Raw genomic sequence first — 72,089 nt, forward strand, 5'->3', positions numbered from 1 at the left:
TACAGATATTTTTTCTCGGCGCATATTCCATGACATTTCCATGTATGAAATATAATATGGCCATCAACACGACATCCTCATCATCGTGATTGACCCAATTTATAGTAGTGAATTTCGCTGCAATGTCTTTGTGTTTTAATTGGCCCTTGATACCACCAAAATACCTCTTTCTAAACCCTCCATTGTTCTTCATCTTTTTTATCTCTTTCATAATTGCCTTTGTGCTTCCAAAGGGTAACCCCGTGATCAACCCAAATTCCTTTGCAATATATTTAAGCTCCACACCCTTAACATTGAAACATAGCTCTTTATCACGTTGTTCAATCGGTCTTATATGTCTGGTTAACATGGTGTTTACAAACAAACCGGACAAAGGGCCCACTGATTTATCCAAGTAAGGTCCAAAACATGATTCCCTAAACAATTCACATTGTTTGCAGTATATTTAAGCTCCACACCCCTAACATTGAAACATAGCTCTTTATCACGTTGTTCAATCGGTCTTATATGTCTGGTTAACATGGTGTTTACAAACAAACCAGACAAAAGGCCCACTGATTTATCCAAGTAAGGTCCAAAACATGATTCCCTAAACAATTCACATTGTTTAGGGGTCAATGTTTTACTGATAACCTTACTCGATGCCAGATCATACCTGTTAGATACTTGGACACTCGTATTTATGGCATCCGGGTACATGTAGTTTATATCTATCTTCCTTCTTTTCGGTTGCCTTTTGATCATGCTGCATATATAGCGTTGTCGTGTTAACAATTGACAAGACAAAAATTAAGGATTAAAATTTGTCGAGTTTTCATATAACACGACAGTTTTCATAAGCTAAAACATGTCGCATTGTCACATTTCTTCTCCCCTTACTCGGGTTCAATGGATGAAATCAAGTTTGAATCATGGCCAATGTTTACTGCTCAATATCCCTTTTAAAAGTTTTCTTATAGTTATTTTCATAAAAATACACAAACCTATAGCAATCTTCAACCTCACACCCAATTCCATGGTATTTTAACGGTGTTAGAGAGAGAAAGGAGAGTGAAAGAAAGAGAAAATGGAGAAAGAATGGTAAAATGAGTATTTTAGATTTTAGTAGAGGAAATGAGAGGGAGAAAACAGGTAAAAAATGAGACTCAAAGGTCACACATGACGGTCAACGGCCATAGTGACCACTAGTGTAACAAAGTGTAAAATTCAATAGCCATACCGGGAAGAATTGAAGTTCGGTGGCCACAATGTGAAAGTGGGTATAGTTTAGTGGCCATAGGTGTAATTTATCCCATGTTTTTAGTTTGAAGTCTATGATTCAATTCTGGCTAGTTGCAAAACTTATTTTTTCTTTAAAGTAAACATGGAGAAGTTTAATCGGACCAAACTGTTTATTCGGGACTAGGTCAATCAATTCACGATTAATCTTATCGGTTTCGAGTGGTTCTAGCTAGACCCGGCAAAGCGATACATGACCCGATGACACAACATGAACACGACACGCTTTTTTAGTGTTAGTGTTTATAGTTTTATGACACGACACGAAAGTTCACACGACACGAAATGACAAGTTAATTTTCGTGTCGTGTTCGTGTCAACCCGAAAACACGAAACTGACCCGAATATTAATTACAAATATACCCTTATGATTTTAGGGTTTGGAAATGTAAGGGTATTTAATAGAAAAATCTTTTTTCTAAAAATTTGAAACATATTTCAGATTGTTTGTAATAATTATCTTAACTTATTAGGTTTTAATTTTTCAAATTATGAATTTGAAATAAAATTCAAAATATTTGGAACGACAGGTTGGGTCGTGTTAGACAGGTCGAGTTGAGCATGTTAGGTCGTGTTAGCAGGTCAGATCTTGTTAATTTAATTGGTTGTGTAAAAAATTCGTGCCGTGTCGTGTTTACCTTGTCAAGAGCAGGTCGTGTTCGTGTTTTGATTTTGTGACACAAAAAGTTTTCGTGTCGTGTTTGTGTTTCAGGTTTTGACACGAACCCAAAACCTGACACGAGACGAACATGAAAATTGCCAGGTCTAATTCTAGCCGATTTACAAAGGTGAACTTTCAGTCTGAAAACATGACCGATTCCGATTGAACCAAGTTGACTTGACCTGTCGGGACCTAACAACTAGCGTGTTGATGATTGTCCTCTCTAATACTTTTTTTTATGAAATCACCTCTAATACCTAAATCTAAACCTAAACGAACTTTTTTTTTTAAATGAGAAAACTTTATTAAGAACTATCGGTAAAAAGAATATCGGTAAAAAATGGGGGTGGGCCATCCCACTTTGGATGAACAGAATCTGATTATACAGCCCTTGCTAGATTATGAACTACAGTATTCGCTGATCGCTTAACAAATGATATTGAGACATTAAACAATGCTCGTAATAATAAAATACAGTCAGAAATAATGTCGCATAAATAGGAAAATTGAAAAGAAGACTTGTTGATTGCTTGAACTACGGAAAGGCAATCTGATCGAATGTCCACGTTGGATAGATTATGTTTTTTGATCCATGACATTGCCTCTTTGATCGCCATTGCTTTTGCCACCACGGGTTCATACAGGCCTTCAAGTGGTGCATGAGTCGCATATATACACGACCCTTGAGAGTTCCGCAGGAGGAAGCCGTATGAGCTGTATCCTTGCTCACTGAAGATTCCAACGTCGACATTACACGCAAGGATTTCATTTTGCGGACGAATCCATCTGTTCCCTGGTTCAGCAGCAACGATCCCCCGGCGCTGGCGTGTGTTCCAAGCCGATTTCCAATTGTTGTGCTAGCTCGATTATTCGTTCCACTCTCTCTGAGTTACCCTGCCACACCTCCTGATTCTGGTTACGCCATAGGATCCACATGATGCATATAATCAGAGAGAACTCCTCGCTTCTTCTGTCTACAAGTCTCGCCGTCACCTAGTCGAGGCATGAAGCGACCCGTGCCATCCTGTTATCCCCAAAGAATAATTCCAAGGTCTGTCTCGCTATTCTACAAAAAAGAAAAACATGAGATTCGTCTTCCCCCGGATTTTTACAAAGCGGGCAGAAGTTTGCTAGTGTGCTGTGCCTCCACTCCAAATTCGACATCGTTGGAAGACACCTGGACATCAGACGCCAAAGGAAGTTTTTAATTTTTGGTGCTGCTTGTAGATTCCAGATAGAATTCCATTGAACCAGTGTCTGTGCTGCTGTGTTCTCATATTCTTCCATGAATAATTTGTATCCGCTGCGGACAGTATAACAACCATCTCGTTCCGCTCTCCAGACCCAACCGTCCTCTTCGGACATCCGACGTCGGGGTATCGAGCGTATCAAAAGCTGATCCCTTTGTGTAAAATATGATTCCAGTATAGTCGAGTTCCATCTGTCGTCACTGAGGAGAAGTGAATGAACAGAGCCGTCTCCAAGATTAAGGTCTGGTACACTTTCAGGATATGGAGAAACCGGGTCCGAAAGCCATGGTTTAGTCCAGATGTCTGTATTCACTCCGTTCCCAATTTTCTTCCTTAATCCTTTTAGTAAGATTTCCTTACCTCGTAGGATACTGCGCCATATGTAGGATGGGTTACTTCCTGTCTCTGCTTGAAGAAAATGTGATTCTGGAAAGTATCTTGCCTTTAGGATGCGGGCAGCCAATGATAACGGATTTTGAAGGATACGCCACCCTTGTTTTGCTTAGAGAGCCAGGTTAAAACCTTTGAGGTTCCGAAAGCCAAGACCGCCACTCGATTTAGATACACGTAATTGTTTCCAGCCAATCCAGAATATCCCCCTGCTCGTGCTGTTGGAATTCCTCCACCAAAACCGACTCACCAAGCTTTCAATCTCAGTACATAACTGTTCAGGCATATAAAAGATGCTCATGATAAATGAGGGGATGGCCTGAATTACAGATTTGATTAAGATTTCCTTTCCCTCTCTAGATAGGAATTTCTCTCTCCAATTTGTAATACGATTTCTAATTCTATCTTTTATGAACCCAAAGGTTTGATTTTTACTTCTTCCGACCTCAATTGGAGCCCCTAGGTATAAACCATGATTTTCAACCTCTTTTACACCCAACACTTCTAGTACTTGGTCTTTGTCGTTTCAGTAAAATATTCAATTATTCATGGAGATAGAGAAATTGGTCCGATTATACCATCCAGAGGCTTACGACAGGGTGACCCTCTCTCCCCTTTTTTATTTCTGATTATCAATCTTACTAGCTGAACAAGAAAGGGCAGGGAGAATCCATGGCTGCCGAGTAGCGAGATCGGCTCCGAGTGTCACACATCTTTTCTTCGCCGATGATTGTATACTATTCTTCCGAGCCAACCGATCAGAAGCAGAAATAATACAAGCAGCTCTGCGCACCTACGAGACGGAATCGGGACAGAAAGTGAACTTACAGAAATCAACCTAAACAGACTTTAAAGTAGGCATTTAGAGGTAAATTGAATATTTTAAAAATATAAGGGAGGAATTGATTTTTTAAACAAATACAGGGCACGATATTAAGCTTTAAAGAAATTTAATTGTAGCTTTTGCCATTAAAGCTTTCTCCCAAAGTTAAAAAAAACTACAGTGACGTGGCGATATTTGATTAGATGAAATGCATCATAACATAGAACCACCCCCATACATACTATTATTTTTGAGCGTCAAGGTCTCACCTGGTAACACTAACACATCGCACAAAAAATAAAAGAATTTCGAAATTCAGATCTCTCGTCCTCCAAAATTCACCTCTGCGTTCATTAAAATAAGAGGGAAGGAGAGAGTAGGATAGAGATACTTCACAGCGTGATAGAGATACAGATTTGTGCATCTGTAAACACGATTGCAGATATTTAGATTGACAGTGGTTAGCAATGGCTCAGCCTCTCATAAAGAAAGACGACGACCGTGACGATGAAGGTATTTCACCAGTTTTTATCTTCGTCGCCTACCGAGGATCCGATTTCTTATCCAATTCTTTTTTTTACTTCGATTTGTTTCTCTCTGTTGAATTTGGGGCTCGATTTGCGGAATCATAGGTTGCCGGTGTTAGATCAGTTGTTAGCTTCTAGATCTGTGTCATTTCGTTGTTTCTAATCACTCTTGGTTATTTGATCCATCAAAACGGGTCAGATTGTTTAGAGCTTGTGCCATTGTTTTAGTTAATTAGCTGTAGTTTTAGTTGATCTGATCACTGTTGTCATCATATGCGATCGTTGGAAGTGGCATAAGCTTTCTAAAGCACAATGTCATTTTGGATTTTCGTTTTTGTGTTCAAATCTCCTCGCATTAGTTTATATAATGTGGATTCTTTTGAGATTTTTGATTTTTAGTTTTTAAAATATATGTTGTTGTTTAACCTGTGACATTCCTTATTAGGCAAATTATTTGTTAAACAACGTAATTTTTCATTGTCAAGTGACTTGTTTGACTGGTATATTTGCTGATTGGCAGTTTTCTCTATGTACTCATTCTATATTGGCTGATTTGGATTTGGATAGTTTATGGATGTTGTTCTCATAGATTTTGTAATGATGCACTGCAATTTTGCAATTGTGTTAATAATCATATCTTAGTTTGAAGGAAAGACTAATAACATGCATGATTTTTAATGTTCATTTTTGAAATAATAATAGCTTAATGCCAAGAAATGACTGATAACATGCATGATTCTGAATGTTTATTTTTACAGCGGAGTATTCTCCTTATTTGGGGATCGAAAAGGGTGCTGTTCTTCAAGAAGCTCGAGTTTTTAATGATCCTCAGCTTGATCCGAGAAAATGCTCTCAGGTTTCCTTTTTTTTTATTGCCTCATCTCTGTCTGCAGTTTGTCTGCCTATCCATGAAAATAGAGTGGGCAAGTGAGAAATATACAATTTGTTTGCTTATGATTTGGTTTTCTGTATTGCTTGCAGGTCATCACAAAGCTTCTATATCTTCTGAACCAAGGAGACTCATTCACCAAGGTCAATTTTTCTTCTATTGAGCTTATATTGTAATGGCCTCATGGGCCATGCATTAACGCTTTTGTAAGTTGCTGTCACATATTTTATTTATAATGTAACCTTGTGTGAATTATGTATTTCTGCATTGTTCTTGCAGGTTGAAGCCACAGAAGTTTTCTTTGCTGTGACAAAACTCTTTCAGTCAAAAGATATAGGTTTGAGGAGAATGGTCTATTTGATGATTAAGGAATTATCTCCATCATCAGATGAGGTTATACAATTGTATTTTAATAATCACTGTCTATTTGCTAAGTTGTTAGAACTTCTCGTGTGTAAGAGTATAGATACTGACTCATCATGTTCATTTCTAAAGGTTATCATTGTCACAAGCTCCCTTATGAAGGACATGAATAGTAAGACTGATATGTACCGTGCAAATGCTATCCGTGTACTTTGTCGGATAACAGATGGTACCTTACTGACCCAGATTGAGCGATACTTGAAGCAAGCTATTGTTGACAAGAATCCTGTGGTTGCTAGTGCAGCCTTGGTTAGTGGGATCCACTTGCTCCAGGTAAAGGCTGAAGTCTTTTAGATTTTTGTTTCTTTTTAAAAGACTTGAATCATTTGATTATATGTTTTAACTGCACAGACCAATCCAGAGATAGTGAAAAGGTGGAGTAATGAGGTCCAGGAGGCTGTGCAGTCAAGAGCTGCCCTTGTACAATTTCATGCGCTGGGTTTGCTCCATCAGGTGTGATGAATATTTAATTTGTGCTTAAGTTGCAATATTAATGTTTTTGTTGCCAATTACCAGCCATGAAAGATTATTACTAATATTTTCCGTATTTGTATTTCAAACCCTAAGTGCAAGCATTCTTATGGTTTTTTGGCATGGTTTTAATACTTAAAACTCATTTGAGTTTTTGTGATTGTGCTATGTCTATATTTCTAGTTCTACCTCTTTCGTTAAATGTAAGCACCTGCTGGTTATTTTTTACAAACTACCTATTTTTGTATGTTCCACTAAGTTGTTTGTTTAGGCTGATTGTCATTTCCTTTTCCTCTCCTTTTGCCGACTGACAAACTGATTCCTTTCTATTTTAATTGTAATTTTAGTTATGTTTCTATGAGGTAGCAACTCTATGGTACATATAACTGGTTTTTGTTTTGGAAATATTTGATAGACAATTATTCATGCACCATCTGTAATTTTGGAAGAATGTCAGGTAAATTTTGTGTTGCTGTTCATCATGAGGTTAAAAGGCAATTGCTGGATGTTTCCATCATTTGCCTACTTATTTTGTGCAACAGTTGAGACATGGAAAGTGCATTTTATGATGGCTTCATTGTCTTGGTGGAATGGTTGCTAGGGAAGCTGTTGCAGTGTTTATATGTGGAATTAAATAGATAAATGGACTAAGGATGTTTGTGATTTTTGAACTTGCAGATACGGCAGAATGATCGACTAGCTGTCAGCAAGTTAGTTACCAGTTTGACCAGGGGAACTGTTCGCTCGCCACTGGCCCAGTGCCTTTTGATACGTTATACTAGTCAGGTGGGTGTTATGCTTGGAAGTATGTTTTTGCTTTTTGTGCAAATCTTATTTTGCAGTTGTTATATACAGGTTATCCGGGAGTCTGCTGCCAACACACAAACAGCTGACCGTCCTTTCTATGATTTTCTTGAGGGTTGTCTGCGCCATAAAGCTGAGATGGTGATTTTTGAGGCCGCCAGAGCTATAACTGAGCTTAGTGGTGTGACGAGCCGAGAATTGACTCCAGCAATTACTGTTCTCCAGCTCTTCTTGAGTTCTTCCAAACCTGTGCTGAGATTTGCAGCTGTCCGCACCTTGAACAAGGTAGGGTTAATTTTCTTCAATAGAAAAAAGGCTCTATTTCTTAATTTCTCTTGGGTTCTATGAATGCTGCTTGTCAAGGAATTGTCTATATGGGGAAGGTGATGGTTTCTTTTGTAAATGTGAAGAAGTTGAGTGATTACATACTAATTACCGAAAGTTTTGTTGATTTTCAGGTGGCTATGACTCATCCAATGGCTGTTACTAACTGCAACATTGACATGGAGAGTTTAATTTCTGATCAGAACAGAAGTATTGCTACACTTGCAATCACAACACTCCTTAAGACCGGGAATGAATCAAGCGTGGATCGCCTCATGAAACAGATCACGAATTTCATGTCTGATATTGCTGATGAGTTCAAAATTGTTGTGGTGGAAGCCATAAGGTCTCTGTGTTTGAAGTTTCCCTTGAAGTACAGATCACTGTGAGTATTTTTTCCTGCCTTTATTATTCTAGATCTTATTGGTAAACACACTAATGTTCCTTCCCTGTGTTTCAAGGATGAATTTCTTGAGCAACATCCTCCGAGAAGAAGGTGGATTTGAGTATAAAAAAGCAATTGTAGATTCCATAGTGATCCTCATCAGAGATATTCCTGATGCAAAGGAAAGTGGGCTGCTTCATTTATGTGAGTTCATTGAAGATTGTGAATTCACATATCTTTCAACACAGGTGACATTTTTAAATAATTTTAGTATTCTTTTTTCAATTCATTGTTTTCTTTTTTAGTTGGTGATATCTGTTTGTTAATTTATCCTCTTTCTCCTTGAATTAGATACTCCATTTCCTGGGTATTGAAGGGCCAAAAACCTCAGACCCCAGCAAATATATACGTTACATCTACAACCGCGTTCATCTTGAGAATGCAACTGTTCGGGCTGCAGCTGTGAGCACAATGGCAAAATTTGGTGCTTTGGTAGATGCATTGAAGGTGTGGCACATATCTGTGGATGATGTTCGCTTCAATTACTCTTGGTGATATATTGGGCACTGACTATTGGTTGTTTTTTTCTCTGTTCTCTTCTAGCCACGCATTTTTGTTCTGTTGAGACGCTGTGTCTTTGACAGTGATGATGAGGTGAGTTTCTTTATGGTGATGAAAGTTTGTGTGCCCCCCCCCCCCCTCTCTCTCTCTCTCTCTCTCTCTCTCTCTCTCTAGATATATATCTATTATTGTATTGTATTTCTGTTAAGACTTATCTGTGTTGACGTGTTTTACAGGTTCGTGATAGGGCAACTCTTTATCTTAATACACTTGGAGGTGATGGCGAAGTTGTTGAAACTGACAAGGATGTGCAAGATTTTCTCTTTGGTCCACTGGATATTCCACTAGTTAATCTGGAGACCAGTTTGAAAAATTATGTAAGTCTGCCTGATGTCACAAACTTATGATTGTTTTGGCCAAACTGGCTGTATGAGTAATGTGACTACATTTACAGCATCAGTTACTGTTTTGCATCTGAACTCAATGTTGATCCCCGTTAACTACAATATTTAATTAGTGGCCGATACTCAAGGTTTGAGAAATGTAGGGGATAATATCCTAGAATAAGCTCCAATAAGGTTATGTTATCTCTTCCACTTTCTAGAGCAGGAAAGGCCTGCGAGACCTTCATCTCACAAAATGGAAATATTGGCTCACCATGGCATACTTTTAACTCAGAACCAGCTCATAACTGAATCTTGATATAGCTTGACATCAATTTCAAGTTAATGTATGGTTGGTTAGGGAAAACATCAATTATATTAACTTTATTTGTTTCGAAGAATATTATGAATACTTTTATTAGTCTGGGGAAGTGGGAAAATCCCTTTTATTTCCATCTATATATTGGCATTGTAATATTTGGTGCGTGAATTGTTGTTATAGGAGGCTTCAGAAGAGCCTTTTGATATTCATTCTGTGCCAAGGGAAGTTAAATCTCAGCCACTTGCTGAGAAGAAAGCCCCAGGGAAGAAGCCAACTGGTATTTCTGCTCTTCCAGCTGGTCCTCCATCTACCGTTGATGCTTATGAAAGACTACTTTCCTCCATCCCGGAGTTCTCAAGCTTTGGGAAGCTTTTCAAGGTTTTTAATCAAAATTTTATTTTTTTTATTATTATTTTAGTAGTATTTTGATTCTTATGTTACATTTCATATTAATGAACTCTGAGGGCTGATTTACCTTCTGTTTTGTATTTTCTTACTACAACAGTCTTCAGCACCCGTGGAGCTTACAGAAGCAGAGACAGAATATGCTGTTAATGTTGTTAAACACATTTTTGATGAGCATGTTGTGTTCCAGTACAACTGCACTAATACAATACCAGAGCAATTACTGGAAAATGTAATGCTGATTTTTAGAAATAAAAAAGTTCATCTTTTGCAAGGCGATATGCATTGGACATGCTTATAATATTTCCAACTGCTGACAGGTTATTGTTGTTGTGGATGCTTCTGAAGCTGAGGATTTTAAGGAACCGGTATCCAAGCCCTTGAGATCTCTTCCGTATGATTCACCTGGACAAACTTTCATGGCATTTAAGAAGCCACCAGGAGTCCCAGCAGTTGGAAAGTTTTCTAACATGTTGAGATTTATTGTTAAAGAGGTACGACCTCTGCCTTTCTTGTTGCTGTGAAATCTTTGCATTTACTCTTCCAAACATTATATTTTGGACATTAATTAATTAGGACATTTGATGTGGTCTGATTTATTAAAAGCTGGTTTTGGCACACTTGTAGATTCACTTTATGAAGCAAGCTTTACCTGTACTCTTAATAGTAGTCTGAATTAGATTGCCTCGTGAAAACTTTTGAACAAAATATACTGGAACAAATAATTCACAACTCATAGATTTTATCTTCATGATCGTGTGCCTGCTCCAGGTTGATCCAACCACCGGTGAAGCAGATGAAGATGGTGTGGAAGATGAATACCAACTTGAGGACCTGGAGGTTACTTCAGCTGACTTCATGAAGAAGGTTGGGGTGCCCAATTTCAGGAATGAATGGGAAAAAATGGGCCCTGATTTCGAGCGAGTAGATGAGTATGGCCTTGGCCCAAGAGAGAGCTTGGGCGAAGCTGTTAGTGCTGTCATCAGCCTTCTTGGCATGCAACCCTGTGAGGTTAGTTTTTGACATTTCGTAACAAGATTGTTGTGATATTTTAATCTCTCGGGATGTAATGTAGGCTTTTACACTTCGATTCACATATCAAGAAAATGGACTATTACATCTGATCGTCACTCTAATATTTTGAACAATTGGCATTGGATGATGCAAGAACTAAACTTTTATGCAAGCTGTCAAATTCTTTCCAATTGATTCCTTTCTACCATCACCTTTTGCGCCTGTAGTACTACAGTTTTGGATATACGAGAATAAGGTGTTGTTTATTGCTAAGATGTTCTCATTCTGTTGTGTATCTTCCGGGGTTTTCCAGGGCACAGAGGTGGTTCCAAACAACTCAAGGTCGCATTCGTGCCTACTATCTGGTGTTTTTTTCGGCAATGTGAAGGTCCTCGTGCGATTGCAATTTGGAATAGACGGTCCAAAGGAAGTTGCAATGAAATTGGCTGTTAGGTCCGAAGATGAATCAGTTAGTGATACCATCCATGAAATTGTAGCAAGCGGCTAAGTCGTCTGTATCAGTCCGGTAACAGTTGCATTCTTTGTTAAACGGTTCTAGTTCGGCCTGTGTTTCTTTTTGGGGAATGAGATCAGAGGGTGATAGCTGCAAGCACAGATAAATACTTGTTATAGAAAGAATATGTATGCCTTTTATGGATTCGGAGCCAGCTAGCTTGGGCAAGTAGTTTTCATTTCATGTGGGAAAAATTACTATTTGTATCATCCAACATATAAGGTCCAAAGGAGGACATTAATTTTTTTGTTCCATTTATTATTTTCTTAAATGTGGGATTAAGTATAGGGTTGTTACTTGTGTCAAGCTTGTTTGATATCTGATTGCTTTCCTGAGATTTAATTATCGAATATGAATTTTGAGACATTGACCTCCTTTTCGCATCAAAGGATATTTCAGATGTATGGTAAGTTTATTTGACGAATGATAAACCAATTTGATAAATAGTGTCATCAGAACACTTTTACTGTATTGGGGGTGTGCCTTGACACTCTGAAATCGTTTTTTATAAATTCTTGGATGATGTTCAAAATTTCCTAGAAGTGTAGATTTGCTTTTAATATATTAAATGGTAAAACTTAACTCTTAATGTTTTTAAGTTAGATTAATTTTACTTCTAATGTTTCTAAATAAGATTTTTTTATTTATTTAAATTGATTATTTGATTTATTATTTAACTATTACATTATACTTTTTACATATCAATTATGTGTATACAAAAATCATATTAGAATACTACAACAACAACATCAAAACCTTAGTTCCGAAATGATTCGGAGTTTGCTAACATGAACCATCATATAAAATCGTGAAATCAAATCGGATCAGCGACACAAATTCTCCCCCTCCACTCTGTCCTATCCACTATCATATTTTCCTCAATCCCTAATAAACTCATATCACTTTCGATCACCCTCCTTCAAGTTTGCTTAGATCTTCCCCTACCCCTCACCATTACATCCCTTTGCCACTCTTCAGTCCGTAATCCCTACTTTTGTCCTAATTATTTCATTATTCACCCGATCCTTTCTCGTATGACCACACATCCATCTCTAACATACGCATCTCCGCCACCGACATCTTATGGATGTGACATGCCACCAACATTTTTATGGATGTGACAGTACTTCACTGCCCAACACTCTGAACCATATAACAGTGCGGGTCTGATTGCCGTGCGGTAGAATTTTCCCTTCATATTAGAATGCCAAAAATTAAATTTGCGTTGCTATCATAGTTATAAAAATCCTACTAAAATATGAACAAATATGTTTGTCATGTATTACTTAATAACAATTATTATCATATTTATTATATTACTAATACCATTTACAAAGTGGATTGTTATTCGTCGCCCCTATTTTCCTTACCGTCGCCTCCTGTTTGACATTTTTGCCTTTTTCATTTTTCATTCAAAAAAATGAAATTCTCTCAACCCCGAAGAACAAAACGAAGAAAAATCACGCCTCCAAAACAATGAAAAATACTTGAACATCTAAGTTTCGTATTAACCAATAATCTGAAATTTAACGAATTTAACTTGAAACGAACTTTTTTTTTTCTTTGAATTTACTCTAAACGGGTAGCCCATACGGTCCGGTCCATGGACCGACCGTATGAACTACCAGTTTTGCCTAAGCAAAATCGGGTGGCCTACCCCTTTTTACCTAGGCAAAACGGGTAGGCCACCCGATTTTGCCTAGGCAAAACTGGTAGGCTACCCGTTTTCCTTTAGAAAAACGGATTTATTTTTTTTAATTATAATAAATATTAAAAATTAATTGGACGCCTCAATACGTATTTTTTATTTCCAATTTATCTATACGTTTTTCTATCCAATCAATACATAATTTATCAATAATTGAATTTACGTTCTAAAAGATAAATAAATATAAATTAACAAATAAAAATTAATTGCACACGTTATTACGTATTTTTTTATTTCCAATCAATAATTTATATATACGTTTTTTCTATCCAGTCAATACATAATTTACGTATAATTAAATTTACGTTCTAAAAGGTAAATAAATATAATTTACCAAATAAAAATTAATTGGACACTTCAATACCGTATTTTTTATTTCCAATCAATAATTTATCTATACGTTTTTTATATCAAATAAATAATTAATTAATTAATTTTTAATATTTATTATAATTAAAAAAAAAATAAATCCGCTTTTCTAAAGGAAAACGGGTAGCCTACCAGTTTTGCCTAGGCAAAATCGGGTGGCCTACCCCTTTTTACCTAGGCAAAACGGGTAGGCTACCCGATTTAGCAAAATCGGGTAGCCTACCCGTTTTGCCTAGGTAAAAAGGGGTAGGCCACCCGATTTTGCCTAGGCAAAACTGGTAGTTCATACGGTCGGTCCATGGACCGGACCGTATGGGCTACCCGTTTAGAGTAAATTCAACGAAAAAAAAAAGTTCGATTCAAGTTAAATTCGTTAAATTTCAGATTATTGGTTAATACGAAACTTAGATGTTCAAGTATTTTTCATTGTTTTGGAGGCATGATTTTTCTTCGTTTTGTTCTTCGGAGTTGAGAGAATTTCATTTTTTTGAATGAAAAATGAAAAGGGCAAAAATGTCAAACAGGAGGCGACGGTAAGGAAAATAGGGGCGACGAATAGCAAAACCCTTTACAAATGGTCTTCTAAAATATACAAAAAAAAAAAAAAAGTTCCAATTTATTGACAATTTTGTTTGGAAAGTGCAATGTGATGATAAAATGACATTTCAAGATGCACAAAACAACTCTAATTTACTGACAAATTTATTTAAATCTTCTATTAAACATGGATAACATTTTTGAAAAAGTAAAATTTTACTATTTCGTACTTGAAAAGTAAATCTACATTTCCCAAACAATCAAATGTTTTGAACATTATCCTTAAATTCTTACATATTTTAGAAAACTCTTGTTTTTCATTTGTCAGTCCTTTTTAAAACATAAATTTTTATTTTGCTTATGGTTTTTCAAATGAAAGTCCATAAATAAAAATAAAAATTAAAATGGTCAATTAACAAAATACGAAAAGCTCCAGAGCTCAAAAATGCATTTTGCACAAATTCTATACAGTATTACTAGTCAACTTTTAACAATTACAACTTAAAATTTGGATAACGTGAACAGAACAAGGCCAAAGTTCCAATTAACTACTTTTGTAATACATTACTAGAGGCAATATAAATTATGGTGTTTCTTCACATGGGGCTACCTGAGAATAAATTGAATCCACCATGTAACCATCATTCAGACGTGGGGAAGCAGGAATCCAGTAGGCCTTCTGAATTCGTCCGTTTTAGTCCTTAGATTACCTTCCTATGCCCGCCAAATGCCCATATCTGAGATTTAAACACCGATAAATCAGATACATTCATCTGAAACTTTACTGCCAGTTCATACATAAAACAAATTAAAGCGGGTAAGAGGCATTGGAATACTTGTATCTCAATCACAACATTTTCAATAGAAGCTGTGGAATACATGACGGGTATTACATCCGAAAGTATATTTCTTATTACATGAGACAACAGCATTCAGATGGTTCCAGTGACACTTCAAAACTGATCATGTCATCCCCAACCTAATACTCATTGCATGAAGATGACATGTTTTGGTTAGGTGTATACATGTGCTTCCCGAGAGAATTTTCTCTCAAAAAATTATATATGTGTTGGTAAAGTATCATAAATATTATTATTATTTTTAGCAAATGTTGAAACACCCTTAAGGTCAAAAGTTATATCATGGTTTAGTGTATAGTTTGACAGTGTCGAATAGGAATTCCTTGAACTTAATTTGGCAAGTAACAAGAAATCAGACTTGAAATGGGGCTAGCTTTTACTAGGGAAATGTTTGATATTACATGTGCTGGATTGGAGGGAAGCAAGCTTATATAAAGGAATCTGTCACAAATTTATATGGAATTAATTGAAAGAAAAATGGAGTGACTTATTTGCAGACTAACCTTTAGGTTGGTATCATAACTTCCTGTACACAAGGCACTTCCATCTGCTGACAAGCCTAAACAGCTTATCCTGCCTTCATGTGAATTCTGCAGAGCTCCCAAGTCTAAAACAGCCTGCAAATGATTGAAATTGCAATTATAATTCAAGTCAACCGATCCATACAACAGAGCAAAGTGCATATGCATCCGAGGAAATTTTAATTGGCGCAGATGAGTAAAAGCTAGATTTGTAGTCATTAGATAACAGTTCCAGCACTCAGTTTAGCACACATTACCCGCACTTATAGCGGGGGATATGAGCTGCCTCGTATGCAATTATTTTCCAGAACTTTACACCTCACAAGAGGAACCATAGCATAAATTCAAGTACTTAGACCACAAGAAAAAGGCAAAAACTGCAGTGAAATTTAGAAAAAGGTATATGAAGAGGGAAATTCTCACATATCCATTCAAGTAACAAATGGTGCAGATGATTAGAAACTGATAACATCACACCCCTTATGTAGAATTTGGAAAATGATATTAACAACAGAAGGAGAAGAAAACTCAAATCCCTGCAGAACTTAAAGACAAAATACAAGGCATATCCTTACAGTAAATCTGTATACCTGAGCCAATAAAGTATCCCAAACATAGCAAGATCCATTTGAATATGCAGCAAAGAGAAGTCTTCCCGATATGGAGAATGCCATAGAGGTCACATGCCGAACCTCATTGTCATCATGCTCTTGATAGTATACCTGTAGTTGGTGCCCAGTTCTAATGTCAAACAACCTACAAGTTCCATCATCTGAGCCTGTTCCAAATCTATTGCCATCTGGAAAGAACTTTACAGTATTAACATCTCCCTCGTGCCCATGAAAATTCCGTACAGCTCGACTTGCAACACGTGTGTCCCACAATCGTGCAGTTGAGTCACATGAACCAGATACAAACATTCTTGAGTTTGATCCATTGATTGAGATGCTGAAATGCAGAATGTCATTGTATTTAATAATTCTGCTGCTCCACATTTTAATATGAAGTCACTTTCCATATTGTTATTTAGATTGTTATAATGTTGTACAATTCTCAATACCAATGAAATTTATGCGAAAAGGAACTTAATAAATCTGAATGATCTTGACATCAAAAGATAAATTATTAGATTACAAAAAGCAAACTCCTTCAAACATATATGGCAATTAGCCCTCCAATTACAAACCTCCAGTAAGTCAAAAACTCTGGAATGTTTATGCATTCATACTCATGCTAAAGGAAAGAATTTTCTTCTAAAATAATATGCTTCATGGAGAGGATGGCAAAAGGATTAAAGGAATAAGCCTGAAGTTCTAAAACTATAAGTGATATACCTTAGCACATCAGCTGTGTGTCCAGACTGGAATTCTCCTCCAAACACAGAAGTTCGAAGACCGGTTGTAATGTCCCACAAAACACAAGTCTGATCACCGGAACTTGTAATCAGATGCGTGTCCTCATCTGGTACATACTGACAAGAGGAAATATAACCCTTGTGTCCACTAAGCATCTTTGATACTGGTATATTCCCATCCTTATCAGCTGGTGAATTCAGATTGAAAATTGAACAAACACTGTCAAGACCACCACAAGCAACAGATTGGCCAGTTGGAGAGAAGGCACAAGTCATGACCCACGCACAAGGCAGCTTTATGGAGTGAGTTTTTTGACTTGTTAGAGCATTCCAAACTATCAACCGCCCATCCTGAGATGCACTGACAATTCGATTCTTTTCAGCAGTCCAATCCAATGAATACACCTGCCATTTTCTAAAAAATTCAGATTCATTTTCATAGTAATAAATGACTTCATCTAAAGTTCAGTTATTTTCACGCGGTGCATAGAAGGTTGATATTAGTGTATTGAAATTAACTTTATATTAGTCATGTGGATATCAGAAATAATAGTTAAAATTTCCTTTTTTTTTTCCCTAAAACTATTTTTTGTCAATCTGATGAATGCACCTGCGAGTTCCTAAAAGATTCAGATTTCATTTTCATATAATGAATGATCCATCTCAAGGTCGGTTATTCTCACACGGTACCTTGAAGGTTGATATCAAAATTAACTCTACTATATTCACGATGGATGACAAAAATGATAGTTCTAACTATTACTTAGAAAATGGGATTTAGGTTTTCTTTATTTGTTTTTATAAGAGATACAAATAATAAAGAGCCTGAGGTAATCATTTATGACAATAAATCTGTATTAGACAACCAAGCAAGAAATAAAAGCCATGGATCTAAGAATCCAGCTGTGCAGATACAGATTGGCACCAATTTAGTTGTGCCCATGTGCTTTCAAGCATTTCAGCACCAGAACGAGCTTCAAATTTATATGTACACGAGGCCAAGCAGGCCAAATTAAAGCCACATAAGAATTTGAAGAGTTCCACAAAGTGCCAAAATGCGAGAAAGGCAGCAGAAGGGACAGAAAAAGAGAGCAAATAAGGGGATTGAACTTCCACAAAAGAATGATCATTGATGAATGAAGTTAATAAATATCAATAACTGTACAGCAAAAAAATAGTGGAGTCAACTTCAATCTAGATGATAAAACCTTCCAAGGCTTCCTTAAGCATTGTCATTATAAATCATTCTATTGTAAGCATATTTTGCCAGAATTCTAGAGGCAGACAGTGTATCAAAGTTTTTTTTTTTTTTCTTTGAAATAAAACACTTCTTAATTATAGAATCGGAAGAAAGAACAACATTGAGATAGGGTGGTGGACATGCCAACACACCACAAACAGATTGAGAATTGAGCACCTTGGCTAAGAGATGAGAGGCCGAATTCGCTGAACGTTTTATATAAGAGACTGAGCAATTGCCTAGCTCTTTTAAGATACTAACACAATACAAAATGACCTCAAAACCAAGCGGTTTACATATTTCTGAAATGCGTTCTGAGTTAACCATTGTCTCCATAAGAAACACTAACATGGGCCGGTGGACCTGCACCAGATCCTTTAGAACACTAACTGTTTGTGGGTTGTGCAGCCCACGGTAGTTCCAGCTTATGAGACTCATAACCCCATGCGGGCCTGGACTCCAGGACCCGCTCCATATCCGTTTTTTGATAAGATATCAGATTCTACTTCCATACTGACATGCTCCATGCGTGGCCGTTTTGGATCGTGAATAAATCTGTGGATTCTGACTCTCCTTATTGTTTGAACTGTCAATTCGGGAGGGGCCACCACTTGTTGGTATATTCTTGCTCCTAAACGCCCTGGATTTAAACTTATCCCCTTGTTCAACTTCATCAACGTTTGAACTGTCTAAATTATCCTCATCAACTGCCTCCAATGGATTCCTCAGCCATCTCCCCTCCAATCTGATTCAGTGATGGTGACTCCCTTCACAGGCTTCCATATTGATGCTAGCATATTCTTCATACTTTTAAGGTGTACAGATTTGGTTGTTAGAAACTGACCAACGGCAAAGTAGAAACATTGGTTCGTAGGATTAACATGTTCTTCTCCCAAAATCACCCCGTGTTCCTCATCGTCTTCTAAACATAATCGGGAATAGGCCTCCATTAATCCCTTCCCTTTGTCCATTGAAAATCAGGTCGAAACCCTAACTTGTAAGGTAAGTATCGCAGGAAATATAATTAGGTTAAAAACTTCTCAAGAGAGAAGACAGTAAACGCTCCAACAGGAGGGACTGAAAGCTAGAAGTTATTTAAACAGAAAAGATGTTTAAGAAAAGAAAAAGATGAACAAACAAAAGAAGAGAAGTAAAGATAAAATCTTCAAGTAAAAAAAAAGGTAATAGAGTAGAGAAAGAAAGATGAAGAAGAAACAATGAACTGGATGAATGGTAGAAGGAGACTCTCATCGGGCCGTCCTTGGAAAATTGTTCCTAAGATTTCCCCAAAACAATGGCTGAGTGGAAGCAGAAACTAAATAATATGAATAAATCAGAAAGTGAATGTACAAGGGAGAGAGTAAGAGGATGAAAAATGCATCAGGCAAATAAAATAAAGTTCAGAGACTCATCCAATCCCCCAGATGCGAGGTACCAAATAGGTTGAGGCAGTTGGAAATTGATAAACTACAATTTAACCCCTAAACTTGTACCCAAGAGACAACTTGTTTTTTCTTGACCGATCCACCCTAACTCGCCATCTGGTTCATTCAACTCAACACTTGTATAGTACTAAATTGAGTAACAAGTTGCCTTGAATCAACAGAAAAATGGGTTAAATGCACCATTGGTCACTGAATCTACATGGTTGTCTCAAAATGGACACTCTAACTTCAATTTGTCTCAATAAAATCACTCAACTTTGAGTTTTGTCTCAATTAGGCTACTCAAGTGATTAAAAGGCATCAAAATGATGACATGACTAACACGTCAGCATGAGTCAACTCAGATCAAGCGACACGTGTCTTCCAGGTATGCATCACTTGGCTGCCACGTGTCCATTATTTTTATGAAAAAAAACAAAATTTAGTTTTTTTCATAAAAATAAACGACAAGCGGCTGCCACATGTCCTTTCGGTCAGAGATTTGAGTTGACTCATGATGACGTATCGGCCACATCATCATTCTGATGCCTTTTAATCACGGGAGTGACCTAATTGAGACAAAACTCAAAATTGAGTGCTTTATTGAGACCAATTGAAGTTGAATGACCATTTTGAGACAACCATGTAAGTTCAGTGACTAATGGTATATTTAACCCACAGAAAAACACAATAAAGTGTAAGCTAGCTAAACAACTAGCCAAGAAACATACTAAGAAAGGCTAATCTCGGATTCTTAACCTAGTTAACTACAGATTAAATGGTTTAGCTAACACACGGAAAATACTCTGGCACTGTTGTGGCTACTCCAAGGATCGCGATGATCAAAGATGGATATTAAACTATTAGTATCAATTTAGCCAAAGTTTAAGGGTGAAAAGTAACATGTTATGTGTTTACAATTTGAGACGTAAAACATGATAATTGATAATCTCCTTGTAATAGAAAAAAGAATAATTGTGAATAATAATTGTATTCTATATTCACTTGATCAAGGTAAGTCAAACAATCACAATTACTCAACATTAATGTTGATTTATAAGATTAAGCTACTGTTATGGAAGGTATGACTATACATTCTGTAACACTCCCCTTCAAGTTGGAGCATAGATATTAATCATACCCAGCTTGATAAATATAGTTGATTTGTGCTCCTGGTAAAGCTTTGGTGAACACATCCGCTAGTTAGCTCCCTATTCTGACATGTGGAATAGAGATTGTACCATCTTCTAGCTTTTCTCGAGTAAAATGACAGTCAACCTCTATATGTTTGGTTCTTTCATTAAACACGGGGTTGTTTGCAATATAGATGGATGCTTCATTATCATACCACAACTTCGTTGGTTTTGTATGCGCAAACCCAATTTCACCAAGTAGATGACGTAGCCAAACAAGTTCACACTAGTCTACGTCATAGCTCGGTATTCAGATTCTGCACTCGATCTAGAAACTATAGGAGATTACCCCCCAACAAATATACAATATCTAGTGGTAGAGCGTCTATTTGTACAGTTTCCAACATAATCTGCATATATGAAACCTTCTACAGTGTGATGACCATGGTTTTGATATAATAAACCACGTCCTAGTGCACTCTTTAGATATCTCAGAATATAACTGATTGCATCCCAATGTGATGTCCTAGGAGAGGACATGAATTGACTTACAACACTCAATTTCAAGACAAGTAAACCGCCATCTTCAACCGTTAACTTCATAGTTGGTATCATAGGAGCATCACAAGTCTTTGACTCGGTTAAGCTAACATCATTCAATGGGTCTATAGAGTATTTCCTCTACGTTAGACATATTCCTCTACTACTCTCTATTCCCGAGAAGTATTTCAAAGATCCAAGATACCAAGGAACTCTTTTAGTTTCGTAATTCGATCGTCATCATTTCCAGTGATCACAGTGTCGTCAACATACAAAACAAGCACAAAAAGATTGCTTCAATCCATATAATGACTTTTTCAACTTGCATATCTTCCAGACTCCCTCTAAGCAACAAACACTGGTGGTTGCTCCATATAAACCTCTTCACCTAAATCTCCATTCAAGAAACCATTTTTTACATCAAGTTGATGAAGCGGCCAATTGTAAATGGAAGCCAAGGAAATGAGCAACCGAACAAAAGTGAGTTTGGCAATATGAGAGAAAGTATCAAAATAAATCAATGCCATATGTCTGAGCATATTTTGGCGGCCAAACGAGCATTTAATCAAGCTAATGCATCATCAAGGTTCATTTTAACAGTGAAAACTCCTTTGCAACCAATATATTTCTTCTTGACCAGAAGAAAAACAAGATCCAAAAGTGTGGTTTTGTTCCAGAGCTTTCATTGTTTCTCGCCAACCAGGATAAGCTATAACATCCGAAATAGATGATGGAACAACAATAGAATATAAAGAGGCGACAAAGGACTCAGAGGAAGGTGAAAATGTATTATAAGAAACAAAAGAAGAAATCGGATAAGTGCAAGTACGTGTACCTTGTCGAAGAGCTATGGGAGGGTTAGGGCTAGGATTAAAAGGTGTAAGGTTTGGAGCCGAAACAGACGAGGGAATACTGGTGTCTGAACTTACAGCAGTTGCCTCAATCGTAGGTTGCACACACGCTGAGAGTAAACATGACGAATAATAGGCCGAAAGGGAGGAGAAACAACGTGTTCGCTTACATGAAGTCATCATCAATGTTATCGGAAGGCATAGCCGGAGAGGACGATGTTGGACGAAAGAATGATGTATTTTCAAAGAACGTGGCATCTGCAGCGGCACCCTAATGAGTAACAAGAGTACCTTTCTAAAATCGAGAGTATCCCAAGAAGACACACTTAAGAGATTTGAGATCAAGTTTTGATATCTGAGGACGCATATCTTGAACGAAACAAATACACCAAAAAATTTGAGGTGCAAAGGAAAAAGACTGTGAAGGAAAGAGAATAGAGTACGAAATTTGACGTTTAGAACAACGAAAGGAATACGACTGATGAGATAGCAAGTAGTGGAAGCGACATCTGCCTAGAAAACTTTAGAAAGTTGCATTTGAAACATTATTGCTCGGGTGACTTCTAACAAATGTCGATTCTTACGCCACACCACTTTGCTGAGGTGTAACAATACAAAAGGTCTGATATAAGACTGGAAAGTGATGGATAAGTATTCTTTGGCTTTGGCTTTGGCATTGGCATTGTCACTTCTCAAAATGCGAAGATTTTATTAAATTGTGTTGTAATTTCAGCATGAAAAGTACAACACATTAAATAAATCAAAACTATACTTTAAAGGATAACGCCATGTGACATGAGAAAAATCATCCACAAAAGTCACAAAATAACGATAACTGAGTTTAGACTCGACAGGGCAAGGACCCCACACATCAGTGTGAACTAACACATTTACTTTGTGATGTTTAGCAAATTGACAAAGTTCACATTCCATATTAGATTCCCGCTGAAGACTAGGACACAATTTCTTCAATACGGGAAGAGACGGATGACCAAATTGACAATGAAGTTGTAGCAGAGAGGAGCTTGTGCGTGCAATCGATCTTGGCACCACTTCAGATGAGTCAAGAACATAAGTCCTTCACCAGTTTCTCTCTACCAACAGTCTACTTCGTACCAAGATCCTGAAAGAGGCAATAAGTGAGAAAGAAAACAATACAACAATCAAGGGTTTTGGTGAGATCACTAACTGATAAGAGATTAAAAGGAAATTGAGATAAACACAAAACAGAGGATAAAGAAATTGTGTAGGTTGGATGAGTTATTCTATGTCCATTTATCTTAAGGGCTTTGGTGAGATCATTAACTGATAAGAGATTAAAAGGAAATTGAGATAAACACAAAATAGAGGATAAGAAATTGTGTAGGTTGGATGAGTTATTCTATGTCCATTTATCGAGGCTGTAGTCTCACTAAGTAACATATGGTAGATTGGTAGAAGTATAAAAAGAAGAATGCATGTCTTGCTGATAACATGATCTGTAGCACCATAATCAATGACCCGCCTACGAGATGAGGTGGAGAGGCAAGCAACATGACTATCTATCTCAGCTAAAGCAGTAGTGGAAGACTGTGGTACACCATGATCAAGAGAGAGCTACTGTAACTCTAGCATATCTATCTACCGAAATCGTGACTGTTGGAGCAGGAGATGATAGGATACCATCATGGGCAACCACGTTGGCAAATTTCTTGGTAGTATTCTGCCCGGCGTACTGCGAAGACCTACCATGTAACTTCCAACATTTCTTCTTGATGTGGTCCTCACTGCCACAATGATGCCAAACTCGATGAGAATTACGAGCATGATTCTGAGGACCACCATTGACCCACGATTCATATTGCTGATCAGATTGTTGTTTCTTGAGTTACTATACTAGCAGTCATGTCACCACCATCCTTATAGACAGGGAGCAGCCGAGAATAAAGATCGGAGAAAGATGGAAGTGTTCCGCTAGTCAATATCGGACTACGTGCTATATCATACTGAGGAGCAAAGCCCGCATTGAACAAATACATGTTCCTCTTCTTCTTACATACATTGGATATCGGCAACAACAGGAAATTTAGCTCGTTTCTCCTCAAAGGCCCGTTTAGAGTCATTGTAATACCGAATAATGAAACATAGTATGATCCATCTGTTCAGAATGATAAACCTTTAACAATAGGCTATGAACACGAGACAAGTCCAGTTTACTTGTATACATAGACTCCAAATAGTACCATAATTCCTTGGTAGTGTCAAGGTGAGTGATAATGTCATCAACAATGGGATCCAACATCTTATGAAGCATATTAAACATGTAGTCCGCCATCATCCACACCTTCCTAGCCTCGACATCAGTTCTTGGTGGGGGATGACCAACCAAATGATCCCCTAAATCAGCACTATTAACAAACCTAGAAATGGTTCGTTTGCATTAGCCATAATCCTTGGCTCTAGTCAATTTTCGATCCGTAATTTTAGCATTCCCAAAGGTACCACAACTCAACCGAACAATAATAATAAAGGCCACAATATTGTTTACTTCAAGAATAACCACACCAATAAAATAAAGAAGGGCAGAATAGGCCAAACTCTACTGGAGAAATCACTAAAGTCAGAGAACCACAGAAAACCAAATGCAGAAACCCAACCGGACAAAGAAGCCGAAGTCAGAGGAGCAATGACCAAAATCACCAAAAGAGAGAACCAACTGGACATATAAGCCATAATCAGAGAGGCGACATTGTCAAAAGAAAAACAGCTGTGAACGGAATTCGCCGACGAGTGGGGCGGTGTGTGGCTCACTCGCGATGATTCTAGCACCAAATTTTGCAGATCGGCCGATCAATGACCGGGAGAGAGATTGGGGATGCAGTGAGATAATTGGAGGATTTTAAAAAATGAACTACTCAATGTTCCTCATAACAAAACAACTCTGAGAAACTTAACTCGATGCCAAATGCTACACTGTGATACCATGTAACGAGGAGGGAAGAGAAAAAAATAATTGTATTCTATATTTACTTGATCAAGAAAAAAGGGTTACAAATACACATATTTATACACACTAGAAAGGCTATACAAGGTAAGTCAAACAATCACAATTAATCAACATTAATGTCGATTTCCTAAGATTAAACTAATGTTATGGAAGGTATGACTATACATTATGTAACACACGTGAGAAATGCGTTTCACATGAAAGAAAGAATTTGCCATGCTTGTTGATGAACTCCATATGAGTTACCATGTTTTATTGCATCAAACGAGGTGTTGAAGAGTGTTCTCAAAATTTATCACAATATCTAGAGATAAGTACTTCTTACGTTCTCTAACATCTGTTCTCGATAAAGAGTTCTGTGGAACTTAATCCTACAGGGATTTTATACATCTCAGTTGATGATCTAATTATTTAAGCACTTCTACTGACATTTCTACTCAAGTTCAATTTGGAATTTCAAATTACATTGTCCTCTCAAAATAGTCCAGTTCGTTCTACATTTCTTTTCATTGTAGAACACTAATCCAAAAAGAGGACATTCACAACAGTTTATACATATTTCCCCTAATTTCCCTGTTTTCTCTTCCTAGGTTCTGTATTAACCCACAAATTTCTTTGAATTGCTCAATTCCTTTCAATTAACATGTCAGAAAGAAACAAGAACATAAGAAGAGAAACTATTACTCCATTGAACAAAAGTCTGAATACATAAATTTTGAAAAAATTTATACAAAGCTAAATGAACAGTTAATATTTACCTTGCCAGTATGTCCTTGAAGCGTCCTGCAGCACACCAGATCGGTGGACCCAAAGCTCACCGGAGACTTCCCCTGCGCCCTAGCATATCCCGCAACTGCCACAGGCTCAATCAGATCCATTTTTTGTTTTAATGAAAAAACAATTCAAGGAACAAAAAGATGAAACATACACAAATATCCAATCACAAGGAAAAGACAAATCACGAAAATCGTAATCCATAAAGAAAAATAATACCATCCGTGTCGAGAAGCAGAAACCGCTTCTGCTTCAACCGTTCCCTAAGAGTATTCACCGTCTCCGTTGCCGTAACGTGGCGCGCCTTTAGTTCCGCAACAGACATTTCTCACAATTCAGGAAACCAGAAACAAAGAGGTGAACTAAATAGCAGACATTTCTTTAAGCTCGGATTCGTTTTTGAACCGCAGTGATCAGGTTGTACAGTGTGAAACGAAAAGAGAGCAGAAAACAAATGGAATTTGGATAAGGATTCAATGATTGAGAATTGAAAGAAAAAATGCAATCAGCTTCTGCGATCGAGCGAGACAACAGAGGGGAAAAGGCGGAGGAAGGAAGAGGCAGAAAGGGCGATGGTGATGGTGATGGTGGTGGTGGTTTTAGAAGAGGTCTGAGAAACATTTTTATCAGAGTTAACTGACGGAAGGAAAGGTGAGAGACTGAATTGACTGACGCCGCCGGGCCCACTCTTTCCCACGTGTCAACTAAGTTAATCTGTCTTCTGCACCTTGACACGCTGCTGTAAATTAATATTATATTTAAATTTGTTTAATAAAACTAAAAATTAAATATTTAAAAATAAATATTAAGTATAAATATTATAAATATTTTTATTATTAAATGATGTAATTATTTAATAAATATTAATAAAATTAATCACTTAATATAAAATAGATTTGGGGTGAGAGGTTCGAACTCTCGATCAAAAAGTGTAGTAATAAGTAAAGTTAATGATATAGTAAAACTTATTTAGTCCAAAAATTGTTAATGATGTAGTCAAATTTATTTAGTCCATTATTATGCTAGTTTTAAGCGATATTTGTTGGTTTCGACTTTAGAGTTCTAATAAGTAAAGTTGATTTTTATTGATTTTAGTTTTAGAGTTGTAGTAATAAATAAAGTTCAAAAAGGAAAAATAGATTTGGAGTGAGAGAGGCTCGAACTCTCGATCAAAAAGTGTAGTAATAAGTAAAATTCATAAAGGAAAAATAGATTTGGAGTGAGAGAGGCTCGAACTCTCAATCAAAAAGTGTAGCAATAAGTAAAGCTAATGATATAGTAAAATTTAGGCTTAATAAATTATTTATCCTCTGAACTTGTCTAAAAAGCTTGATTGGTCACCTCAACTTTCAAAGTGTTCTAGTAGCTCCATTAACTTGCATAAAATGTTCAGTTAACATCCTGAATTTGCGTAAACTGTAATAATTGATCACTCGGTTGTAAAAAAGTAAGTTAAATGCGGAAGATGTATTCCACGCATCTTATAATATTATTACACAATTCAAAAATGGATTAAAAAGGAAGTTCTTACTTGCTCAACTATAAAACTTGTCTTCTTTAATATTAGAACTACATACCCGATCTTGGTCGTTTTACTTTTTGTAAGACTTGTACAATACATCTTTCGCATTTAACTTACTTTTTTACAATCGAGTGCTCAATTGATTACATTTTGTGCAAGTTCAGGGACTAACTGAATATTTTATGCAAATTGAGAGGCTATTGAGACGTTTTGAAAGTTCATGGGGTCAATCAAACTTTTTTGACAAATTCATGGGACAAATTAAAATTTATTTAGTCCAAAAAGTGTTAATGATATAGTAAAATTTATTTATCCATTATTATGTTAGTTTTAAGCGATTTTTTTTTTTCATTTCAGCTTTAGAATTGTAATAAGTAAAACTGATGTTTTTGTTGATTTTAGTTTCAGAGTTGTAATAAATAAAGTTCATAAAAGAAAAATAGATTCGGGGTGAGAGAGGCTCGAACTCTCAACCAAAAAGTTTACCAATAAATAAAGTTAATATACTAAAATTTATTTAGTTCAATAAGTGTTTATCATGTAATAAAATTTATTTAGTCCATTATTATGTTAGTTTTAAGGGATTTTTTTTGTTGTCCATTGTTAAGGTAGTTTTAAGCGATTTTTGTTCATTTCAGCTTTAGAGTTGCAATAAGTAAAGTTGATTTTTGTTGATTTCAGTTTTAGAGTTGTAATAAGTAAAGTTCAAAAGGGAAAAAATAGATTTGGCGTGAGAGAGGCTCGAACTCTCGACCAAGAAATGTAGTAATAAGTAAAGATCATAAAATAAAAAAAAAGATTTGAAGTGAGAGAGACTCAAACTCTCGACCAAAAAGTGTAGTAATAAGTAAAGTTAATGATTTATTAAAATTTATTTTGTCCAAAAAGTGTTAATGATGTAGTAAAATTTATTTAGTCCTTTTTTTTTTTTTTACAACTAGTCCATTATTATGTTAGTTTTTGTTTTTTCAGCTCTAGTTATAATAAGTAAAGTTCATAAAAGAAAAATAGATTTGGGGTGAGAGAAGCTCAACCAAAAAATTTAGTAATAAATAAAGTTAATAATATAATAAAATTTATTTAGTCCAACAAGTGTTTATGATGTAATAAAATTTATTTAGTCCATTATTATGTGAGAGAGGTTCGAACTCTCAACCTCAGGATGTAATAAAATTTAAGGAAAAGTATAAAAATAAATTTTGTGGTTACATCTATTTTCGATTAACACCCCTGTAGTTTAAAAATTTACAAACTGGTACATTGATGTTTATTCCGTTAGCAAACACAAGCCAAATTGACTAACGGTGTTAAAAGTCAAGGGAAAAAAAGTTAATTTTGTCCTTATATTTATTTATTTTATAAATTAACCTCTCTTATTATCTAATTATCACAAACAAATCCCAAAATAAAAAATAAAAATCAACTACACCATCTTCTCCGTCTCTCTTTGATTTCTTATTTTTTTCTTCTTTCTCTTTCACCTTTGTTAATTTTTTTCCCTCTAAAATCAATTGAACATGAGATTGTTTCATCTTCTATCTACCCGTACATGTATAAATTTCAAAAATTAACAAAAACATGATACAAAATCAGAATTTACCTCGCTCACTTCTTCCGGATATTCTTTTTTGGGTTTTCTGTTTAATTTATACTCTACTGTTATTTCTAAAATAGTGGTACGTCTGGGTTTTCTATATGTTCTAAGAAGCAAAGAAGAACATACTAATAGAGGATAGAGCCATGCAAGCACCCGATGCCCATGGCGACAACTGTATACCTAATGTCGGAAAGAAAACCCATGTTGTCACCGGTATAGCAACTACATTGTATGCCATAGCGAAGATCTAGTTCCATCGAATTCGAGCAAGGGTTTTTCTTGACAGATCAATTGCTGTGATTACATCATCTAAGTTATTCCTCATCAACACATAGTCTGCAGCTTCGATAGCGATAATAAGAACTTATGTTAAAGTGTTGAGAAACGGGACAGTATATTCTATCCTAAGCAAGATTTACAATTCAAAAGCTTATTCTACAAATCTATGATAAATTTGGGAAAAAAATTCAATCTTTTACCTTTTCAGTTCTTAATTTTGGTAATTTATTTAGTTCATTATTATGTTAGTTTTAAGCGATTTTTGTTGATTTCAGTTTTAGAGTTGTAATAAGTAAAGTTTTAAGAAGGAAAAATAGATTTGGGGTAGTCAATTTGGTCGGGTTAAATGCACCATTGGTTACTGAATTTATATGGTTGTCTCAAAATGGTCACTCGACTTCAATTTGTCTTAATAAAATCACTCAATTTTGAGTTTTATCTCAATTAGGTCACTCCATCGATTTTAGTGGTTAAAACGCATCAAAATAATGACATGGATGACACGTCAACATGAGTTAACTCAAATCTCTGACCAGAACGAAATGTGACGGCCACATGTCGGGTATTTTTTATGAAAAAAACTAAATTTTAGTTTTTTCTTCCATAAAAATAATCGACACGTGATAGCTATGTGGCGTATATGCGGATGTCATGTGTCATTTCGGTTAGAAATATGAGTTGTTTCATATTGACGTATCACTTATGTCATCATTCCGATGATTTTTAATCATTAAAATCGTTATAGTGACTTAATTGAGACAAAAATTAAAGTTGAGTGATTTTATTGAGACAAATTGAAGTTGAGTGGCCATTTTAAGATAACCATATAAGTTCTGTGTTTGTACTTTTTCCTAAAATTTATTTAGTTTATTATTATGTTAGTTTTAAGCAATAAAGTTTAAGAGTGGCGCATATGTGGATGTCATGTGTCATTTCGGTTAGAAATATGAGTTGTTTCATATTGACGTATCACTTATCTCATCATTCCGATGATTTTAAATCATTAAAATCGTTATAGTGACTTAATTGAGACAAAAATTAAAGTTGAGTGATTTTATTGAGACAAATTGAAGTTGAGTGGCTATTTTAAGATAACCATATAAGTTCTGTGTTTGTACTTTTTCCTAAAATTTATTTTTTTTAATGAAAGAATTTGTATTAACATCAAAGAATCAACCAATAGCCAATAGGCTTACAAAAGAATCGGGAATAGAGTATGAAGTGATCGGAATAGGGGTATTAAGGCCTAGTCTAGCGGATCACCTAAAATTTATTTAGTTTATTATTATGTTAGTTTTAAGCAATAAAGTTTAAGATGGAAAAATAAATTTGGGGTGAAAGAGGCTTGAACTCTCAACCTCAGGATCACTCTTAGCTATGAGACCTACGCGGTAGCCAACTACGCCACCACTCCTTGATGATATAAGTTGTGTTATTAATTATATAATAACTAGTGAAAAACTCGTGCGATGCACGAGATACAAAACTTTTATATAATTTAGATAAATAAATTAACATATTTACTTTTAAGTAATTTTATATCATGCTATGAAATTTTTTTATATTATGTATATTTGAAAGTAATATATATTTTTTTATTGATAATTCAAATTAAATTATTTTAAAAATAATTGATTGATTTTTTATAGAATTTTAATTAAAGGTGAATGATTTATTTATTTTTACAAAATTCAATGACGTGTACTTCTTAGTAATTTTAATACATTTTCATATTTTGGAATTCTATGAAACAATAATAATAAAATATGAGATTAATTAAGAAATATATTAGAATATAATGAAAAATAAAAAATTGAATTAAACTATAATTAAAATTAAATATTATATTTACGATACAAAAGACAATTAAAATTACATATTATATCTACGATACAAAAGAATTACAATCTATGTTAAAATTGAAGCAACATCAATATATTATTATGCTATAAACTATTACAATCAATATTTTTCTAATGTTGCACATAAAGAAACTTTATTAATTCAATATGTTACATATAAAAAAAATAAAATTCATAATAATTAGTCACAATTTCATCTTGATGATAATCATCTTGCTTGATGGAATTTCATGATCACCAAGTATTCGAATTCAATTATTCGTTCTGCTATAATAACCTAATATATCCAATTGAATCAGCTTAATGTGATGATTTCTCCGATTTTCATCTCGTAATATCTCATCAAGACATTCAATCATTTTGTTCTTCATTCTTTCACTATATCGCAGATATCACTTATTAGATTTCATTAATATTTTCTAATAATTATATACTTGAATTTTGTAAGCAAGAAAATAAATAAAAGAATAGAAAACAAAAAATGAATGGACAAATAAGATAATTAGGAGAGAACTATCTTCCTCTCATTTTTTTTTAAAATAAGAGAGAATGTTAAGATATAAGCATATAAATAGGAGAGTGAAAATATTTTTTGCCCATTAATTAAAATTTTTATTTTTTCTTAATGAAGTGTTAAGTCCACTCAGTACCAAAAAAAACGTTTCATAATTAATATGTGAAATTAATTCTATTAATTAGAATTATTATGCTCAACATTTGAGAATTTGAACAGATTCAAATAATAATATTTTTTTAATTAATATTTTCTAACAACTTGTCATATGACCATGTTTCATTTTTATCTGTTAAAAACTCTTGAAATACTAACAATTTTGTACAAACTATAATATAATAGTTAAAAATTATATATGCTAATGTTGTAAAAGCAATTATCTCAATATCTCATAATTAATGTACATTTTTAGGATTTTGAGCATCAAAATTTATTTATTTACCTTCATTTTGAATTCGTATCTAGCATAATCCAAATTCTTCAAAAATAAACATCTTATCAAGTGAATTAGACGCCTACGATCTCTTGTCTAGAGAACTGAGAAAAAATAACTTCTTGATAATAATAATAATAATATAACATAATTTATAATTGAAATAAACTTCATTGTAAGTATAATACTTCAATACCTCTTTAATATTTTATTCAATATGTCTCAAACTTCAATGAACAACTATTGTGTTGAACTTTATATCTATTTGTACCAAAATGCATAAAAATAAAAAATACAATCCATATCAGTTAGATAAACTCAAACTAAAAAAATGAGTGGATTTCAACAGGTTTTGAATTAGAAAAATTAATCTAACTTCAATTAAAGCTAAAATTTGAGTTCATATAAAGCCGAAAATCTAAATTTAGTTAGAGTTAACAATCGAAACGATAACACCTAGCAACATATACTAAAAAAGAATGCAAATATACGAAATCTTTATTTTAGTCATTTTGAAAAAAAAAAATAAATAAAAAATAAAACATGGATAAGATAGCGGAAGGTATGTAATCTGGGTAACGATAGAAATGGAATTTCATCTCTGAAAGATGAAACTATAACAACTATTATTTAATAAAAATAAAACAATAACACAATTGAGAACAAAAATAACTACAACATATGAAAAACATCAAATAATTACCTTGAGAAACGTAAAAATTTCTTGTGATTTTTGACACTTTTGTATTTTTCGATTTTAGTTGTTCATGCATCTTCTATTTCTATCAGATTTCTTCAATTGGAGATATCAGTTAAAAAAAAAGACAAACAAAAAAGAAAAACATGAATAAGGTAGCGAGAGGTATAGAACCTAGGTAACGACAGCAATGGATCTGAAAGATGAAACTATAACAACTATTGTTAAATAAAAATAAAGCAACAACACAATTGAGAACAAAATAACTACAACATATGAAAAAATCGAATAATTACCTTCAGAAATATAATACTATCTATCATGACCAATGAATATAATGGCGGAATACTACCTATCATGCTTTATATAGAAGTTTATTTGTGACTTTTGGATTTCCTTTGCTTTGTGTTTTTTCATCTTCCCGTAACTCTTACTTTCTTTTATTATTTTAATTAATGTGCTAGTAATTGTTTAATTTATTATAAATATAATTCTGTTATTTTTATTAATTAAATATTTTTAATCTTGATTTTTTACTACGTTGACAACTCATCAAAAAAGCCTCAAACACTTCTCATTCTTTCTCTCTACTTCCACTATTATATATAGTATAGATTTCTCTGTTCCACATACATGTTTTCTAAAGTTAAGCCACAAGAATTAAGAAATGCAATTAATTTTAATTAAAAGACTTTGTTACCTTTGTATTAATTGTATTCACTACTTAATTTTTATCTATTCCAAATTAAAAATGCAATTTAAATATGAATATATTTGATAAAAAGTTAATTAATATGAAATATCATGTATTAATTCTCTAGAAAAATATATATTATAGAACAGAGGGAGCATTGTATAACTTGATACAGTAAAACCTCTATAAATTAATACTCGATAAATTAATAAACTCTTTAAAATAATAATTTCTTCTGGTCCCGACTTGGGCCAGTTCAAAAAATGATCAATTTTAATAAATTAATAAGATAATAATTTTCTGGAACAACCCTTTATAAATACATTGTATTATTACCTCTATAAATTAATAATTTCTCAAATACATATGCGAAATATATATAGATATACATACTTAGGATAATTTAGCAAAATATGAATCTATAGTACTTTGTTTTTTCTTGAAATTTAAATCTAGTTGAATTTCATCTCTAACTATTCTCGGTGCATTCAAAAGTTATGGTGTATCCTTATCAAATTGTAACAAAAAAAATTGTAAAAAACTGATGATGCTATAATTGCTTCCTTTCTTATGACTGGTTTCAAAGGTGGCGAATCATCATCAACTTCATCCTCATTTTTTATATGATTTGAAACAACACTCCATATAAATCTATATAGTAATTCATTAACTATAATACATTAAATATTTTTAACATAAATACAATGAACTTCCAAGTTCAATTAACTTATATAATGCACATTTAATTTTATTTGTTCATTGATTTTAGATAAAAAACTTTATTTAAATTAATAATTTAAAATTTATTTTAAAAAAAAATTAAATCACTCTATAAATTAATAATTAATAATTTATCGATTAATTAATAACTCTATAAATTAATAAAATTCTATGGTCCCAACATTATTAATTTATAGAGCTTTTACTGTATATCATATCAAGTCGTTGACTAATTAAGGTACTTATTATTATTATTATTATTTTTTTGGTAAGAAGGGAAGAAAAAAAAAAACAAACAAAAACCTAACCCGGGATCAGTCTAGGAAGACTGACCCCAATCCTATCCTCAAGAAGAGAAGGTAACAGAAAAGAAGGAGGAACGGAAAGGGTAGAAACACCTAACATCCCCCCATGCCCAGCAGCTGCCAAGCGATCCGCCACGCGGTTTTGCTCCCTATAAATATGGGAGAAGGTAAGAGAATCGAAGGCAGGACGAAGCCTCAAGATGGCTTTAATGAGATTCTGACTCTTAAGACAAACAGCCTGTCTATCCGAAATCCTGTTGATAGCCTCCAAATTGTCAGACTCCACCGAAAGTCTTTTAACACCCATGCGAATGGCGAGTTTAATGCCAGACAAGATCCCCCAGAGCTCTGCAGTAAAGGAGGAGCCCGTACCTAAGTTATGGGTAAACCCAGCCAGCCAGGCGCCACCAGCATCCCGAAGAACTCCACCAGCAGCAATTCTGCCATTACTAAGGCAGGAGCCATCCGTATTCAACTTGACAACCCCTTCCATGGGCTTCCTCCAACCAACTAACTGGACCTCTTTAACCGGGGAGGGGTGAACCAGGGGCTCTCCTTCAAAACTCTTTGTAATAACAGAGAGTTTTTTCGAGAAGTAAAACCGGAGGTCAGGAATAAAGACAGTCTTCTCAGCAAATAACTCTTCATTCCTCCATTTCCACATTTGGTGACAAATAATAGCGAAGAGAATAGCCCCGTGCTCCATACTGGCCAACAAATTCCCATTAACGCCTTCAGAGAACCAGTCAATATCAGAGGACCCCATAAAGGAAGGAAGGATGTGGTGAGGAAGGACCCCTTCCCAAACCTTTCTACTATTCGGACAATCCCTCAAAGCATGGCACAAGGTTTCCACATGGCCGCTGCATCTGCTACAGGCACCAGATACAGCCAAGTGCCTTCTGTGTCTATCTGCATTCGTGAGGAGCCTGTCTTTGACTCCCAGCCATAGGAAACTCCTAATGCGGTAGGGGACTTTGAGGGCCCAAATGGACTTCCAAATTTCCAAAGGAGGATCAGCCCTATTAGGGGTAAAAGCTTCATAGGCCGATTTGCAAGAATAAGAACCATTATTAGTCAAGGCCCAGTAGTGTCTGTCCTTATCCTCCTCCTGATTACTAATCTTCACACCTCTAATATTAAGGAGGGTCTCCAGGCTAAGAAAGGAGTCGAACTTAGACCAGATCCAGTCTCCCTCCGAGTCCACCACATCAGCAATTCTCCAGGAGAGGAGATCATTCGGCGGAGGGGCGATGCACACCTCAATCAACGGTGTGTCACCAATCCAGGTGTCATACCAGAAACTAATGGATCTCCCATTACCCACCTCCAAGCCAATCCCCGTACAGAACTCAGCAAAAACAGCACTAAGCCCTTTCCAGAGGAAGGAACAGCTGACAACCCTCTCCTTCGGGCCACCAAAGATTCTATCTTTCCTATACTTGCCGCACAGAAGACGAACCCAAAGGGAGGAGGGGGATTGCCACATTCTCCAAAGAAGCTTCATTAACAGGACTTTATTATTGTCCTTAGCTTGCCTTATACCAAGACCCCCCTGCTCTTAGTCTGGCAGACTTCCTTCCAAGGGACCAGGTGAATCTTCCTCCCATCCCCAGACTCTCCCCACAGAAAATGCCGATTAATTTTATCAAGGTCGTTGAGGACCGGCTCAGGGAGCTTACAGGCTTGCATGATGTGATTTGGAGCAGCGCAGTTGATAGACTGGATTAAAGTAAGGCGACCTGCAAGGGAAAGAGAATTAGCTTTCCAGCTAGCACACAAACCGTTAGATTTGTCCAAAATGTCTTTAAAAGAGGCTTTGGACACCCTGTCACTATGAAGAGGGACCCCAAGGTATTTCCCAAACGATTGAGTCAGGGGAATGCCAGACATCTCACTCAGTCTTCTACACAAGCTATTATCCATATTCTTGGAACAAAGCATACGGGATTTATGGATGTTAATCTTCTGGCCAGAAGCCTCACAAAAGCAGTCGAGGATATCCATCACAGCCTTAATTTGTTCCTCATTACCCTCCACAAAAAGCATGACATCATCAGCAAAGAGTAAATGGGTAACAGGGGGGCAATGTTTGTTGATGGAAACAGGGTGGAGAGTCCCTTTGCTCACCGCCTCTTGGATCAGGTGAGACAATCTTTCCATGGCAATAACAAAAAGGAAGGGGCTCATAGGATCCCCTTGACGAATACCCCTGGATGGAGAGAACTCATCCGACATATCCCCATTGATCATAACCTGGAAAACAGGAGAGGAGATACACTTTCCAATCAAATTCCTCCAGTTCTCCGGGATACCAGCTTTGGCTAAACTATCCTGAAGAAAGCTCCAGTTCAACCTATCATAGGCTTTCTCCAGATCCAGCTTGAGAGCCACGATCCCTTTCTTGCCTTTCTTAATCTTCATAGAATGGACAACCTCCTGGGCAATAACAACGTTATCCATCAATTGTCTTCCAGGAACAAAGCTCCCTTGATTTTGGCTGATAATATCCGGAAGGATCTTCCGGATTCTATTAGCCACAATCTTAGTAATAGCTTTATACAAGACATTACAAAGACTGATGGGTCTCATCTGGAGAAAGGAAGAAGGCTTGGCAACCTTAGGAATCAAGACAAGGAGGGTTTTATTAACCAAACTGATATCGTTCGAACCACCAAAGACACCTAACACAAAGCTGTATATACCCTCTTTAACAGTGTCCCAGTGTTTATGATAGAAACTAGCGGGGATACCATCAATACCAGGAGCCTTAGTGGAACCGATGCTGGAGAAGGCCAGATCAATCTCTTTAAGCTCAATGGGATGGAAAGCATTATTAATAGCATCCTCCCCCAAACGAGGAAAGGAAATGCCAGAGTGGGCACTCTCTAGGTCCACAGCTTCCTCTCTGAACAGGTCCTTGTAGAAATCAAGGGCAAGGCGCCGAATGTCCTCCTCCTCAAAAATCCACTCACCACTGGCGTCTTTAATAGCCTCGATCCTATTTCGCTGTCTCCTAATGATCGTTGAGAGGTGGAAAAACCTGGTATTCTGGTCCCCGTCTTGAATCCAAGCCTTCCTAGATTTCTGGAACCACAGAAGCTCTTCCTGTCTAAGCACAGCTTCCAACTCGTTCTGAAGAGCTCTTAGGTGACCATTCAGGCTATGATCAAAACGAACCTCCAAGCAACGCTGAACACCTTCCATTCTCCTCAAGAGTTTGTTCTTCCTCCTGATAATATGACCAAAAGTATTTTTATTCCAAACAGCCACATTCCTCCTGAATTCCTCAGTAGCGAGGAGAACATCAGAGTGGGGATGCCAATTGCTTTTAACGAAATCCTTAAACTCGGGGTGAGACTCCCAAGCCACCAGATACCTAAAAGGTCTATTACCTTTCAGCCGATTTCCTTTGACCAAATTAATGAGGATAGGGCAATGGTCTGAGTGACGGAAAGGGAGATTAAGTACCTTGACCTCAGAAAACCTATAAATCGCTGCAACATTAGCGTACACCTTATCCAACCTAACAAACACACTATTCCTTTTCCAGGTAAATTTGTGGCCAGCAGCACCCAGGTCCGAAAGCCCGCACATATCCATACTTTGCTTATGATTAAGACACCGGTTCACATAATGATTACCCCCTCCTCTCTGATCACTCAAGAGGGCAATGTCATTAAAATCCCCGACAACCAACCACGCCTCCACCATGTTAGAGCTAAAAGAATGAAGGATCTCCCACAACCTTCTTCGGTTAGTCGAAACAGGATCAGCATAGACGAAGGTAATAAAGAAGGGTTTATTACCCGGGTAACACACCTTACTATGGATGAATTGACTGTATTATTATTATTATTGAACGGGTACTTGTAATTTTTTCATTTGCCATATTTTGGTAACATTTATTTTGTGAAATATTTTTTTATATGGGCATTTATCCAGTTTAAATAAAAATTAATTAAATTTGTTAAATTTTACCACAACATAATTTTTTAAAACGTGATATACACCTGATAATTATCTTAATTTTTTTCATATAGATTGAATGTAGATAAATAAGGACTTAAATTTTTTTCTTATTTATCCACATGTTAAGCTTATAGGAAAAAACCAATTGATATACAGTCAAACCTTCATAAATTAATACTCGATAAATTAATAACCTCTTTAAATTAATAATTTCTTCTGGTCCTGATTTGGGCCAAATCACTAATTTTGTACTCGATAAATTAATAACCTCTATAAATTAATAAAATTTCATGGTCCCAACATTATTAATTTATAGAGGTTTTACTGTAATAACATGTCACGTGTCAAAAATTGTATCATATGTTAAAATTTAACAAATATAGATTTCTATCCAAAATGAGTTAAATGTCTTCTATGGGAATCAGTGAAAAAATGTTACTCCATAAGTGATTTTAGGGTATTTTACACAAATTAAGAAGTACAATTAATTAATATAGAGTCAAATTGATGAATTTACATTAATTAACTAAAAAAAAATTATATCTCATGTTATGGTTGGACAATAAGCCTTGGAATGTTAAAAACATATGAGCCGAGACTAAAAAAATTAATGTTTGGATCAAAAACCTAAACTAAAAATTCTTGGAAAACTAAAATAACTTATACTCCCTTCATTCCAAAATATAAGTCATTCTAGGTTGTTTCACATAAATTAATAAATGCAATTAACTAAAGACTTATATTTTGGAAAAAAATTCAATTGCTAAAATGACTTATAAAAAAAGAATGGAAGGAGTAGTATTTAAGAAAAAAACTAATTTGCTTGAATTACTTATATAAGGAAATGTAGGGAATATCAAATGGCAAAATTTTGAACACCAAAGACAAATAGGTCTTTATTGCCTAATTATAATCTTATATATTTCGAACTCCATACAATAAGGTCCTGTTCTTTATCACTTAATTTCAGTAATAATCAGTTCAGTTCAGTTCAATTCAGTTCAATTCAGTTCAGTTCAATTCAGTTCAATTCAGTTCAGTTCAGCATTCAGTTTCAGCATTCAGTTTCAGTATTCAGTAATTTATCATTATTTATTATATTATAATTATTTATATATAATTTATTATTATTATTATTATTTATCTATAATTTATCATTATTTATTATTATTATTATTATTTATAGTTTATCATTATTTATAAATTAGATAAAAGTCAAGAAATTATAGTTTATTAAAGTATATATGGTTTAATAAAAAAAATAAAACTAAAGTATGCATCCATATTTAAAAATTAGGAATTGCATCCATATTATGAATTATTTCTCAAATTTATCCAATTTATCAATGTTAGGGATAAAATTCCATCATTTTAGACGTTAGAGGTAAAATTACTTCTGACCCAAAACGTTATTTTTGCACTAACCCTTAATTAAAATAAGAAGTTAAGAGTTTGTATTCATATGAAGATTTGTATTTAATTTCATAGGCTTTAAATTATATATAAATTTGTGTTTGTATGTAATTTGTATTTTTAATTTAAATTAGACTTATTTTTATTTAATTTCATAGGTGTTTATCGAGCCAAGATTTTATCATCCCGGGCTTTTATTTGATATTCAATTTAGTTTTATCTTTAATAATATATTTATTTATTATTGATATTATTAAATTTATTAGAACCATTATTATTATTATAAGTTCATTAATGTCCAATATTATCATGAAAATTATTTTAAAGTCTAATATCATCATTATTGTTAAGTTCGGTTAAGTTCGGTAGCATTCAGTTAAGTTCGGTAGCATTCAGTTAAGTTCAGTAGCATTCAGTTAAGTTCAGTATTCAGTAGTATTCAGTTAAATTCAATTCAGTATTCAGCAGTATTCAGTTCAGTTCAGTTCAGTTCAGTTTTTTCAGCGATAAAGAACAGAGCCTAAAAGTCTAGTGCAAATTCTCAGCAGCTCATCTAATAAATAGGTTCACGTGTTTCACTGACCTTCACATCACCGTCTTATCCAGAGATAGCAAGGTAGTTTCATTATTTGAGACCTTTATAAATCTTATTGATTTTGGTAGTATACCCATAGGTTTACCCCAACACATGAAGATCAAGTCAAAATATTATGTATTAATCCACTGATCAATTATAACCGTAGAAACTTTGATTATTTATGGCCTAAATCATGCGCAGTCCTCTGAACTTGTCACTTTTAGTCATTTTGCCCCATGAACTTACAGGACAACCTATTTGCCCCTTTAACTATTTAAAAGTGATATTGGCAACCCCCTGTTTTCATTATAACGGAACCAATTATGACATTTCTCATTGCAAGCACCAAGGTCATAATAAAAAGGGTTGTGCACTACTAAAATAAGCTGCAAATGAGGTTAATATAGACATTACACAAGTTCTCTTGTAAAAATTGCAAATATGGTTATGCACTACTAAAACAAGCTGCAAATGAGGTTACATATATGCATGCTGGTTCCAATACTTCCACGAACACTTGTACTAATGTTAGAATTTCATTTTGTTTCCGTTATAACGAAAATAGGGGGTTGCTAATACCACTTTTAAATAGTTGAGGGGGTAAATAGGTCGTCCCGTAAATTCAGGGGGTAAAATGACCAAAATTGACAAGTTCAGGAGGTTACGTGCGGTTTAGGCCATTATTTATTAGTATAAATTAGGACAATATACATTTTCTTTCCCTTTATTTACCACAATTGATTGTACAAAATGATTGTGGTAAATAGTGGTTAACTTGTACAATACTATCTCATCTATTTTTAATTTGCAATTGTTAAATTTCAAGAGTGATAGATGTCAATAAAAGAATATTTATGGAAGTTGCTTATAAACAACAACAACAAAGCTTTAGTCCCGAAATGATTCGGGGTCCGCTAACATGAACCATATATTTTGATTCATGTCATAAGATGTGGTTAAGTTTTACGCTGGCCGTCATAAACCTACCGCAACCCTCCTCTTTTGTCCGGGTTTGGAACCGGCTGTAAATACCATTAAATGACCCTCACAGGCGGAGTTAGGTTCCTTATAAAATTGTGAAAAAGAAAATTCTCCATTTTGCTTTCCAACAAAACGATGGGATTAGGATAAGAAAAATACACTTTAATACCTAAATTCGTAATATTTTACGAAAAAAGAAAGATAAAAATTAAAGTAGATGAAGAGCAAATGTCATAGCTCTCGAACATTAATTAATTTCTTTATATAGCATTTTATAAGGCCGTGAAAAATATTTATAACATTAACAGTTATAAATAATTTTAAAATGGTATAATTTTATTCATGAAGGTAGAAGTTAAAAATAATTTTATATCTAATGTTAATAAATTGAGTTAGTTTTTAATAAGGATAATGTACAAAAAATACCTCTAATGTTAACAGTCGTCATCAATTTTACCCATAACATAAAAAATGGTACAATTTGATCCATAACATTGACAGCCAAAAATAATTTTACCCCCCCCCCCCCCACAACCATTAACAAGTTGGATAAATTTCAGAAATAATTCATCAAACTGTTTTATCTGTCATTAATGTTGTCATCTATACTTTACATGTACGTCATTTTATCACTCATTAGTAACTGATCACAAATATATGAATATATGAGGAATAAAATATTTAAAAATTATATTGTGTTTTGTACGAGTTGGATAAAAAAAAAATCAAATATTAATAATCTCCAATTCTATTATTCAATCATAGAAAATATAAAATTTATTTTTTTAGAACTAACTGATATGCAACTTGTGCATAATAAAAAAAAACAAAATTTCTGTATTTTATAATGATGTCTCAAATTGATCCAATTTGCTAATTTTAATGATAAATTTGTTCTTAACTGCTAACATTAGGATAAAATTGCAATATTTTAGATAGAGAAAAATCACTCATTATTATCAACATTAGGAGTATTTTTTTCACCTTATCTCATTTCAGATATCACTAAAATGCACATGTATATTGTTCTCGTACTCTACATCAGTTGCAAATCAATTGGTTTTATTTTATTTTTTTACGTTTTTTGTAATTTCATAATAGAAAATATTAATATGTTTTTAAATTTGACAAAATATTTGTATAATTAATTTTTTTTTATCCAACGATTTGCTCTCTCACAGAGCCTTCAGTATCCCTGATAGAGAAAAGAAAGAATCAAATGTCAAATAGTCCGAATGAATTGAGAGATTTTCAGCGCCACAAGGCATGCAAGCGAGGTGGAAGAAGTCAAGCCAGCCGGATTTTAAAATTCAAGTGAAAGAGGAAGCCAAAAAAGATGAGCGCTCCTGCACTATACGGCTTTTTGGCGTCGCCATATCTTGCTGGAGGCAGATTTCAAAAAAGAAAAAAGCGGGTTTTTACTCGGATTGGTTCTCGCGTCCCTGTGCCTAAAAGGATAGGCGGGTTCGGTTCAAGTGTTCATCGATCGGGTGGATCTATATGCTCCGGGGGGGGTGATACGAGGTGTAGCGCAGTCTGGGAACATAGTATAATTTTCTTTTCATGTATATGTAAATGCTTGTGATTAGTTACTAATAATTGATAAAATGACATATATTTGCAGTGGTGATGATAAGATTCATAATTGAAAATACAGTTTAATGAATTATTTTGGCTTCATACATTATTTGCCTCCTGAACTTGTTTAAAAAGCTTGATTGGCCATCCGAACTTTCAAAGTGTCCTGATAGCCCTTTGAACTTGCATAAAATATTCAGTTAGCCCCTTGAACTTGCGTAAAATGTAATCAATTGATCACTCGGTCGCAAAAAAGTAAATTAAATGCGGAAGATGCATTACACGTATGTTAGAATGTTATTACATAATTCAAAAATAAACTAAAAATGAAGTTATTACTTGCTCAACTATACAACTTTTCTTCTCTAATATTAGAACTGCATATTCTGATTTTGGTCGTTTTACTTTTTTTAAGACTCGTGCAATACATCTTCCGTATTTAAATTATTTTTTGCAACCGAGTGATCGAGTCATTACATTTTCCGCAAGTTTAGGGAGCTAACTGAATATTTTATGTAAATTTAAGGGGCTATCATGATATTTTAAAAGTTCAGAGACCAATCAAATTTTTTGGACAAGTTCAGGGAGCAAATGATGTATTAAGCCAATTATTTTTCAAATTGATAGGTAAAATTATTATTGATTAATACTTTATAAAAGGAAAAAACCATACGTACATGCAGGTTCTATGGTGTAGTGGTTAGCACTCTGGACTTTGAATCCAGCGACCTGGGTTCGACTCCCGGTAGGACCTATCCTTCTTTTTTGCTCATTTATATATATTATATATGATACAATCCAAGCTTTCATGGAGTTTCTCTCCATAAATTACGGCCTAGCCATTAAATTTTGATTTTTCGCCTTCACATATTTAAAATGTTTTTTTCTACCTATTTGTTGAAAATAGAGGACTAAATTAATTGAATAAAGTTTTAGTAGGGATAAAAACTTTTATTAACTTTTAACACAAACTTAATACATAGTCCCATTTTTACTTAACTCACCAATAAAATAAAGGGACAATTACAAAACTAGCACATTTTAAGGTGTTAGTTTTCTTTTCTAACTCATTTTGAAAAACTCACCAAAACTAACACATTTCATTAACTAAATTCCAACTTTGCCCTCCTCTCTAACTTTATTATAACATTGTCTTTCCCCCATTTTTTCTCTTTTTCTCGCGCGCGCTCTCTCTCTCTCTAAAGAACAAATCAATTTACAGACTACGAACAACAATCAATCCAACCCACAGTTTGTGATTCAAGATTTTATACAATCATGTAAGTTTTTCATTTGTTTTTAGTTCCATTTAAAATATTTAAAGCTTCGTCCATTCATGGATAAGATGTAGCATTTTGTTTCTCTAAAACTCAATATATATTGTTTCTGTTGCCTTTTCATGTTATTCCTGGTCGTGCGAATCCCTAAAAACAGTGACATTGTTGTAGGAAGATGCATTTTGGTTTGGAACATCACTCTGCGATTTTTTCCCGACAGTGTCGATATCCGTCGATATCTTATGAATATCGACAGACATATCTGCGTCGATATTTGTCGAAATTGAATTTGATATCGACATGTATCGACATCAGTTAAATGTTATTTTCTTTTCTAAATCATAAGATTCAAACACAAAACACATAAAACATAGATAAGAACAATATTTTTTTATATTATAATAAAGAAAAGTACATAAAACATTAAAAAACGAACAAAAACACAATAAAAAAGTGCATAAAATATAAGAGACACAAACACAAAACACATAAACAAAAGAGACACAAACACAAAACACACACGAACAAAAGTACATAAACATTAAAAACAAAAAATACATAAACTAAACATTGAGATACTCAAGACCCAAAAGGGCGTCAGCGTAGTCCCTCTTGGACTTCTCCAACTGCCTTTTGAGGCGCCTAATCATCCTCTTTAGGCGCTTGTTTTCTTCCTCAACTGACTCCAGATGGTCCGTCAAGGCTTCTGCAGCGAAAGACATGGTGTTCGCCATGCCCCTCATGAAGCGGATTATTTCGTCCGTGTCCCCGTCACGGAACGAACTGCTGAATGAAGATATAAGTGCTTCGAATTCAGGCAGAGGAGATAGTGGAGGTGGCGCTTCCATTTTTGGCTCTAGAGTGTTTAAGTTTACTAGAATGAATAACTATGAACAGACAAATCGTATATTTATAGGAGAAAGCATTGTAATGTTCATGGGGAATCTCAACAGACAAGACTCATCTTTAATTGATAGAGTGATATTCGAAAAAGAGTGTCAGTCAAAGTGATCATTAACTACATTTAATGCTCATTAACAGATCATTCTAGAAAAACGTCTCTTGATCTTCCATCGATATCTGTCGACAGATATCACGAGAGTGCATCGTAGAGATATTGGTCGATATATGACGATCGTTGTCAATATCGATGTAATATCGACAAATATCGACAGAGGATTTAGTATTATGTGTCGGTATGTGCCGATAGGTGTCGATATTTATGTTATATCGACAAATATCGACGGATCTTATAGTTTCAAATGTGTATATCATGATATGTTTCGATAGCTTTCTTCTTTAATTTACAAATAATATATAATTTACTTCTTTTTTTATGATAATGCAGAAATATGTCCACCCCGAATACTTGTCTGTGTATGCTTTCATGGGATGGAGAATAGAAAAAAGAGGGGCCCATAGACACAATGATATACGTTGGTGGTCAATCGAAGGTGCTCCATTTTTCAACGCCAACTGATTATCAAACTTTGAGAGATAGAATTCACGCTTCGTTGAATGTTGATGCAACCTGTTTTGACATACAAATGGCAATGCACACAACATACGGTCCAAATAAACTTTTTAGAAGATTAACAGACATAGTGGAGGACAGTGATATTGCTGGATTCGTTGAGTTTTGTCGATGGAATAAACCCGATGTGATCAAATTGTTGCGGAAGTACGACGACCAAGTGTTGCTGAAGTACGGCCACAAAATGTTGTTGAAGTATGGCGACCAATTATTGTTGAAGTACCGGTAACCAAAATAAGTTCTTGTGTTCCCAACATAGCAATTGAGACCCGTGCTCTGGCAAAACATGTCATGAATCCATATACCCAATCTCCTCTTGGGCTAGACGATATTACATTGGATCAAACATTTGGGTATGAGAATGTAGTGAACGGGGATGATCAAGGATATGATAATGGCTGTGATAACGATGATCATAGATATGATAATGATTACAATGGATATGATAATGATGATCACGTATATGATAACGATGATCGCCAATGATCTATTTCAGAACCATCGATTGATAATGTTCAACCAAGTTTGAATGAGATTGATGATGAAGTCAGAATGAGAAGGAGAACAGATCCATTTCGGTATGTTCCACGGGTACCAGAGGAACCGGCCATTCTGATGAAAATTACAGAATCTTCAGGGGATGGTGGTTTGAAGGCGCACGATATGTTCAAAAGCAAATGAGAACTACAAGATGAACTTGGGAGATATGCAATTGATAATATGTTCGAATGGAAGGTGCACAGATCAACCAAGTCTTTGTTTGAGGTTCGATGCAAACATTTTGACACAAGCAAGTGGCGGGCTAGAGGTGGAGTCATACTAGGTTCGGATATGTTCATGCTACGAAGAATCGACAGTATGAATAGTCACACATGTGATAGGGGTGGACAACTATTGCCGCATCATAGGCAAGCGGGGAAACGAATCGCAGGTATCATACTTAGAGATAAGTTAGATATGGAGAATCGAGTGTACCACCCAAGTCACATCATTTAGGAGTTTGAAAAAGATTTTTCAATCAACCTATCTTATATGCAAGCTTGGAGAGCAAGATGTTGGGCGGTAGATAGCACTAGTGGTTCACTTGAAGAATCGTATATGTTGTTACCTGACTATTGTGAGACAGTGAAATTTGTTAATCCAGGTACGGTGACACATATTAAAACTGACGATGAAGATCATTTTAAATTCTTCTTCATGGCTATGGGTGCGTCAATCCGGGGTTTTCACGCACATATTCGTCCCGTTATATGTGTAGATGGAACACACTTAAAAGTTAAATATAGTGGAGTACTTTATGTTGCAGTTGGCAAGGATGGTAATAATCAAATTTATCCACTTGCATTCGGAATTGGTCCGAATGAATGTAATGAATCATGGGCTTATTTCTTCACCAGGTTGAAGGAATGTATTGGTGATGTTGAAGATCTAGCCATAATATCGGACAGGAATAATAGCATTGATTATGCAGTCAATTTGGTGTATCCAAATGCGGTACATGGAAGTCGTGCTCAACATTTAAAATAGAATGTGAAGGCTAAATTCGAGGGTGGAAAAAAGTTAGACATAGCATATTGGCGAGTTGCAAAAGCCTATCGGACATCTGATTTTGAGGAAAGATTCGCCAGACTTCGTACATTATGCCCGGGGGCAGCGGACTACCTAGAGGAAGCTCGAAGAGAGAAATGGACATGTGCGTACTTTTGCGCACGTCGGTATAACATTATGACGACAAACATATCAGAATCATTCAATGCTAGAATGGGAGAAGGTAGACGTTTACCGATCACATTGTTGGTTGAGTATATAAGGACAATCCTCCAAACATGGTTTCATGAGAGACGCACAAAAGCAGGTTTATTTGCACTTATTTCTATTATAAGGTACTAAGAGTTGTTATATACGGCTAAGATATGAAAAATGTTTTTACAGGAGAACGGGAGACATATTTGTCCGATTTTTATAACAAGAAGATGCATAAACATGTCAATAAGTCAGTTCGTTGTTCATATAAGCCCATCGATGCTCAAAATTTTGAAATCGGCGATCGAGAAAATGGTGGAATTGTGAATTTACGGGCGGAAACATGCACGTGTAGGAAATGGCAATTGTCACAGTTTCTATGTAGACACGTATGTAAGATTGCATCAATGCATCGGTTAGAGAATGCATATGCGTGGGTACATCGTTACTACAAAAATGAGACTGTACAATTGTCATACATTGAGACCATACATCCACTAGGCCACCAGTCTGAATGGAAAGTTTGTGATACTCCTATGAAAGTGTTTCCTCCTAAAAAGGCTGCACCTAGAGTGGGTCGTCCGAGAAGTCAAAACCGAATACCATCGAGGGGCGAGGAGGTAACTCCAACAAGATGCACCAGGTGCGAGAATACTGGTCATAATCGAGCGAATTATACTAGTATGTTACGAGTTCCATCACGGCTTCCACCTACAATCTCAAGTGAAGCAAGCTGCTCTAAGACCTCAGCTGGAAAATAGTGTGTTCTAGTATATTTTGTATTGATAATTTGGGATTGAGATTGTATGTATCCATAATTCACAACAAAGTGTTGTATATATTTTGTAATGATAATTTGGGATTGAGATTTTATGTCTTCTATGACTCTTCAACAAAGTGTTGTATATATTTTGTAAGGATGCTTTGGATTCAGGAGTTTATGTATTTAATGTTTTTACAACAATGTGATGTACATCCTGATCGATACTTGCTGATATCAAGTAAATATCGACCACTCTTTGTCGATATGCATCGATATCAAGTGTATATCGACAATAACAGTTTACCAATATTAACAGTTTACCAATATTAACAGTTTATCAATATTAACAGTTTACCAACATTAACAGTTTACATTAATAATTAATAATTTACCAACAAACGTTTACAGCTTACAAACATTTACAATTTACAAACTTTTACAATCCAAGCAAATTAGCCCTGGCAATTAGATCATTCTGATTGAACAAGCATTGGTTGAAGAGTTCCAAGCACACCCGCAACTGGTAGAAACGTCCATCATACCCGGAGAAGCCATAGTTAGTACAAAATGGCCCTTTTTCAAGATAATGCTGAGCAAAAATGCATAGGAAGACACCACAATCATTGGATTTGCGGAGCTGTTGTGGGCACCCGCGAGCCCTCTCCCACTTTATAAATCGATTACCATTATCAGGACGCCCACTTTTCTTCCAATAATCGGCCTTTTCCATTGCTCTTGTCATAATACGAAACCGGGGTTCTAGCCATTTGTCTATTGATTCGTTGGAGGCATTTGACTCCAGACTATCATAGAATTCCATCCTCATCTCTTCCACATAGAACACCCCGAGTAGCCAGTGTTCTCCTTTGTAGTTGATAGGTATTAGCATATGTTTAACCTCATACCATGGGCGAGTTCGAAAATCTTTCATCCCATTGATTCGCTCTACAAACAACTTGGCTTGTTCCCATTTTCCGGGTTTGTCATGATTCTTGGTCAAATTTTCCATCTCCATGAATCCAAAGAAATTTAAGTGGATGGCAGTCCAATCTGGACTCTGATCAGGGTTTTTTGGTTCAATAACCACAAAAATGCATTTACGAGCTGTAACACAGACAAAAATAGGTAGAAATTCATATTAGTAAGGACCCAAATGACTATAATGCATCGATATGAATGGGATATCGACGCATCCAATTAAATGATGCGTCGATATGAGTGGGATATCGATGCATCCAAGTGAATGATGCGTCGATATGAATGAGATATCGACGCATCCAACTGAATGATGCATCGATATGAATGGGTTTCGACGCATCACAGTGAGTAATGCATCGATATGAATGGGATATCGACGCATCATTCACTTGGATTATATACACCAAAACATACAAAGTTAGCAGTATCTTACTTGGTTGTCTATGTACTTTCCAGTTATCTCTGCATCTTCAAACCACGATACAGTCTGTCCCCATTCAGTTCCACCTAACAATGAAGGCATTTTCATCATTTTCAGATTCAGTGTCCTCATATTTGCCTTCTTCATTATCAGTCTCAGATTCACTGTCATCCTCTACATCAACCTCTCCTCCTTCATATCTACCCAATTCCTCATGTCCCTCCTCTTCCATATCTTCATCCTTTTCCTCCTCTTGCCCTTTTTCCTCCTCTTGCCCCTTTTCCAAATCGATAAACAATTGGTCATAATTACACGATCGACCATCCACATGGTCTACTAGATGTTGATACCAAGAGCTTTCTTTCTCCCTATCTTCAGCTGCAAGTTTCGTGGCACGAGGTTCTTTACCCGAATAAAAATACACATGTACAAATAAACAAGTCAATCAGATGTATAGCATAATAGTGTCGATATAGGCACAATATCGACAGCCTAGTTGTCGAAATCGGCAAAATGTTTGGTCAACTTACGTAAAAAATGGCTATAACTTTGGTCAATGTAGGGATATCGGTCCTTTTCCATCATAGCCATCGTGGGATGCGAGTGCCTTTCTTCTCGAACCATTCGTGGGTGGCATCCCATACTTCCAACAACCAAGCCTGCAACAAAGTTCCAATTCATTATTTATGCCTATTACTAGCATTTTTAGTATATAGAATATACACACATCATACCTGAAATATGTGTGCAAAACCATATAGGTTGAATAAGACATGGTTATTCCTCAAACCATGACTATAAGCACGTAACTGATCAATTCGGCCTTTTCCACCAATCATCCCATTGACAAGAGACCTGTAGGTCACATCCCAAGCCACAACACCCCACGGGAACTTGTTAAACAATGTTGGAAATTCAGCAAGTTCCAAAACCCAAGGAAGAGCATGTTTCGTGGCAGTGTTATCCAACACACAGCCAATGACAAAGTACAACATGGCAAATGAAATTGCATCCTGATCAGATTCATTCTTCCAAACAGTTTGCTTCATAATTGTGTCCACGTCTCTAAAGGTTAGTGTAGGGTTGTGTGAAAAAAACTTCTTCCTAAATCTATCCGGCTTATTTAGCGCACTAAACCTTTTGGTAAATGCTTCCATGTCTCCAAACCGTAACCCACTTAGGAGTCCAAACTCCCAATCCCCAAATCTCAACTCAACACCTCTAACTTTGAAGCAAAGCTCCCTGGGTTTGAGGTCTTCACATATGATCTCCCTTATTAAAAGGGTATGATAGAGGACTCCTGCAAATACTGTATTGGTAATCTCACAATACTGCCCGAAGCAACTCTCCCTAAATAGCTTTACTTGGTTTGGTGTTAAACAACCCATTATATGTTTTGCTGCATCTAGGTTGCACCTAACTGTGACGACGCTTTCCGTTCCAAATGCTTTTTTGTATTTATATTCAGAACCCTCATTGGCTTTCTTGGAAGAAGAGGCATGCTCATCTCTCTTCCTCTTGTGTCCACGATCATGCTGAAATTTATTGTAGATATATCATCAGCTAATATACAATTAAGCTAATGAAAACGTTGAGCTAGAATGAGCTAACATAGGCTAAAATAAGAGAGACATCGACCATACTGAATGATTTCCTAACACCAGATGAACCCAGATAAACCCTAACACCAGAAGAAGTAAACGAAACGAAGGATTTCTTCTCAAACCCAACAAATGTACATACAATACAAGAACCCAGCAAATGTAAATACAATACAAGAGAGAATCGCAAATATAAAGTCAAGTTATTTACCCTCTTTTTCGTCCTTCCTTCTGAATTCGATTCGTTGTCTGAGCTTCGTGTTCTCGCCATGTCCACTCAAAGTAACAGAGATTCGCCGGATGAAATGTACAGAATCGCGCAATGAATCACCGGAAAGTTAGAGAGAAGGATAACGGGGTGTTAGGTTAGAGAGATGGAAGTTCGAATGTTAGAGAGCGGAGTGTTAGTGACAAGGGCAAGGTTGAAATTTAGTTAATGAAATGTGTTAGTTTTGGTGAGTTTTTCAAAAGGAGTTAGAAAAGAAAAATAACACCTTAAAAGATGCTAGTTTTGTAATTGTCCCTAAAATAAATGGTGTTATTGCTAATTGAAGAAATATAATTCATGGCCTTCTATTTATAATGATATTATGTCGATGCTCAAATCAATAATCACTATAAGTTGTTTTGAGTATCATTATTAATATATCTGTCAACTTTGTCAACAAATCATTCGTAAAGCATACTACAGTAAAACCTCTATATAGGAATACACTTGGGACCGAGCTACTTGTATAACAATTGGGAGGTTATTACTAAATAGAGTTTGGTATAATAAAATTTCTCAACACATAAAATTTTAAATTTTTATCATAGGCATGCATGGTTTATATATAATGTATAACAATAGACATTAATGGAACAAATTAAATATTTATAATTTCAATTTAGAGTTTAGGTTTTCAATATATAGATAATTGAAAGATTTTTATGGAAAAATGTAAACATCAATGAAAATACTAAATATTTATAATTTCAAGTTGTAGTTTGTTTCCAACTTATAGATAATTTCAATAGTTTTTTTTTTTAATATTGTATAATTTAGTTTGAATTTTTAATATATATATATATATATATATATATATAATTATTACTATATAGAGGCATAGTTTCTAAATGTGGGACTTGAAAAGTGTATAACAAATAACGTTTGGGAGGTTATTCCTATTTATAACTGGCCCAAGTTGGGACCGAGTTTTTTATAACAAAATAGAGGTTATTCCTATATTGAGGTTTTACTATATTTTGTTTACTAGATTTTCTATCACCATCTTCCACGTACACATTCAATCCTCATCTCTCAATCTGACTCATACTCCTTTATTTACTAACAATATTGATTTGTAGAACAATATTAACCACAGCAAAATAATCTCTTTTAAATTCTAGAAAATTCATATTCGGTGGTGTTCTTTGTTGAAACACCTTTCCACGAGATTTTGATTTGACAAAATAATTCATGATTAAGAGATAATTAAATTTAAGTGCTTTGATTTAATTGTACTAATATGTTTGTTCAATGTTAAGTATATATGTATATATCAAAAAGTAAAGACAGGACGAAGTCAGCATGATATCACAACACAAGCTGAGTAAAGTGGAACTCAGCACAAAAGAAGATAAGTCATCTTCAGAACAGAAGCTAAAAAGATCAAGTCAATCAATGAAGCTGAGTGGAACGGAACTCAGCATCAAAAGCGGAAAAGTCTTCTTGAGAACTATGTCTTGCAGAACGAAGCTGACCATGGAAGCTGAGTAAAAGAGAACTCAGTATCTGAATTGGCAACAATCAAAAGACAACGAATAATAAAGTCATGCCGAGTAATCTTCAGGACAGCACCAATAATCCGTTAGCTAAAAGACAAGACCGACAACTGTCTGAACCAATAATAGGAACCTCGGAATTACGCATAGAAATGATTTCGAGATGCATGGGTCAAACGTCCGTTAGATAAAAGACGAAACCTGTACAAGAAGACAAAACTGCAAGAAAAGGACAAGACTAGCACCTGAGGAAATCAGACGACAGGATTGGGCTGCAAGCCTGAAGCTGACTAGAGCCTTGTCCCCCAAAAGAGCCGTTTTGGATTCAACGGGCAAATCAAATTCAAATGATTTGATCTTCAGATTGCAACTATAAAGGGACAAGCATACCTCTTGGATCATTGCTGAATTACAGAAAATACAAGAGAGAAAAATACAAGCATACAAGAGCATACATACAAAGCACACAAATACAAAAGAGATCTTACACCAAACTTCTATTCTTGTGTAAATGCTAGAGTGATTTTTGTAATCATCTAAAGTGTTCTTTATCTGAAAAAGAATAAGTCTGTATCAATTGTATTATTGAGAGAACTGTGCTGAGTACTCGGTGTTGAGTGCTTAGTGGTAGAGAAATCTAGGTGTTTGGTTATAGCACTTAGTAGGAGTTGAGTAGACGAATAGAGGAAGGTACTCTTGCATATTCAACTGCCTTGTAAACGGTTTGTGCTCTACCTTTAAAGAGCTCAGTATTGGATTTCAAAAGCCCGGAGGGACTCTAGGGACTGGACGTAGGCGGAGAGGCCGAACCAGGATAAGTTGTGCTGAGTAATCTCTAAACTCTCTCAATATATATATATATATATATATATATATATATATATATATGTATGTGTTGCTTGTTATATTTACTCAGTATATAAGTTGTCTAAATTGATATTGAGTAAATAAGAGTGTTGAGTTGGAAGCTGACCACAAAAGTGTCAATTCCCAACTCATAGGTAAAATAGTTCTAGTCAATATCTGACTAAAGCTATCTTACGTTACAATCGGCCGTGCTGACCAAAGCTGAGTTGACAAACTTAAGAAAATATATTAAGTCAGCTTAATTAAATAACGAAAAAGTTATATTAGTTCCTAACCCCCCCTGGAACTAATCACACGGGACCAACAAGTGGTATCAGAGCCTAATAGCTCACTATTCAAAGATTTAACAATCTTGAGCTGATCCCAATAAATGGCTGAGAACAGCACTCGTTTCCTTCCAGGGAACCAAACAACACAGATACTCCCCGAGGGATTATCAATTAGTCGGCCTCCCCTATTCTTTGGATCCAATTATACATTCTGGAAGAATAGGATGAAGAACTTCATTCAAGCCACAAACATGAGTGCATGGCTTGCAAGAGTTCAAGGCCCTTATGTGCCATACAAAACTGTTGACAATGAGAAAGTTGTTAAGAGTGAAACTGAGTGGTCAGAAAATGACTTTAAAAAATTACAAAACAATGCTTCGGCTATCAATATGCTTCACTGTGCGTTAGATGATGCAGAATACAATAAGATTTCAGGTTGCGAGTCAGCACAGGAGATTTGGAAAAAGCTTGAAGTAACCTACGAAGGTACAAGCAAGGTCAAGGAGTCAAAGGTGAACCAACATATGAGATTATACGAGCTGTTCAAGATGAACGACGATGAGGACATCTCAGGAATGAACGCCAGATTCACCAACATCATAAATGAGCTAAAGAGGCTTGGCAAGAACTTCACTGAAGAAGAGCAGGTGAAGAAAATTCTGAGAAGCTTACCTAAGAGCTGGCAAGCTAAGAAAACTGCCGTAGAGGAAGCTCAAGACTTGACCACATACAAATACGACGAGCTGATCGGATCTCTGCTGACTCATGAGATCTCTATGAAAAATTTTGAAGCAAAAGAAAAGTCAGAAGACAAGAAACAAAAATCACTTGTCATAAAAGCTGACTCAACTGAAGCTGACTCATCAGATGATGAGGAAATGGCCATGTTCACGAGAAAGATGAAGAAGTTGTTCAGAAAGAATGAAAAGAACAGCAAGAGGCCATTCAGAAGAGGTGATAGGTACAAAGCTGAGTCCAGTGACAAATACAAAAAGGACAGCTCCAAGCCTGTCACTTGCTTTGAGTGCCATCAAATTGGGCACATTAAGTCAAGCTGCCCTAATCTAAAGAAAGACAAGAAGGGAAGCAAAAAGGCAATGGTGGCCACATGGAGTGATAGCGATGACTCAACATCGTCAGAAGCTGAAGCCACTGAGTCAGCAAACATATGCTTCATGGCCGATGCCGCTGCTGACCACACTCAATCTGAGCATGCTGACCTCTCTGAAGAATCTGAGCAGGAGGAATACTCAAATAAGGTAACATCCTTACATTTGCTTAGAAAAGAAATGATTAACGCCCTGAGTGATTTATATACACTAACAAAAAAGTGTAACAAGAAAATAAAGGCACTCAGCAGGCGGTGTGACGAGATTGAAGAGGTCAAACTAAGTGACCTCCAATATCTTCTCCAAGACAACTCAACCTTGCATAGCAACATGGAAATTATGCATAAGTTCGTCTCGAAGGTCCAATCAGATTCAAAGAAACTGAGAAAGGATGTCACAAATCTTCAGAGCCAAACTAAAGGCTCAAACAAAAATAAATCCCATGCTGAGTACTGAGGTACTAGTCAGCATAGACAGTTCACTCAATATGACTGTTGTGGGAAAAGGGGACACATAAGAGATGTGTGTTGGTATAACAAGCGGATTGTCCAATGTGACTTCTGCGGAAAGAAAGGACATACCACTAAGGTATGTTGGCATGCTCAGCACAATGGTGCTGACCAAAAACAAAGTCACCCCAAGAGGGTAACATTCTGTGACTTCTGTGGTAAACAAGGCCACACTATAAAAGTATGTCGTCATAAATTAAAACATGACTTTGCACCTGTTTATGCTAATAAATGAGGACCCAAAAAGAATTGGGTACCTAAAGATGAATGATTCAAAATGCAGGTGAGCCTGAGGTGCATGGAGAAGTCAAAACTGTGGTATATTAACAGTGCATGCTAGAGACATATGACTGGTGATGAAACTCAGTTCATCACACTTGAGCTTAAACGAGGTGGAAACGTAAGCTTTGGAGACAATAAGAAGGGTAATATAGTAGGATCAGGCACTATCGGAGGTAACCCCACCATCGAGTCAGTCTCCTTAGTTAAGGGTCTCAAATATAACCTATTGAGCGTAGCTCAGCTTTGTGATAGTGGTAGACATGTTATATTTGATGCTACTCAGTGTCGGATACTCGAGGGAAAAACAAATAACTTGATTTTAACTGCCCCTCGTGTTGACAATGTATATATGTTGAGTTTAGAAAAACAGTTTTCCAAAAATATATGCTTAGTATCTTAAGAGGATAACTCCTGGCTATGTCATAGGAGACTTGGTCATGTAAGCATGGACCTCCTTGCCAAATTGGCTAGAAAGCAACTAGTTGAGGGATTGCCCAAATTGAAATTTGAAAAAGATCAATTATGTAATGCTTGTCAGCAAGGTAAACAAATGAAAAAGTCTTTTCAAAGTAAAAACATTGTCTCAACCAAGAGACCATTGGAATTACTACATTTGGACCTTTTCGGACCTGTCCAGCCACTCAGCTTGGGCGGTAAGAAATTCTCCTTAGTCATTGTGGATGATTTCTCTCGGTATACTTGGATCATCTTGCTGAGTATCAAGGATGAAACTTTTGAGATGTTCACAACATTGATTAAAAAGCTTAAAAATGACAAAGACCTAAAAGTAGCTCATATTAGAAGCGACAATGGTGGAGAATTCAAAAACCAACAGTTTGACGAATTCTGTGAAACCAGTGGTATTGACCACAATTTCTCTGCTCCTAGAACTCCTCAACAAAATGGGGTTGTTGAAAGAAAGAACAGAACAATTGTCGAAATTGCTAGGACAATGCTGAGCGAAAATAGACTTCCAAAGTACTTCTGGGGTGAAGCTGTCCACACAGCATGCTACATACTCAACAGGGCTTTAGTTAGACCTATTCTTAAGAAAACCCCATACGAACTTTGGAAAGGATGACAGCCCAACATTGGCTACTTTCGTGCCTTTGGGTGTAAATGTTTTATACTCAATACAAAGGATAACCTTGCAAAATTTGATGCTAAAGCTGACGAAGCGATCGTTTTAGGGTACTCAACTAACAACAAAGCATATAGGGTATACAATAAACGAACTCAAGTTGTTGAAGAGTCTGTCCATATAGAGTTCGATGAAACTGACCCTGCAGGAAAGATAACTCAGTCTGCCGAAGATGAACCGAGCTCAGCTTCCGCTGACCAAACAGGAGCTACTGAGTCATCAATACAAGGGCTGACCAAAGGTAAACACGAACCTAAAATTACCTTTGCTGACCAATCTATTCCTACAGATATTGTAGAAACACCTATTCCAGACAACTCAACATTACCTAAAGAAATAAAAATCCCAAGAGGACATTCGGAAAAGTCCATTCTTGATGCCGCTGACAACAAGCTGATGACAAGAGATCAGCTTAGAAAGTATCTCGGAAATGTTGCATTCGTCTCAGTAAATGAGCCAAAGAACTTTGCTGATGCTGAGCACGATGAATATTGGATCAATGCTATGCAAGAAGAGCTTGATCAATTCACAAGAAATGAGGTATGGGATTTAGTACCAAAACCTAGGAATCAAAAGACCATTGGAATTAAGTGGGTCTTTAGAAATAAACTAGATGAGTAAGGCAACGTAGTCAGAAACAAAGCCCGACTTGTAGCCCAAGGCTATAGTCAGCAAGAGGACATTGACTACGGTGAAACCTTTGCACCCGTTGCTAGGTTAGAGGCAATACGAATATTGTGTGCATATGCTAGCTATATGAATTTTAAATTATATCAAATGGATGTTAAAAGTGCTTTTCTTAAGGGCTTTATAAACGAAGAGGTATATGTTAATCAGCCTCCAAGGTTTGAAGATCCAAAATTTCCAAACCACGTTTATAAACTCAAGAAGGCCTTATATGGCCTAAAACAAGCACCACGTGCTTGGTATGAGAGGTTGACCAACTTCCTGCTGACCAGGAATTATGTCAGAGGCAAAGCTGACACAACCTTGTTCATTAAGAAAAAGGGTAAACATACCCTACTGGCACAAATTTACATAGACGATATAATCTTTGGTGCTACTGACGAATCCTTGTGCAAAGAGTTTAGTAAACAGATGCAAACTGAGTTCGAGATGTCCATGATGGGTGAACTCAACTTCTTCCTTGGATTTCAAATCAAGCAAGGTAAGAACGACATCTTCATTAGTCAGTCCAAATACGCCAAAGAAATGCTAAAGAAATTTGATATGGAAGATTGTAAACCCATATCAACCCCAATGGGTACTGACACTGTCCTATGCAAAGATGAGAAAGGTAAGTCTGTAGATAGCAAGCTATATCGAGGTATGATTGGCTCTCTACTTTACCTTACCGCTAGTAGACCTGATATTCAGTACTCAGTATGTTATTGTGCAAGATATCAAGCTGACCCCAGGGAATCTCACCTTATAGATGTAAAAAGAATCTTTAGATATTTGCAGAGCTCAGTTAATGCAGGTTTATGGTATCCAATCTCAAATGACTTCACACTCATTGGATACACTGATGCTGACTATGGACGAGATAAGCTTGAACGAAAGAGTACTTCAGGAGGATGTCACTTCCTTGGAAGCTGTGTGGTATCTTGGTTCAGCAAGAAGCAGTCATCAGTTGCCCTGTCTACAACTGAAGCTGAGTACGTAGATGCTGGAAGCTGTGTTGCACAAGTCCTATGGATTAAGCAATAGCTTGAGGATTATGGAGTCAAAACAGAAACCATTGAAGTCAAATGCGACAATAAAAGCGCCATTGACCTGTCAAAAAATCCAATCCAACACAGCAGGATGAAGCATGTCAGCATAAGGCATCACTTCATTAGGGATCATGTACTCAATGGTGAGATCAAGCTGACCTACGTTCCAACAGATGAACAGCTTGCGGATATCTTCACCAAGCCTTTGGCTCATGAGCAATTCAACATACTAAGGGAAGCTATCGGTATGTCTAATCCTCTTCAATAGAACTATGTACTTAATTGAATGATTGAGTGATTACCATGCTGAGTGATATGTGCTAAATTAGTAACTTCTACATGTTGAGCTTAATATGCGTTATAGAAAATCACCCTATGCTGAGTAAGACATACATGCTGAGTGATTATTTTAGGCTGAGTTACTAAAGCAGTATGAAAACTCTCTACGTAAAAACTGTTCACTCAATACCACAAAACGTTTAGTATTCTAACAAAATGAGTAAAAATCACTTGCCCAATTAATGCTAGCACACGTGCCAAATAGCCACCTAGGATGACGTAATTGTAATAATGAACGCGCCGAACATGTCATAAATGCCAGGATCTTTGTCGATTGATCATCTCGAGGTAAAACGGCTAGATTCAAATGTTTAGGATCATTCGAACTTCTATAAATAATGGAAGAATTCCCACTTATCACTCTTTACACTCAAAATCCTTGGCAAATAGATTTGCTTTTCTCTCAAAACCTTTCAAAAGAATCTCCAATCATGTCCGATTCACAAAATCTCTCCGGTGGTGATTACGACAGAAATCACTCCGATGAAAACCCTAAGTCTCCTCCTCAGTAGGAATATAGTGAGACTCCCACAAAAGGACAAGGTTAGCATGACCAAACTCCAAGTAAAAGCCCTCAAGCTGACCTCGCAACCTCTTCGAAGAAGAAGAAGAAAAAGAAGGACAAACAGCCCAAGGAAAAGTTTTTCCTCAAAGTCTACAAAAGTGTTAAGAACCATGAGGTGCTTCGCTGTCGGTGGTTTTCTCCGAGCTTCGTAACGGCTGAGCAACCGTTCTGTGAATAGATCTCGAAGAATGAATGGGCTGGACTCTTCTCTCTTCCTGGTAAAGCCTACCCTAGGTTAGTAAGGGAATTCTATTCCAACCTCTGTGTTGATGAAGAAGATGCTGACCATCTTGTGACCCATGTCAAAGGCCAAAAGATAACAATTACCCCATCTTATCTAGCAACCCTGCTAAACCTGCCAGCCAAAAGGAAAGAATTCAGGACTACCAAAGAGAAACTTGACCACGTCGTGACGTTCTGCAAGCCAGAAGATCACAAAGGGGAGATAGCTAGCACATGCATGGGCCAGAATCAAAAGATGGCTCACTACCTGCTGACCAACTTTATCTTTCCTAAAATCAACTCAGCATCATCAGCCTTAAACTTTGAGCAGTGCTTCATCTGGCACATGCTGACCTATCAACCACTCAATATGCCGGTATTTCTTATTGGAGCACTTCAACGAAGTACTGGGAAACTCAGATTGGGGTCCCTCATTACCAGAATCCTTGAAGATCATCAAATATACCTGATTAATGAGATTGAGTCCTGCGGAACTGAAATCACAGCAGCTCTGCTGTTCGGGTTAGTATACGACCAACCCCTCAAGTCTAAGAAGGGAAAAGAGGTGATCGAGGGAAATGAGGAAGAAGTTGATGTTGCACAGGAGGTGCAAACCAAGAAAGAAAAGAAGAGGAAAGCAATACAAACATGTTCCAAAGATGTTGATGTTGTTCCAAAGAAAATCCGGGTTGTAAAAAGGGGAAGAAAATTGATGCTGGACAAACTCAGGACACACCTAAGTCAGCAAAGAAAAGAAACAAGCAAGTTGAGCCTGAAGAAGAGAGTGAGGAAACTCTAGAGCAACCACTGCAGAAAAAGCAGCAGAAGAAGAAATCTTCTGGTATAAGTCCAATTGATGCTGTCCCTCTTGGTTTTGCTATTTCTGATGATTCCCACTTCATGAAAAGCCAAGAGATTGACCTTAAGAAACTCCCTGCTGACCAAGAAGCAGAAGAACTAAGAAACGATGAAGGTCAGCATGATGATGTTGAGCCATGTCAGGAAGATAATGCTAAGCAAGAACAGTTTGATGCTGAGGAGACAGCAAATGTTGAGCAAACTGAGACAACAAATGTTGAGCAACATGAGGTAGTCAATACTGAGCTGGTTGAAGAACAAGCTGAGCCCACAGCAAAGGAACATGCTGACCTAGGGGTACATTCACTTTCTGACTCTCTTGATTCTATTCGAGTTGACCCCTCTCCTCCAAAGGCTAAAAAATTGAGAAGGCTTAAGAAAAAGGCTCAGAAGTTGCCAGTTATTGATCTCTTGGGTGATTCTCCTCTGCGGGATCCCATTACTAACCTATCGGATATGCAGTTCCAATTTTTCTCAAATCCCACTGAGCCTTCTCCAACGGAACTTCAGAAAAATCAAGCCTCTGTTACTCATCCTGAGGAACAAGCTAAGTCTCCAGAAAATCCAATCCCTACCGAGCAAGAGCTCGAAGTCCAAACTGCTCAAGGTGAAAAGCACGCTAAGGAAAATCCTGCTAAAACTGAGTTGACTCCTCTTTCACCAACTCAAACCAACATTGAGCAGGATAATATCTGTGCTGATCCACCTCCTTCCCATCCAATATCGCAGAATGTTGAGCAGCCTGTTTTCGCTGCTACTTCAAACAAAAGCCCATCTGTTAATCAAGCTGGCCCTTCAAATCCCACTCGATTTCCGGCAACTGAGAACATTCCTGAGGCAACATATACTTATATGCATGCTACTGAGTCCGAACGTCGCATTATTGACTCCGCTCAAACTATTCTCCAGGATTTGAACACTTCTCATACCGATGCTGCTGGGTTTGCAAATGTTGAGTCCCCACAGATCTCGTCTATCACTCAGCTCCTCAATGACATCAAGGGTCTCAAAGATTTAGTAAGTGTAATGACAACAGTCCAAACACAGCAACCCAAGCAAGAATCCATCGTCAAGCTGGCCGAACTGCAGTTAATGATGGTGAATCACATGGATTCCCTTCAAGGCCAAATTAATGCTCTTTCTGCAGTCAACACGGGCTATGCTACCTCTGCTGAGTTGAATCAACATTTTACTAAGTTGAACTCTGAACTAACTGGCACTTGCGAGCTAATCTCCTCAACTTCTCAATGTTCGGTTGAACAAATAAGCGAAGCTGTCCGTCTACTCAACTTGAGTAAAGAGGAAATGGAAACTGATCAGCTCAAGACCAATGAACTGTTGCAGTACTCCCGAGCCACCTACAAACATGTGCGCCACACAAACGCTCAATGTCAGTTTTATGATTCGGGTCTGCTTAAAATGTACTATCAAGCCTATGCCCAGCTGACTGACACAATCACATGGATTGGGAAATCCCAGGAGTATATACTCAGTATGTTCAGTGCCTCTATCCGCATTCCCCGTGATACGTTGGACGATGGCATTCCAATTTTTGATGGATTAAGGGAAAGCACGAAACGGCTCAAGGCGTATTCAGTCAGTTTAACTCGTGCTACTATCAACGACACCTTCGTTCCTCCTCCACCCAGTGGTGGCAAAACGGGGGAGAAAGAACAAGCTGATAGAACTCAGCATGCAGGAGAAGCGTCTGGTAGTCAGCAACAACAAAAAGGAAAAGGCAAAATCGATACTGCCCATGTCCAAGTCAATAGGAAGAAATAGTTTGGCTAGGCTGCTAGCTTTTATTCTTGGCTTGTATTTTTATGCGTATTTTGTCTTGCTGACTATCTATAAATTATGCATCTGTTATTCCAAATTGATTAATCGTATGCGATGCTTACTTACATATTTTATTTTATGCTGATCTGTCTTAATTGAACAAACAAACAAAAGAAAAAGGAATAAACTCAGTACACATTAGACTTGATACATTTGCTCTGAAAAAGTTTTCCCATAACTGTGTTATCAAACTAACCATGTATCAAAACTGAGTTAAAACACATTGACCTCTTCTGAAAAGCTGACCTAGGGTCATCTGAATTAGATCTTGGAAGGTCTAGAATTGAACTAAGTCAGTATAAGCATGCCTAAATTTTACTCAATTGAATCTTAGAAGGTTTAGAGTTAAGTTAAGTCAATAGATGCAACCCTTACGGGGGAGTAATTTCAGAAGCATAAAAAGAATTTCAATCATGGGGAATCTCAATGCTGAGTTCCATCAATTAAATATTTTGCCAACATCAAAATGGGGGAGTTTGTTGAAACACCTTTCCACGAGATTTTGATTTGACAAAATAATCCATGATTAAGAGACAATTAAATTTAAGTGCTTTGATTTAATTATACTAATATGTTTGTTCAATGTTAAGTATATATGTATATATCAAAAAGTAAAGACAAGACGAAGTCAGCATGATATCACAACACAAGCTGAGTAAAGTGGAACTCAGCACAAAAGAAGATAAGTCATCTTCAGAAAAGAAGCTAAAAAGATCAAGTCAATCAATGAAGCTGAGTGGAACGGAACTCAGCATCAAAAGTGGAAAAGTCTTCTTGAGAACTATATCTTGCAGAACGAAGCTGACCATGGAAGCTGAGTAAAAGAGAACTCAGTATCTGAATTGGCAACAATCAAAAGACAACGAATAACAAAGTCATGCCGAGTAATCTTCAGGACAGCACCAATGATCTGTTAGCTAAAAGACAAGACCGACAACTGTCTAAACCAATAATAGGAACCTCGGAATTATGCACAGAAATGATTTTGAGATGCATGGGTCAAACGTCCGTTAGTTAAAAGACGAAACATGTACAAGAAGACAAAACTGCAAGAAAAGGACAAGCCTGGCACCTGAGGAAATCAGACGACAGGATTGGGCTGCAGGCCTGAAGCTGACCAGAGCCTTGTCCCCCAAAAGAGCCGTTTTGGATTTAATGGGCAAATCAAATTCAAATGATTTGATCTTCAGATTGCAACTATAAAGGGACAAGCATACCTCTTGGATCATTGCCGAATTACAGAAAATACAAGAGAGAAAAATACAAGCATACAAGAGTATACATACAAAGCACACAAATACAAAAGAGATCTTACACCAAACTTCTATTCTTGTGTAAATGCTAGAGTGATTTTTGTAATCATCTAAAGTGTTCTTTATCTGAAAAAGAACAAGTCTGTATCAATTGTATTATTGAGAGAACTGTGCTGAGTACTCGGTGTTGAGTGCTTAGTGGTAGAGAAATCTAGGTGTTTGGTTATAGCACTTAGTAGGATTTGAGTAGACGAATAGAGGAAGGTACTCTTGCATATTCAACTGCCTTATAAACGGTTTGTGCTCTACCTTTAAAGAGCTCAGTATTGGATTTTAAAAGCCCGGAGGGACTCTAGGGACTGGACGTAGGCGGAGAAGCCGAACCAGGATAAGTTGTGCTGAGTAATCTCTAAACTCTCTCAATATATATATATATATATATATATATATATATATATGTATGTGTTGCTTGTTATATTTACTCAGTATATAAGTTGTCTAAATTGATATTGAGTAAATAAGAGTGCTGAGTTGGAAGCTGACCACAAAAGTGTCAATTCCCAACTCATAGGTAAAATAGTTCTAGTCAATATCTGACTAAAGCTATCTTACGTTACAATCGGCCGTGCTGACCAAAGCTGAGTTGACAAACTTAAGAAAATATATTAAGTCAGCTTAATTAAATAACGAAAAAGTTATATTAGTTCCTAACCCCCCCTTGGAACTAATCACACGGGACCAACATTCTTCAATACTCCCCGCTTAACACTGACTTTGAATAGTCCGTACTTGCTAGCCATTCCAAGCTACTTTTTGAAGACTTCAAATTTTGCACCGTAAGTCCTTTTGTAAGTATGTCAGCAACTTGCTCTCCAGTCTTCATGTACTGCACTTTAATGTTTTCGTGTAAGACCTTCTCTCGTACGAAATGATAATGAACCTCAATATGTTTGGTTCTAGCATGAAACATTGGATTTTCAGTCAAGTGTATTGATGACTCATTGTCATAATATAACTGTATCGGGTCATCGACTGGCTGATTAAGATCCTTCATGAGTTGTATCAACCATGTACATTCTTGAGCTACAGTGGATGCTGCCCTGTACTCTACTTCGGTACTTGATAATGAAACTGTAGGTTGTCTCTTGCTGCACCAAGATATAAGTCATGATTCGAGACTAAAACGTAACCTGTAGTTGAACGCCTTATATCATGATCTCCAGCGTAATCAGCATCACAATATCCACATATCTCACTTTTTCCTCCATTCTTGTATAAAATACCATAATCCATGGTACCTCGAACATATTGTAGGATTCGTCGAATAGCTTCTAAATGAGGCTTCTTCGGATTCTGCAAGAATCGACTTACTATACTTACTACATATGATATATCTGGCCTCTTTAGGGTGAGATAGATCAGACTGCCAACTAGTTGTCTGTACATCGTAGCATCTTCCAAGTCATTTCAATATAACTTTACATGTACTTCTACTAGAGTTGTAATAGGCTTGCATTCGAGCATCCCAAACTTCTCCAAAAGATCTTCAGCATACTTATGCTGACACAAGAAAAGTCCTTCCTTTGTGCGTTCAACTTCAAGACCAAAGAAATGATTTAACTCTCCCAAGGACTTCATTTGGAAACATACTGATAAGTTGGCTCTCACTTGATTTATCTCAGCAACATCATCACATGTGATGATAAGATCATCAACATAAACTAATATTATAGCCAACTTCTCATCTTGGACTTTCATGAACAAACTTGAATCACCTGGTGCCATCATAAAGCCACTTTGAATCAGGAACTTTGCTATCTTCCTGTATCATGCTCTTGTTGCTTGCTTCAATCATACAACGCCTTTTTCAGCTTGCATACATAGTTTGGTTGAGCCTTGCTCTCAAACCCTTGAGGTTGGTCTATGTATATCTCTCTCGATCCAATTCGCCATGTAAGAAAGCATTCTTCACATCCATCTTCCAAAGCTTCTAATCTTTACTAGCTGCAAGTGCTAGTAGAACACATACTATGGTGATCTTCGCAACTGGACTAAATGTCTCGTCATAGTCCAAACCATACTTCTGTGAGAATCCTTGAGCCACCAATCGAGTTTTGTACCTTTCGATTGATCCATCAAGGTGCTGCTTTACTTTATAAATCCATTTGCAAGAAATAGGCTTCACATCTTTAGGTTTGGGAACTAAATCCCAAGTCTCGTTCCGCTTCAAGGCATCTATTTCTTCATGCATAGCCTTTCTCCACTCCCTACTTAAGGATGCTTCTTCGTACGTCTCAGCATCCTTAACCGATTCTTCAATCGCTGCCACATTAACGTACTTAGGACAAAGATAAACATTGAGTAGGTTAGAGGACAAATTTTACCAAATAGTAATAGGTTAGGGGGGAAATACCAATATCTTATACATCATGAAACAAATAATGTTTTAATCCTTTAAAATATGTTAGATAGAAAGGCATGAGAAAATAACAAATTTATGGGATAAGGTGCGAAATTACCCTGAATGTTGATAGCTATGAGTAATTTTACCCGTAATTATAATTATATTCTACAACAACCATAAATTTCCTTATCTCTACTCCATGTGTTCATCATGAGATCACCAACTAGTAATAGATCAAAGACATACTGCACACATGATTTTTTTTAAAGTTCAAAAAATATATATCATATGTACAAGTGTCTTTTATCTGTGCAGAACACGATATAATTTTTTTGTCACGTGTGTATGCTTGTTTTGTATATGTTAGTGATTAACTGATGTACAAGTGATATGGAGATAACGAGATTTATGATTGTATGGAGTGTCTCGTTAATAATGACTAAAAATAGGTCCAACTTTCTAATGGTAAAGGTAAAGTCGCTCAAATTTGTAAACATTAGAGGTATAATTATGATGTTAAGTGTAAAATTACTCTTAAGTAAAATTAAGATACTTTTGCACCTTATTTTTAAATTTATTAATGATATAGAGAATGGATGAAATAATTTTTTTTAGAAGATTTTTGTAAGATGAAAGGTTCAAACTTGGATACAAAATTCATGAAGTTTGCTTTTAAATAGATTGGATACAAAAGAATGAGAAGATAACATAGTACTCCCAAATTAAACAATTACAATGAGAAGATAAAGGATTAGTTGCAACGATCATCACTGAAATTCGAAAATTAGTTTATAGTTACTAAATTTCATTTACTTTTAATAAAGTAATTGATTTTTCTTTTTTTATCTCAATAAAATTACTCCAATCATTTCAGACCGTAATCATTAATTTACATATAACATGAGAGCCACATGTAAATACAACAACAACAACAACAACAAAGCCTTAGTCCCGAAATGATTCGGGGTCGGCTAACATGAACCATCATATAAAACCGTGAAAATCAAGTCGTGTCAGCGACACAGATTCGCTCCCTCCACTCCGTCCTATCCACTACCATATTTTCCTCAATTCCCAATAAACTCATATCACTCTCGATCACCCTCCTCCAAGTTTGCTTAGGTCTTCCCCTACCCCTCACCACTACATCCCTTTGCCACTCTTCGGTTCTCCTAACCGGCGCATCAAGCGCTCTACGTCTCACATGGCCAAACCACCTTAGTCGGTTTTCTCTCATTTTATTCTCAATAGATGTAACCCCTACTTTTGTCCTAATTATTTCATTACGCACCCGGTCCTTTCTCGTGTGACCACACATCCATCTCAACATACGCATCTCCGCCACCGACATCTTATGGATGTGGCAGTGTTTCACTGCCCAACACTCCGTACCATATAACAATGCTGGTCTAATTGCCGTCCGGTAGAATTTTCCCTTCAATCTATTAGGCATGCCGGGATCACAAAGGAAACCCGTAGCACTCTTCCACTTCGACCAACCAGCTTTAATCCTATGGGCAACATCTCCATCTACTTCTCCATCCGTTTGGATAATAGATCCTAAATACCGGAAGCAATCCGAGGCCTGAACAACTCTCCCATCTAGGGTGATTGTCCCTGCCTCCCTACTCCTACGGCCGCTAAACTTACACTCCAAATATTCTGTCTTACTTCGACTCAACTTAAAGCCTCTAGATTCTAGAGTTTGCCTCCATAGTTCCAACTTCATCTCCACTCATTCTTTCGTCTCATCAACCAACACAATATCATCTGCAAACAGCATGCACCATGGTATACCATCTTGAAGTGAACTTGTTAGTTCATCCATAACGATGGCAAAAAGAAATGGGCTTAGTGCGGAACCTTGATGCACTCCAATCGTAATAGGAAACTCTTCAGTTTTCCCAACACTAGTACGTACACTCGTGCATACTCCCTCATACATGTCCTTTATGATGTCAATATATTTCCGCGAAATGCCTTTCCTTATCAAGGCCCACCAAAGTACTTCCCTTGGTACCTTATCATATGCTTTCTCCAAGTCAATGAAAACCATATGCAAGTCTTTCTTCTTATTTCGATAGTGCTCCATTAATTGTCTCATTAGATGGATGGCTTCCATAGTTGATCTTCCCGGCATAAAGCCAAACTGGTTTTCCGAGATCTTCACCGTCCTCCTTAGCCTTTGTTCAATCACTCGCTCCCAAAGTTTCATAGTGTGACTCATTAATTTGATTCCCCGATAGTTGGCACAATCTTGGACATCGCCTTTGTTCTTATACAAAGGGATTAAGGTACTTTTCCTCCATTCTGATGGCATCTTATTGTTTCTCCAAATTTTGTTGAAGAACGTCGTCAACCATTCGATTCCTCTTTCTCCCAAACATCTCCAAATCTCAATAGGGATGCCATCAGGTCCTACTGCTTTCTTCAACTTCATCTTACTTAATGCCATTTTGACTTCACCCTTTTGAATTCTCCGCAGGCATTCATGATTTATCATATCGTGATGGATACTTATATCTCCAACATCTTGTTGGCGATCTCCATTAAATAAGTCATCAAAATAGGACCTCCATCGTTCCTTGATATCCTTATCTCCAACTAGGACTTTCTGGTCCACATCCTTCACACATTTAACTTTTCCGAGATCTCGCGTCTTCCTATCTCTCATCCGAGCAATTCTATATATGTCTCTTTCCCCTTCTTTCGTATCCAATCTTGTATACAGATCCCGATTCACCTTTGCTCTAGCATCTCGTATGACCTTCTTTACTTCCCTTTTAGCCTCTTTGTATTTTTCGTAGTTCTCGTCACTCCTACATTTCCCCAATAGTTTATAGGATTCTCTCTTACTCTTTACTGCTTGTCGTACTTCTTCTGTCCACCAAGATGTGTCCTTACCCGGTGGCATGCTACCTTTAGATTCCCCTAGAACTTCCTTCGCTACTTCCCTTATACTATGCTCCATCTTATTCCATATTGAATCTATATCTGAATCCATATTGCAAGTCCAAATATCTTTTTTGGTCATCTCATCCACAAATTTTTGTTGATTCTCCCCTTGCAATTTCCACCACTTAATCTTAGTCTCTACTTGAGGTGTTTGTTTTCTTATACATTTCCTACTTCGAAAATCTAGCACCACTACTCTATGTTGGGTTGTCGTACTCTCACCAGGGATCACCTTACAATCAATATAACTCTTTCTCCAAGCACTCCTTACTAAGAAGAAGTCAATTTGGCTCGCATTACCGCCACTCCGATAAGTCACTAAGTGGGATGTTCTCTTCATAAACCATGTGTTCATGATACTCAAGTCATAGGCTGATGCGAATTCCAAAATATCATTTCCTGCTTCATTCTTATCTCCAAAACCATACCCTCCATGAACACTCTCAAACCCATCTCGCCTAGAACCCACGTGTCCATTGAGATCACCCCCTAGTACCATTTTTTCATCCCTAGGAACCTGTTGCACCACTTCCTCTAAGTCATCCCAAAAAGCTTGTCTTATAGACACATCTAATCCTATTTGTGGCGCATATGCACTAATGACATTCACAACCTCATCCCCTATCACTAGCTTAACACTCATAATTCTATCGCTCTTCCTAGACACCGCTACTACCTCATCAATATACTCCCTATCAATAAGAATACCTACTCCATTTCTACCCTTATCCTTTCCTGAGTACCAAAGCTTATAACCCCAAGGAGCTATCTCTCTAGCCTTGGCTCCAACCCACTTGGTTTCTTGTAGGCATAATATATTTATTCTCCTCCTCTTCATAACATCTACAATTTCAGCTAATCTTCCTGTCAAAGAACCTATGTTCCATGTCCCAAAGCGTAACCTACTACCCTTACCCCTACCCCTACCATTACCGTGGACTAGCTTATTTACCCGCAACCCTTGCATATTTGACACCACCCCCGGGTCCTGGGGTGGCGCGCCGCTTCGGGGCGACGACCTAGCAACCCTTGCACATTTATCACTACACCCGGGTCTAGGAAGTGCAGCGCGTCGCTGAGTAGGGAACGCCCCAACGGTATTTATATTATGGTTCATGTCATAAGATGTGGCTAAGTTTTACGCTGGCCGCCACAAACCTACCGCAACCCTCCTCCTTTGTCCGGGCTTGGGACCGGCTGTAAAGGCCACCAAGTGACCCTCACAGGCGGAGTTGAGAGCCACATGTAAATAAAATAAAAAAATTATATTTATTATTTATTTAATTCAACTACTTGAAACTGTGTTCTTTTTGTTGTCACTGGCATATACATGATTATTATGTGGTTGTCATGTTATATGTAAAGAGTTCTTTCTAACTTGGCTGTTACATCACTATTTTAGTGACTTTTTCTGTATGAATTAGTTAGAATGATTTTATTGAAATAAAAAGTAAAAAAAAAAAAATTTGCATCAAAATAAAAAAGCAAAGTTAAATGATTTATTCAAACAAAATAAAATTCAATGATTTTTTTGAAACTCGCACCAAACTGCAATGAACATGAATACTGTTGGAAAATTTATATATAAATGAAATTAGTATAAATTCCAATAGTCATCCTTGTTCATGAACAGTTGTGTTCGTTCATGATTAGTCGTGTCAGTTTATGAACAGTCTTGTTCGTTCATGAATAGTCGTGTTCATTAGAGAACAGAAATGTCCATTCAAGTTCTATATATACATGATGGAACTGTAAGATTGATATACTTTGAAATATTATTCTCTGAAATATTATTCTCTGAAACATTTCTTCTATCTGTACCTGTTGTTTTGTTCTACTCTGGTGATAGCTATTATACACTCGGTAAGAGTTCGCTTGCGTAATCTGTTGTATCCTGGGCGACGATTGTCAATAGCGACAACATCTGTCTTAAGGAAACTGCTAATACAGGCCTCAGATTTGTCTAAACTCCTTCCTTTTAATTTATTATTTACTGTTCATGTTTCCTTCTGTGTTTATTTGTTTTTTGGGATACTGCTAATACAGGCATCATATTTGTCTAAACTCCTTCCTTTTAATTTATTATTTACTGTTCATGTTTCCTTCTGTGTTTATTTGTTTTTTGGTTTAATCATGTTCTAACAAATACAATTTACTCGAAGATAACAGATTAGTACTTCCAAAGTAGACAAGTATAGTTACACCCTAAGTTTAAAAAAAAAGCCACGAGAAAGAAGGGTAGTGAAGCATCTAGGCCCCGAATGCCCACAAGTAACACCACAAGAAGGAATTAGGCCTATCAGGAAGATCTTACCACCTTTCGATGTCGTATACGTCTAAGGCTAGCGACCGCGTCCTGATCCAAACCAGGGAAACAAAGACCTTTTGATGCCCAAGGGCCACACTTATTTAAAAGGGATCTTATTCCACGACAAAGGATCAACCAACTTTCTCTCTTTCTCTCCTACTCTCCTTGCATTATTACTGTTATCTTCATACCACATGCATACAAACTTGAACATCAAAGTGTATTCCAGGGCTACTCCCGGTGCAGGTACACAAGCAACCGTGAGGAACCATTCAGATCCCAACTTCTCATCAAATGGTAACTTAGAAATATCTAATATTCCTTCCCTCCCACGAATATAGATGAAAATGAGGGAAAAGTACAAAAATAAACCTTGTGATTTGGGTCATTTTCAAACATAAACTATGTGGTTTAAAAATTGACAAACAGGTACCTTGATGTTGATTTCGTTAGCAAACAAGATCCAAAAAAACTAATGATGTTAAAAAAGATGAGGTGGCAGTCAAAC

General features: G+C 36.3%; 2 protein-coding genes and 1 non-coding gene across 3 annotated transcripts; 2 read left to right on the forward strand and 1 right to left on the reverse strand.

Annotated features, from left to right (window-relative positions):
- Window positions 1–4,650: 4,650 nt before the first annotated feature.
- LOC136208365 (coatomer subunit gamma-2) lies at window positions 4,651–11,726 on the forward strand. Its single transcript, XM_065999217.1, has 18 exons — window positions 4,651–4,915; window positions 5,688–5,785; window positions 5,911–5,961; window positions 6,098–6,211; window positions 6,314–6,514; window positions 6,593–6,694; window positions 7,391–7,498; window positions 7,568–7,801; window positions 7,975–8,225; window positions 8,302–8,473; window positions 8,577–8,732; window positions 8,829–8,879; window positions 9,023–9,163; window positions 9,672–9,869; window positions 9,997–10,128; window positions 10,217–10,390; window positions 10,668–10,907; window positions 11,224–11,726. Exons 1-18 carry the CDS (start codon window positions 4,870–4,872, stop codon window positions 11,416–11,418), a joined length of 2,664 nt encoding a protein of 887 aa, XP_065855289.1. The 5' UTR covers window positions 4,651–4,869; the 3' UTR covers window positions 11,419–11,726.
- A 2,730-nt stretch (window positions 11,727–14,456) lies between these two features.
- Window positions 14,457–26,340, reverse strand: LOC136208746 (guanine nucleotide-binding protein subunit beta-2). Its single transcript, XM_065999897.1, has 6 exons — window positions 25,941–26,340; window positions 25,706–25,800; window positions 16,754–17,178; window positions 16,010–16,367; window positions 15,402–15,515; window positions 14,457–14,775 (listed from the first exon to the last, which is right to left on the reverse strand). Exons 1-6 carry the CDS (start codon window positions 26,044–26,046, stop codon window positions 14,740–14,742), a joined length of 1,134 nt encoding a protein of 377 aa, XP_065855969.1. The 5' UTR covers window positions 26,047–26,340; the 3' UTR covers window positions 14,457–14,739.
- Window positions 26,341–43,547: 17,207 nt separating this feature from the next.
- On the forward strand, window positions 43,548–43,619 carry TRNAQ-UUG (transfer RNA glutamine (anticodon UUG)). Its single transcript has one exon. It is a non-coding gene; the product is annotated as a tRNA-Gln (tRNA).
- The last annotated feature ends 28,470 nt before the right edge of the window (window positions 43,620–72,089 follow it).

Source organism: Euphorbia lathyris, chromosome 10 (genome assembly GCF_963576675.1).
Source record: "Euphorbia lathyris chromosome 10, ddEupLath1.1, whole genome shotgun sequence".
NCBI classification, from domain to species: domain Eukaryota; kingdom Viridiplantae; phylum Streptophyta; class Magnoliopsida; order Malpighiales; family Euphorbiaceae; genus Euphorbia; species Euphorbia lathyris.

What these genes read in the sequence shown, in the direction of transcription:
- LOC136208746 (XM_065999897.1), bottom strand. Translation starts at nt 26,046, where the DNA reads ATGTCTGTTGCGGAACTAAAGGCGCGCCACGTTACGGCAACGGAGACG. An exon ending in TTCAAGGACATACTGGCAAG is followed by an intron (nt 17,179 to 25,705) that starts GTAAATATTAAC and finishes AGAAAATGGCAG; the next exon opens with GTGTATTCATTGGATTGGAC. An exon ending in GGGATACTTTATTGGCTCAG is followed by an intron (nt 15,516 to 16,009) that starts GTATACAGATTT and finishes AATCATTTGCAG; the next exon opens with GCTGTTTTAGACTTGGGAGC.
- LOC136208365 (XM_065999217.1), top strand. Translation starts at nt 4,870, where the DNA reads ATGGCTCAGCCTCTCATAAAGAAAGACGACGACCGTGACGATGAAG. An exon ending in GTGGGATCCACTTGCTCCAG is followed by an intron (nt 6,515 to 6,592) that starts GTAAAGGCTGAA and finishes TTAACTGCACAG; the next exon opens with ACCAATCCAGAGATAGTGAA. An exon ending in CGCTGGGTTTGCTCCATCAG is followed by an intron (nt 6,695 to 7,390) that starts GTGTGATGAATA and finishes TTGAACTTGCAG; the next exon opens with ATACGGCAGAATGATCGACT.